The 72,089-nt window shown below is 32.9% G+C and overlaps 1 pseudogene across 2 annotated transcripts; it reads left to right on the top strand.

Moving 5' to 3' along the window:
- The first annotated feature begins 34,984 nt into the window (after positions 1-34,984).
- On the top strand, positions 34,985-38,789 carry LOC149575718 (L-type lectin-domain containing receptor kinase SIT2 pseudogene; annotated as a pseudogene). 2 transcript variants are annotated; one of them, XR_016360220.1, is made up of 2 exons: positions 34,985-38,013; positions 38,343-38,645. The product of XR_016360220.1 is annotated as an L-type lectin-domain containing receptor kinase SIT2 pseudogene, transcript variant X2 (transcript). The 2 variants fall into 2 exon arrangements; XR_016360219.1 differs by having other exon boundaries at positions 35,149-38,013; positions 38,340-38,789.
- Positions 38,790-72,089: the final 33,300 nt, after the last annotated feature.

The raw sequence follows: 72,089 nt of genomic DNA, 5'->3' as shown, positions 1-72,089 counted from the left end.
TGTGTGGTACCTTGGATTGCTTCATTGAAGAAAAATCCTCTCTTGAAGAACCCATATGATATGAGGCACTTGAGTCAAATATCCATTCCTTTGAAGAGTTTGCATTTGCCATGAATGCTTGCCCTTTGTCCTTGGAATCTGAAGAAGACCCCTTCTCCTTGTAAGCATTAGGAAATGGAACATTATGTTTCTTCATGATGTTGGTCAATTCATCAATATTTTTGAGATAACACTCATGCTCTTCATGACTCAATTTCTTGCAATATGCACACTTCTTCTTCTCCTTATTTTTGTCCCCTTTCTTGGTGGTATTTGAGGACTTGCCTTGTTGATGGGATTGTGGTGTTGTCTTTTTTGCATCCTCAGATTTGTCCTTCTTCCATTTCTTCTTACCCTTTCCTTTACTTGAAGATTGTCTAGCTGAATGTTGAGAACCCTCATTGGCCACCAATGCTTTGGACCGAGGTGATTTGAGAATCCTCATTGATTTCAACTTCTTTTCTTCATCATCCAACAGTTTAGCTTATTCTTCAAAAGTGACTTTCTTATAGGAAAACCCTAAGGTAGTCTTTGAGGTGTTAAAAGAAGATACAAATGTGGAATACTCTGATGGTAGCTTGTTATGAATGAGATAGATCAATTTGTCATCTTTGATAGAACTCCCACAATCAGTAAGCTTTGTCCTTAATTCATTCAACTTAATGAAGTCCTGTATTGAGTCATATGACTTAGGATCTAAGGATACAAGCTCATCTTCAATCTTGAACACATCCTCTTCAGACACTTTACCATAAAGGCTTTCGAGGGTATCCCAAGCTTCCTTGGATGTAGTACATTTCTTTATTTGATACATGATTTTATCATCTACCCCCAAACACATATCACCTAGGGCTTTCCTATCCATTGCTACCCAATTAGAAATTTCACTTGTTGATACATTATTACCTATTGGTTTAGGAAGAGTACCATCTACATATTGTGAAACTCCATTATGCATTAAGTGATACAACATTTTGATTGATCACGTAGCATAGTTATGAAGAGTTAATTTAGGAAACTTAAAGTTGCCCATAATACAAAAAATAAAAGAAAAGTGCAAAAAAGAGAGAACACAACACCAAGAACACCCCCCCTTTTCACTAAATCAACAAACCCCCCCAAAATAGATGCTTTGGGCACTTTATCAGTATTGCAATTACAATGGGCCACTTGCCAATTTTGGCCTTTGTGGACTTCTGATTTTTCTTGTTACAACCTCTTAATAGAGTACAAATATGAAACTTTACAATGTGCTACAATTCTGAAGCATTACAAAGCAAAGAAAGGCCATATTGCTAAAAGTGATAATTTTGTCCACATAACACTATAGTCTGATGTCAGATCTAGAAAGTAGACAAAAAAATACACACTTTCAAAAAAAATGGAACCTATTTTCGACTCCAGATGTGCCCATATATAGTGTTTGAAGTTACAAAATGTAGGATTATCCAGATATAGTCACAAAAAAATGCAAATTTTGAACAATCCATGCACAAAACCAAAAAATAGCTGTACCGCTAAAAAATTTAGAAAATTTTACCCAATTTCAAAAAAAATTACACCTGATTTGGAGTCCGAATGTGCGAGTTATGGCCTCTTGAAGTCGGACTGCAAAATTGAAAATCAATCTGAAGAGGGGTTGCATCAGTGAAATGCGAGGTTAAATTTGATGGTCACACAGTCGTGAAAGAAGTTCTAATTTAGCCTATTTTGACATCCATATGGGCGTCAATTTTAAGCACATGAAAAGGATGACATCAGCGAAATTAGGCCCATTGGATGACATGGCAGATGAGCTGTCGATCTGTATTGTATGAAATTGTATGGTTAGTACAGAATTGTAGGGTTGGTACAAAATAAGACAACATGTTAGCTGAGATGGTGGCTGACTGGGTTCCACATCTGCATGGCACTGAGTGTGGAATGACTTAGCAATCTACTGATTGGGACTATGTAGGGAGTGGTACTGCTTAGTCAAATGATGTGGTAGGCATTGATCGATCTGCGTGGAGGGTGGAGTTATCACTACGTGTCCTCTGATGCGACCATGTGTTGCATGCACTGGAGGGTAGTTTTTAGGCTACCAAAATTTCTACAGTGGTTGGCAAAATATGCTATGATCCTGCTGGATGTTCTGACGCCAATTCTCATTTTGCCAGAGACGTGGGTTTAATCCCACATCCGTGGGGTGATCGATCTGTGTGCTATTTTAAAATACAACAATGGAAGCATTGAACCAAAGCAACATCGCAGGATGTTGGGTCCCCTGTGAGGGAATGGCCGGTGCGGATGAAGTCAATGTTCCCGTCAGATATTTGTTGCCACTTGTGGTTGGTTGCTTGGCTTCACCTAAAATTATTTGCGGGCGCTAGATTTAATAAAGTCAAAAATTATGTAGGTATGGCTAGTTGATTTTTTTAGGCCGCGGATGAATGAATAAACCCTGCAAATAATAAAATATATTCGACCAAAAATATAGAGTCGAGCCGGGGTGTCATTGCTAGTTTTGACAAATTTTTTTCCTCTAATACTGATACTGAATTTCGAAAATATAGACAAATAATTCCAAAAATACAAAGAATTAATAGATCCAAAAATTAATAATCAGATCAATGAAAACGATCATACCCAATTGCAAATTGGTGCCTTTGGGTGCCGGTTTGCAAAATTTTTTTGCCTCCCGATCAACTTTCACCTAATATAGGCAAATTTATAGTCGATCTTAACTGAATCAATGCTCTGGATGCAATAGTGAGGTCAGATCTGGCTCTAAATGCTCCCAATTTTTGCAGATCCTCTTGATTCATGTCGAGGTGCTAAAGCATGAATAGTCTCAAATAGCTACGTGATGAGAATCTCCCTCAGCTCTGATACCATGTAAGAATTTGGCTTAGGCTAGAATTCACCCAAGAACTAAAGAACTCAACACAAGCACAAAGTAGACCAAAATAGATAGAGTATGATCAAAATGACGATATCTATTCAATAACTGGATTCAAGAGTACACTAGGAGTGCTTGAATATAAAGGCCTCAGGAGAGCTTTTGGAATGCATAGAAGTTAGCACCATGATATGTCATACAACTAGGCACATGTCCACCAGATATGGGTTATCCTTCATTGAGCATGGGATTAAGTGTGATGATGTGATGATAAGCCTACAATGGTGTAGCACGCAAATCAGTGGTGTAGACAACATGTGCTAAATGAGGAGTGCGGATAACTGCATTGTCATCATGACAACTCAATGAATGATGCATACTCCTGTGTTGTAGACACCATGTGCATAATTAGAGTTTCATAACTCAATGAGAGTACATAAACTCCTAAGTGTCTCACCTAAAATAATAATAAAATAATGCAAAATAATTAAATAATGCATTAACCTAAGTAAATATTTATTTACACCAACACCCTTTAAGCACAAGCGTACGACTAGGAGGACTTTTAGGATGTGTGGGAATATAATAGTCATTGTCATCATAATCATTGTCACTATAGGTATTATAGATAGGCATATCACAAGACTTTTCATGTTGTTCATTATGGTCTATCTCAATAAGAGGAATAAGACTCTTGGTAGAAGTAGAAGAAGAATGATATCATGAAGAAAAGGTAGGTGAAGACCTACATGAATGATATTTAGAGGAATCATCATAAGACTTGGAATATGAAGAATGAGAATGATATTTAGAAGAATCATGATAAGACCTAGAAGATGAAGAATGTGAATGATATTTAGAAGAATCATGATAAGACTTAGAAGATGAAAAATCTGAACGATATTTAGAAGAATCATGATAAGTCTTAGAAGATGAAGAATGTGAAGGATATTTAGAAGAATCATGATAAGACTTAGAAGATGAAAAATTTGAATGATATTTAGAATCATAGTGAGACTTGGAAGATAAGGAATATTTGGAAGAAGGATATTGTGATTTAATCTTGCACATGATCCTAGAAAATGTGTCTAATTTATCCCTTTTTTTTAACATTCTTGTCACAAGGTTAGCATCCATGTACCTATTGGAGCAACACTAATTTTCAAATTCAGCAAGAAGGTCATTATATGCAAGATTTCTCAAAAGTGAGGTCTTGAATGGCGACTCATAGCTCTCTATTCATGGAGTGCAAGGGTTTGTAATGGAGGCCCTCAGTTTGACCTAGTTCATGCCCATGCAAGTACACCATGAAATGAGAGATTCAAAGAGGAAAAGCAAGAATGCTAGTCTCCATGATCATCAAATATTTATAAAAATGAAGATGCAAGCTAATCTAAATGATAACAACGCAAAACAAAGCAAGATCTAATCTATGAAAGCAAATATGACTCTAAACTAATATGCAAATGTAATGATAAAAGCACATGATGAAAGCAATGGGTGCAAGAGAGAATGAGACAAGAAGATAGAAGTTCTCCACAAAAGCTTTAGCATTCAAAACTCCTTCAAAATTTTCTCTCCAATTCTGTAGCATAACAATAGCATAATCATGGGTGTATTGTGGATATATTGTGGATGAATTGTGGATGTCTAAAATGAGGAGAGGGCTCTCCCTTATAAAAGAAAATATGGAGGTGAGATGCTTCTCACAACCAATATGAGATAATAGAGTTTGGTCCACGTGAGACAAAATTCCACCAATGAGAAAAGAGGAGTGTTTGAGAAGAAAGTGGAAAGAGGAAAAAGATGACTCCCACTTAGAGATATGTGCATTTAAGTGTAGAGAAAAAAAAAGATTTATTTAATTTTCTTTTTCTTTTTCAAGTGGGTTTAATTTTTATTTATTCAATTTCCTTTTTTGCTCACAAAAAGATATTTAAGTGGGAATTTTATTTAATTAAAAGGGAGAAAGTTCTTTTAATTAAATAGGAAATATTTAATTAAATTAAAACAGGGGTTTTTCTCTTAATTAATTAAATATGGATGAATTTAATTAAAAGAAAGGTTTTCTTTTAATTAAATCAGGAATTAATTAATTTAATTAAAAGGGAGATTTTCTTTTAATTAAATAAGACTTAGGATAAAATGATCAACCTTAGAAAAATAAATAATTGAACTTGATCAAGGAAATTGATTTAAATCGATTTAATAAAATATTGCAAACCATTGATTCAAGAAATTTGATAAATTGATAAATTGAATAATGGGGGCCCATAGTCTAGGCGACCATTTTAGGGTGCATACAATATTGACCAGGTTATCAAAATTGACATGACATAACCTTTTGTGCCACAACCATACATCATATGATTTTACACTTAGACAAATACCATCATCTATATCAAGACATAATAGATTAATTCTAGTCTGTTCACCTTTTCCAATCAGTCTTCCATTTGTCTCATATATCTTAGCAACCTTGTTTTCAAATTCAACCTTACATCCTAAATTATTGAATTGTGACACATTCAAGAGATTATAGTTAAGTCCTTCAACATAGTAAGCATTGTCACATAAAATCTTATCTGTGAGCATGATAGAACCTTTTTCTTTTATCAAACATGGTGCATCATTACTGTATCTTACACTATTTCCATCATAACAGTTCAAGGAAATGAACTTGCTTTTGTCTCCAGTGATGTGATGTAAACACCCATTGTCAATGATCCACTTGTCATTCTTGTTTACACATGTCACAAATGTAGTTGCCTCATCTTCATTAGATTCATCCTTCATTGCAACATATAACACTTCACCATCATGTTCATCAGATGTTTCCTTTTTAGCAATGTAGCATGACTTTTTGCCTTTGTCTTTGTATTTTTTGCTATCTTCATCTCTTCTATTCTTGTACTTGTCACCATCTCTATAGTCTTTCTTCTTTGGACATCTAGTAGCAATATGACCAACCTCATTGCAATTGAAACAAATGATAGGTAATTTTCCTTTGAACTTACCTTTAACTTTATGGAATCTTCTTGCTAGTAGTGCTTCAAGTTGTTCAACATCCTACTCATCTGTATCATTGTCATTGGATACATACTTTATCTTTTTTGTCTTCTTCTTCTCATTAGGTTCCTTCAATGACACTTTAGCTTTGAAAGTAGTTTCAATATTCTCAAGTTTGTAATTATCAAAGTTAGATAGCTCAAAAGTAGTAAGTCTACCTACCAGTCCTTCAAGTGAAAGATCATTCCCTAGTATGCATCTTAGTTCTTGAATTGCAGAGACTCTAATAGCATATATAGACAATAGTATTCTTAAAACTTTACTTAACACAATATCATCATCTAACGTTCCATTAACTCCTCTTATTGCATTAACTACTTCTTTTATCCTCGCAACACATTGAGCAATATTTTTGCCTTCTTTCATTCTCATATCATCAAACTTACCTCTAAGACTTTCAACTTGGCTCTAAGAACATTGGTGTCTCCTCCATAGATGGCAGCTAGGGCATCCCACATTTTTTTTACACTTTCAACACTTTTGATATCATCAAATTCAGCATAACTTAGGGTAGAGGCAATCTCTAGCATTGCTTGATTATGTTCTTTCTTCTTTCTCATATCCTCAGCAGTTGGGGCTCTAACAGTTTCAACATGCTCAATGGTAATGGTAGATTGTGCATGATCTCCAAGTCCTCCAAGGTGTAGCTTCATCAAACTTTGCCATGCAGGAAAATTATCTCTATTGAGTTTTGATACTTCTCTTTTTGACATCTTGATCTTTGTGCTTCTAGAACCTTCAAACTAGTTCTTTTTAAAAGCAGATGGCTCTGATACCAATTGTTGGAATAATTTATAATAACTAAGGGGGAGGGGGTGTGAATTAGTTATCCAAGATCAAGATGTATAAACAAAATTTTTCATAGCTTAGTGAATCCATAAACATTTATCCTCATCATGCATGCATCCATAAGATTATGCAATCACTTAAAATTTGTAGGTTACTGTCAAATCTACTTGCAAAAATATAAACATGAAACATAATAGATTCATCAACACACTTGACACAATGATTTACATGGAAGCCCAATTTGGGAAATACCACCAGTAACATGCTACTCTTTTTCACTCTTTTGAAGTGATGCCCTATGAAAGCCAACCCTATTAAAGGCTACAACACACACTGTTAAATGTGACCTTGGTAAAGAATTTCAATTACCCTGTTAGGAGTGAGCCTTGTTAGAGGGCTTTAGACCATTCACTTGGAATATCACCTGGTTGAAGGATTTGCAAATGATTGTTAGGTCAACCTTAATCCAAAGGATTTTACCCTAGACTGATACAATTGTTAAAGGGTAATAGTAAGGCTTGATTTGATAACAACTTACAACTTCATTGTAGATTACAAATCACTATTTCAGTCCTCAATTCTTCTTGGCCTTCATAATTTTCAGCTTTGATAGCTTGTTCACCCTTCAAGTATTCATATTCTTAAGCCTTCTTGCTGAACATGCCAATGCAATCTCTTCTCTCAGGTCACTTGATGAAGTAAAAACCCTTGACTCCTTGTCTTCTGATGTGGGAGCACCTCAACCCTAGAACATTATGAAAAATTTCATAACATTGTAATGTCTTAGTTTTTTGTAGCATTTTGTGGGATCATGTATAAGAGATGGTTAAATAGATGAAAAGTACATTCTAATGTGTTAAAAGAGTGGGAAAGCTTGAAATAGCATTCTAATTATGAAAAAGTGAGAATATCAGGTAGATATGTGGTTTTCTTAATTACCTTAGAAATCTCCAGAAAGAGAGATGTGCAACTAGTTAGCAAAGGGAGGAGAATCGATAAAGGAGTTGAAGAGATATAGCTAAAAAGAGAGTGTGAATTAAGAGGGAATTCACATGGCTCTCTGGCAGCAACCAACGAGCCATACTTTTGTAGTCTACAAATTAGCATGTAATGGAAATATGTGTTTTTTTAATAATAATTCAGTTTTGCTGATTTTTCTCCTTATCAATTCTTGATTAGTTACTTATGCATTTGGTTACTATTCCTAGATAATTGGTTCCTAAATGGAAGAGCATGATAGTAATATGTTATGGGTTCTTAAGTTGGATTGAATGAAATTAACTAGTTGCAAATATATCAGTCCCCTCTAATTGTGTAAAGACTATCAATTTTTACTAATGGATTTTGATATGGGTGTTTAGTTTGTATTCTGTATGTGTCTTATAAAAAAGACACTTAGTACTAAGGTCATAACTTTCCAACCAACTGTTGGATTTTGATGAGATTTGGATATGTTGTTTCAAAGCTAATTGTGCTGATCTTCACTAGAGAGATTGAGGATTTTTTAAATTTTATTCATGTTTGAGTGTGGGTCTATCTAGAGATAGAAAAATAATAATGTTTTGATAGAACCTAAACCCGATTGTAATATGAAGGAAGCTTGGTTTGGAATCCAACATGCAACAAGCTGAGCATAGCATGGAGTAAGCCAAAGGAATTATCATCTTAATTTCATGTTCTTGTATATGTTGAGATAGTTTATCAAGTGTATTTAAGATGAGTCGATGAGTACTCATTAGAAAAGTGAGTTGATGAGGCACAAAAAATGGAAAATCTCAGATGGGATTGGTTGATAAATTAAAGAAAGTGGAAAGCTTAAATTTTCTCCCTATTATCTTCCTTAAGTTCTCACACTTGACCATCTTTGCTTTTGATTAGCCATTCCTATAAATAGGAAATTAAGATATTTTCCTGCTCATTCTCCATCATCCAAAATAGGGTTAGGATAGATTAGGTAGGATACAATGAATCTATCCCACATTCCATATCTCTTTTATAAACTTTTTCTTGAATCCTCTTTGAATTCGTTTAAAAATAGTTTGAATTCTGTGCCACTAGCTCATCAATTTTATCTTCCACCTGGTTCACAAATTCCAAGAAAACAAACTAGTCGGCTTAGATCCATCGAATTTACAATCTTTTAAATAATGCAACCACTCGACATTATCTGGCTTTTGATGCTCGACACACACTACATTGCTTGACATCCTTTGTGAATTTACTTGGCACAAACTAAAGTTTACTAGTGCTCGGTATCAACTAAACTTTACTCAGCATCCACTGTTCTGCTTGGCATATACTAGAATGAACTTTTACTCAGCTCCAACTGATTTTCTGCTTGGCTTGCACCAACTTTTCTCGGCACCTACTCTTCACTTGGTCGAGATTGGAAAACAACCTTTGTGTAAATTAATCCTTTTAAACTTTCTTAGTGTAACCAACCTTTATAACCTTAAGAAAATTGTCAACACATCATGTTATCACTGTCTTAATTGATTCTTGTACTTCTTTACATAATCATAATTCAACCTTTCCTCTAGGTGCTATTGTTACATCTTTTGATCAAATCATCTTCATCAATAAACTAAGAGATACTACTTAAATCGTATAAGCAGTTGTCTTACCGAAAAATAGCAGGTTTGACATCAGTGACTAAATAATGATTGAAACATGCAATCTTCTTCAATAATCTCCTTCTTGTCATCTAATTACAAAAATCTCTCTCGACAATGCTCTTTTTCAATTTGATCTCAATAGGGATTTGCATGTATTTACAAAATGTCTTAGATTTTAGCTGCAGTTTGAGGTTTTGGAAGCAAAAATTTAGAATTGGATCAAAGGATTTGCATGCATTCATAGATTATCTCAGATTCTAGTTGTGGTCTTGAGGTAGGATTCGAAAACCCATTATAGAATTGTATTGAAAGATCTATCTACTTTGTGTCTTCCTTCATGTTGGCATATTGCTTATTAATTTACTGTATTGATTGTTGAATAAGGAATTATGTTGTAGATTTTGAAAAGGAAAAATTATTAAGCAAGAAAACTTGACTGAGGAAAATTATGCAAAACTGTAGAAAAATGTTATGATTGTATTCTTTTAAACTACTTTAGATAATATAAGGAATATTTGACTATGAAAATTTGGAAGAAAATAATAAATCAGATAGTTAGGCTTTTGACTTTAAATTGTCATTAGAACTGTGTGATTATAATAAATTTTCTAAATATAGATGCATATTCTTCTTACATCTAAAAAGATTTAATTGTAATATTTATTTAGAAAGCTAAGCATAGTATGATTACATGCATGTGAAAATAAATTTGTTAAATATAGAAAGCTAAGTATAATATGGTTACATGCATGTGAAAACAATTATGCTAAAAATAGAAGCTAAGTATAGCAGGGTTACATGCATGTGAAAACAATTGTGCTAAAAATAGAAAGCTAATTATAGTAGGGTTATATGCATGTGAAACCAAATATGTTAAAAATAGAAAACTAAGTATAGTATGGTTGCATGACTTGAGAGATCAAAGACATGTCAAAATACTAATTGCATATTTATTAATTTTTAATAAAAATATAATATAATTTTTGATTCATTTATTTAAAAAAATAATTTTTTAAAAATAAAAATAAAAAATAAACATATTTATTAATTTCAAAAATTAAATAAATATTATTCATTTAGTTAAAGTGGATATTAATATTAGTGATTATTTAAGTCTAATTAAATTCTTAGTTACATATAAATAACTTTTAAGTTATTAACGCAAGAGGGAAATTATTAAATACATATTTATAATTTTATTATATTTTAAGAGAGGTTGTGGTAGAGTTCACCTTGTAATCATTTAGTTAATAATTATTTGACTTTATGGGAGAAATTATAAATAATTAAATTAAATTTATAATTTTATCTCTAGTTGCATTCTGAATTAAATGAAAAGTAAATGTTAACATTGGACTTAAATAGAAGTCAAATTAATATTTGAGAAATGAAATTGATATTAGTATTTAATCTAATTATATACATTTATGTTATTAAATGATTTAAGATTATTTAAATTAATAATATGATAATATTGCATGATATTTTATACGCAATAAGATTGGATATTTAAATACTTATTGATTTAAATAAGTATATTTGCATAACAATTTATATTAATATCTATATTCTTACCTTATTTCTAAAAACATTCTTATGACCCAAATTAAACAAGATAAATTGATGGAATTAAATCATGTGGCTAAAAACTATGTGTTTTTTATATTCTATTTATAGTCTTCTGATGTTTATTTTCATGATGGTTTTTCTTTGAGGGTTGTTTAGTTGGCCAAGTTAGGATGTGAATTAGAGGCACTTTTGAGATTTATGTTATGATTGTTTGATGGGATGTCATGAACTTTATGATTTGAATTGAGATTTATTTTTTATGAATTTTATGCTATTGAGCATTTATGAGAACTTGGGTTTTGAGAACCAATGTTATTTTTGGGTTGCTTATTAAGGAACCAAATTCAATCAATATTACTCTTATGGTATGGGACACTATTGTGGGTTGTGATTTTTGGTAAGGTAGTCTAGGTGCATGTTTATGGGAGTGGTTTATAATAGGGATCTGGGACCCGAAGTGGTCAGTGCCAGGGTAACCTATTGTAAGTTATGTAATAAGTGATAATCTAGTAATTATAATTTTGGGGAAACACACTAAAAAGATAAGTTAGAGTTATTTTCCCCACCCATGCCTTGAGTGCTTGTATCTAGAATAAGGATGGGAATAAGATGATAGTATGATTGGTTTGCCTCATCTTCTTGAGAGGGTTTTTTGGTTGCACATGTGTCACGTTGAGGGTCCAAGTTTCAAAATAACTAGTCTAGGGGAACTCAACGCTTGAGGGTTCAGGATCTATTGAGAGATTAGTCTAGGGTAGCTCAAGTAGTTTGACCATGTGATGACACTCCCTAGAATGTAACTTGAGTCTCCTCCATAGTTTTTTTTGTATTTTCCTTTGGTGGTGTTGTTATTGGTGGTGTACTTGTTGTTGGATGTACTTAATATGGTTATTTACTTTCATTGATGGTGATTGGTGATTTATGGTTGATGTACTTTTGGCATGTGACTTTTTTCTTGAGGTGGATATCTTTCATTGAATTTATCTTATGATTTTAATGATTTGATCTATTCTTGGTTTATGAATGATGTTTTGTTATGCGGTGTTGGTATTGGTTTGAGTGTTCTTTCTTTTGGAGTATCTTATCTTCTTGAGTAGTATGTGTCACCTTTGAGGTGGTTTTGGCTATCAGGATTCCTTGCCTAGTATTATTTTATGATTTGATTATCTGTGTGTGGGTCGTAAATTATCTCTCCTACATGGTGGGAGTGGGAACCTGATTAGGTGACCATGCGATCAAGAGGTAGTGTATTTTTACCATTTGGGTCCCCCTCAGATTGACAGATGTTGGATGCTCCTTGATATAGTGGTACCATTATCATTCATCCTCTTATCTTGAAGACTAATATTCATTTAATGTATCTATGTATCATGTGTTTTGAGATCCTATGGGATATTGTATTGTATATTGATGTACTTTTATCTATTTTCATATACACTATGACATGTGTAGTGGATGTTATTCATTATATGTGCTTTCATATTATTAGTTGTACTTATGCATTTGCTTATATGACTATTTATTTGTTTCTTCATTTTATGATTATGGATAATGTAATTGAGACTTAAACTTATTAATAAAACTTTCTTAAATGTGATTCAATGTGAAGGAACCTTAAGGAATTGAAACTGTATTTGTAATTGATTATGTGTTCCTAATGTGTATGTATATATTGCTTTTGCATTATTGTTACTTTGATGTTGTTTAAACTTAAAAAAAAAATTGTTTAGTAAAATTTGTAACATATTAGATTTATTTCTTTTGGGTTCTCAAGCGAGGCATTACAAATTTCATCTAAGAAACAATCGAGATAAAGATGATACACTAATTATATATAGAAACTAGGTATAAATCACTAAAGAAATGATTGGGATGAACTCAAAATATAAGAACCTAGACAATGTAGAAATACTACACTATTGTATGATCATTTTTTAAAGGGTACTAGCTCAATGGAAGAGCACCTGCAAGATGGATGGTGGTTCAATTCTATCATGCCCTATTATGACCAAACACACTACTAAATATGCTACTAAATATTTGATCAAATATACTACTAAATATATTGCTAAACATGTGAATTAAAAAAAAATATGTGACCAAATATATGATTAAATATGCTACTAAATATGTGACTAAATCAACTATCAAATACACAACTAAATATGTGATTAAATATACTACTTATATGTGACTAGCCACATGATTAAATATACTACTAAATTAATTACTGAATATGCTACTAAATATACCACTATATATACTACCAAATATACCACTAGATCAATGATCAAAATCAATGATCAAATACATGACTTAAATTGCTTAGTAGTAAATTTAGTAGTGTTATAAATGATTGGATATTAACTTCTATTAGTCACATGACTAAGTTTAGTCACATATATACAAATTTTCATATTTTTTTTAGTCACATATTGTTGTTTTTGTACTACTATTTTATTGAAGGAAATTTTGTTTGTCTTGTGTAACCGTCAGGCTTCAAATACAGAATGTGAATCACAGAGATACAAAACTTATTTATTTTTTCTTTCATAAAATAGAAAATCAGGGTTACATCCACTGATTAATTAAAAATTACCAAGCCTAAGCCACTTTGCCTTTTTAGGCTAAACAAAATAATAGTTAGTACATACGTGTCACTAGGCATATCCCAAATTTTTGTTTGAGCAATTCAACTTAAACAATAAATGCTTTATCACATGCAAAAAAAAAGGATGGATGTAGGAAGCCATCATTAATTCGCTACCAATTTCATTGATATATGTGCTAAAGTAAGTTTGCAACTTGTGCTTAAAAATTCTATATTTTATTTCAAAGAAACTTAATTAACTTTACTCCTTACATTAATTTGTACAGGCCAAAACAAGAATAGATAGATAATTTTTTAAATCATATACAAGTATAAACAATTTGAAATTGTAATAAATGTATGCAAGTTTCAATAATTATTTAATATGATTGGGTATTAAAATAATTCTATTACATCTAATGGATGCAATAGTATCCTAACATTGACAGGAACTAACAATAAGGAAAATTATTATCAAATCATATCAAATAAACTTATATAAAATAAGATATATGTAAACCCACCTCCTTACAATATGTGCCTTAATCTATTCATTAGTAGAATCTTGACAAATAAATGACTACGTGACTAAAAATTTTAGTCATGAGGCTAAAAAATTTAATCACATGACTAAAAGTGATCAAACTCTAGTAATGATTTGCAATTTATAAGTGACTAAATAAATGATTAATTTGGTCATCGGGTAAAATTACAAGGTTAGACAAAAATAGATGACTAAATAAATCATCAAATAAATGGCTAAATAATTAGTTACTAAAAATTAATCACCCAAAAAATGACTAAATGAATGATTGGTGATTTTTTTATCATGTAAATACATTCTTTAACTTTTTTTTAATAATGTTTATTACTCATTGACTGAGTTTTTTTTCTTAATAATCATTATTGGTTAACTTCCTTGAATATCCTCGAGCAAGTGATATCGAACTAGAAACAAACTCAAAATCACCTCAACTTGCACTCAAACTCCACAAAATCTATCAATGAATTCCTGAAGAAAATAAAATCCTCTATGCACTCAAAATAAAACTCCAACTCTATCACTACAATAATAGATTTATTATCAATTATCTATTTTATAATCTCAAGATATAATTGCTATTAAACTCATTGAACCATATAACATGTTTCATGAGTTGTGGTTCACATATTAAACCCATATGATCTCATCATGAGGATGAATGAAGGATTATCATCTAATTAGCACTAGTCATTAGATCTAGGCATCTATGCTCACAATGCCTAGGGAGGTTAATACTAATCATAGAACTACTCCACTCCAACTCAAAAAAATAAAATTGAAAGTGTTTAAGATAAAATTAATATATTGTTATAAAAATTTAAATTATTATTTATTTATTTTAAATATAAAATAAAAACTATTATTATTTAAAAAAAATTAAAATGAAAAATAAGATAAATTAATATTTTTAATTATTAATTGATCACAAATTAAAATTAATTAATTTAAAATTAAATTAAAAAATATAATATTTTTAAATAATAATAATAGTCATATGGTGTGTTTGGTGGTGCCTATTATGATAATAATTAATAAATTGATAAAGTTTTTTAAATTTAATTTTACCTATTTCTTTATTTATTTTTATCATAATAGGAACTAAATACCCTATATGATTCTATTATCATTAATTAAACATCTTATTTTTTACTTTAATTTTTTTCAATTATAAATAAATAAAATTAGTGGCCTGTTTAGAAGCTCATATATAGTAAAGGACAAATATTTTCATGCAGGAAAGATGATTCGTGCGTAGTTTATAAGGAAGTGAAATTAGTGTTTGTTAGTTCTACTTTCTCCACTGTTTAAACATCTCCCGCTTGTCGAGCTATTTAAAGGCTTGGGACTATTTATTATTAGGCATAGATTTATAATATGGTAGTGAAATTTGTGTGTGTTTTCTCTTAGCTCACCTACTTAGCTCCGCTTAGCGATCACATGTTTTTAAAACTGTATGATACACCTCAGAAATGAAGAGACAATGTTATGCTAAAGTTCAGAGTAATGTGTTATCAATGTTCTGCCATAAAGCAAAGCAAGGCTTGTAGCTATAAATGTTGCATTCCATTTGTATATCTTTATTGCTCTATACGATAGTATATAATACATTAATAATGTATTTGACTTGAGATATTGTTACATAAATGTCCACAGTAGTTTCTTTAAGTTGATTCAACAGATTGGAATCTCACACACACATGTTTTTTAAATAAATCATGAAATTGGACCTCTTTCATTTGCATTACTTTATTTTTAGTTTTAGTTTTTAATTTAACAAATAAAATAAATAATTATATACTTATATATTACTTTTGAATTTATATGTAATATTTGACAGCTTTCTAAGTTTATTTTTTCTAGTATAACACCTTATATAAATTGAATATCAAATACAACATGCTGACGTATCTCGGTGCACGATCCTGGTGGGCTCTTTGTGAGCATTTCAACTTCACCAATAGACCAAGAGCCCTTTGACGCTCTCTTAAATAGTAAGAATGATATACCTTACAGTTTAATTTTAAAAAAAATGGTAAACTCTAATGATTTTAATGGTTGTAGAAGTATAATATCCATTAGTGATGACGGTTTGGGCACAATATTCAATATCCATTATGAACAATATTTGGAGAAGAGCTATTGTATCCACACCAACTTATTTCTATTTTCATTTCAAATTACTTAGACTTGGTGCAATCATTATCTTCTATAGATAATTTGGTTGAGAAATGTATGCCAAGTTTTTAACAACTTGCTTCACATTGCCAAGTCACTTAGTGTAATCCAAGCCAACTTACAAGATCCAGACCCAAATAGTTCTATTTCTACTATTGAATTTATATGCTTTATACAACAGAATATGGGCTCTTTTGAAGATTTGGTAAAATAACCAAAACTATGTGAGCAACATCATATGCTTAAATTCACTAAAATCCACTTTCCCATTGGAGTTAATGTCAACTTTACTTATCATGCTCTCACAAACTGAAATATTTCTTCATTCCTTCACTCCTAAAGAATGCATAATATGTTGCAGTTGAGAAGCACAAATATGGCGTTCTCCATCTTTGTCAAATACATAAAAAGCCTCCATTATCTCATCACCATCCTCATCCTCCACACCACCTCCATGATATTCATTCCACAACCTATTTTAGAGGCCCAAAAACTCATCAAACCCTAATAATTTTGGTGTAATGTCCACGTATTTTGAGATGACAATTAATCCAAAATTCTCCAATATGCATCTAATATCCTCATTGCTGATCAACTCACCAACATCCCTATCAAACATACTAAACACTCTCTACAAGTATTCCTTGGGAAGCACCAATGCATGCATCACTTCTTATTCAAAACCAATCAATTTTCCTTCAACAAAATGGTCATCTTCCTTGTGGGTATTGCAATTTGAGCTCTTTAAGACAATATTGTGGTGGAATTTCAGTAGAGAATGGAGCTTAGGGTGATGCATAAATCACACTAAGAACCCAATCCATGACCTCAGCCTATGGATTGCTCCATGCCTAAGACTATAACTGGTGCTCTCATCTCCTTAAACTTTGGACAAGAGAAAATCAAATGTGAACCAAGTCTCCTAACCCTAATATAACATTACATTGAGCCATCTCTAGCTACACATATAGAATGTAAATATATGGGTTCTATTATTTGGTTGATTATAAATAATATTTATAAGACTACATAAATTATTTCACGAATATATCAAATACAATTATTACTTAGAAATAACATCAAGTAAGTGCAACTTCAATTTTCTATTTAATTTTTTAATTTTAGTGAGGACCAAGCATAGTTTTGCAATATCATATGCCCAACAAAATATATATTAAAAATATTAAAAGATAAAAAAATATAATAGCAAATATATATATATATATAAAAGATATAAAAAAATATAATAACAAATATATGTTTTTATATATTTTGTATATATATATATGTATGTATGTATGTATGTATGTATGTATATATATATATATATATATGTATATATATATGTATGTATGTATATATATATATGTATATATGTATATATGTATATACATATATTATATATATTTATATATGTATATGTGTATATATATATATATGCATATATATATGTATACATATACATACACACACATATATATAATATGTATGTATGTATGTATGTATGTATGTATGTATGTATGTATGTATGTATGTATGTATGTATATATATATATATATATATATATATATATATATATATATATATATATATATATATATATATATATATATATATATATATATATATATATATATATATATATATATAGATATGTATGTATGTATGTATGTATGTATAGCATTAGAATGCCAATTACAATTTATTGTGAGCTCATTATAAGTAGTTAGTTTTTTGTGAAATTGTTTTTTTTCAACCTCTGGATTTTGCTAAGAGATTATAAAAAACTATTTGGTATGCAACATTCTCTAATGTAAAAAGTAAGTTAGATTATTTCATATGCAATATCCTATAAAATATGAGTTATAAATTGCAATAGGAGAAGTATAAATTTTAATTTAATTTTTTTTGTGTTCCTCATTTTCTTAATTGTTGTGATAGCCTCTAAATTTTGCTAAGAGATTAGAAAAGACTATTTGATATGCAATATTCTCTAATATAAAAAGTAAGTTAGATTATTTCATATGCAATATCCTATAAAATATGAGTTATAGATTGCAATAGGAGAAGTATAAATTTTAAACCTAATTTTTTTAAAATTAAGATTGACAATATGAAATGAATATTATTTAACATGTCCAACTTCATTTTCATTTTCAAAATCTACATTATTTTTGTTAGAATTTGGACTCACTTGTATGTGTTGTTGAGAAACATCAATAATGATGAATACGTAGAAAAATAAGTACTTATTTGAAAAATGCAATACTTTAGGTACAATAATATCATCATTCTATATATATTTCATCCTTCCACCCATTAAAGGTGCAAGTGCTAGTTTGTAGTTTTTCTTAAAATTGCCTCTCTCAAAAAGAAATAATAAGAAGGCAATTTTGGAACAATGGTTCTTGTGTTTTGAGGGCCATATCCTTGTCTACAAAATCCAATAAAGAAGAAGTGCTCTATCTTTTCCTGGATGGTTCACGACAAAAAAATATTCCTCCTTATTTATGGAATCTATTGCCAAGAACTAAATAGTCCATTGGTAAGGTTATTAGAATGGGAGAATCATCTCGCCTACCTCACATGGATGTGAGGCTTCTTGTGGCTATCAATCTTAGGGTAGACATCCCAAAAGCTCTCAAACTTGAAATGGGTGTTGAAATTATTATTTTCCATATAGAATTTTTGGGTGGACCAAATGCATGCTTCTTCTGTCAAAATGAAGGGCATCATAGGAGGGATTTCCCTATATTGTGATACAACGTTAACTCTAATGAAACCATTCAAAGAGATAGACTAGATGAGATCCCTTATTGCAAAACAAATAATGTTCCAAAAAAAAAAAGAGATTGGAATTGTTCATAACCATGTTTTTGAAATACATAAGACCCCTAATGATTTAAAAAAAGATGTAAAAGTGCATCCCCATGGGGGAGTGGAATATGCAATCCTTGACTAAGAAACTTAGTGAACTTAAGGAAAATTTAAGGCATTCTTCTTTTACTAATCAGAATTTCATCATTGTTGACAACACCCTAGATACTTACATTCACCCCCTCTTCTATTGTAAGAATACATGCATATCCCAGATGCTGTGTAACGAACTCTCTTAGTTCTTCATCTATGTCCAGCTAAATCTTGACATAAGTGTATAATTTATGTGTCATAACAAGCTATCAATTTAATATTAACCCAAGCATAATCTCTCCAATGAGAAGCATCATTTCCTTAAGTATGAAATGGTATTTCTTTGTTTCCTTGATATGCTCTTAAAACAAATGTTACCATTTTACTATAATATGTTCATATTACCCTTTTTCTGTGATGTGATCTTTAAATGAGTATTACCTCCAAAAGTCACAACTTGAAAATTGAGCTATTTTAGGACATCTACCTCTGATTTCAAATCTTTTATTTGTGTTTCTTCTTGATTCTATTATACATCCATTATATTTGAGCTTTTGAGAGCACATAATGAATTATTCTTGTAGCTATACAATTTGGCAGGGATGTGAATTAATTTGGAGTGCTATTTTAGGTTTTTTTAATTTTAGTTAGGTTCTAAAGAATTAGTATTTATTCCTTTTCATGATACAAAGCTAAAAAAGCACCATTCATTATATTGATTATTCTATTAAATTGAAAGTTAAAATTAAAACATGAAAAGGTTACATGTTAATTTCCCTACAATGAATTGTGAATGTTTTATATTTTCCTTCTTAGTGATCTTAAAGAATATTGTTCTCGTTTAAATTTCAAGATTTGGATTCAATAGTTTTTTGTTGATAACAAAACAAATTTATATTTCAGCAAATGTAACCCTTCCACCAAAGCTCAAAATTGGGTATATAGTCTTAGAATGGATTAATAAGCCAATTAAAAATATGAAAATAATGTATAATAGCCATTCTGAAGGTGACCTCCCTAATATAGTTATAGTTATCCCTTTATGCTCAAAGAAGTTGGAAGGAGTCAAGGACCATCTTGCTAACATTCATCTAGAAGTCATTTTGTTCATGTCCAAAATTAAATGACTCTTCATTCATAAAGATTAAAAAAATCAAAGTTTTTGAGTGAATACAACCTCTATGTCCTGGGGAAAATCATTTGAGTATGTAAAGAATAAGGGAAGTGATTCATTTATTCTCTATCTATCAACAAAAGAAAATGGAAAATCCAATGGAGATTGTATTTATTACATGTGGAGGCAACAATTTCTAGTGAAATCGAAGAACAGGGTAGAGGAGAGAAGAGACATTAGCAATTGGGTAATAACACTTTCTTTTCTATATGATAATCGAGTTACCACATGCAGTAGAGTAGGTTCTGGTATTTATGCTTTTCTTTTGACATAAATAGTCACTAGATTTGCCTTCATAATTCCAGCAAAATTTTGTATTGGCATTCTCATGGGAAAGTATTCTTTGGGAAAACAAGTGGAATCAATGAATTATTGACTACATTCCTTCAGCATTTTGTGAATCCTTTCTATCTCTTGGGAAAATTCCTTTGCTAGATCATACTACTTTAGGTACCTCCCCTTTAATATTCCCTCTTATCTGCAACTAAAACCAATTTGGGAAGAAATCCAAGCCAAGCTCAAGAGAGAAGTCATCTTATGTGAACCTTAAAATTTTTATTTCATGCCCATTTAATCTTGCATAATACTTCTAGGGTTTAGAAAAATATTAGAAGAGGCAATCAAAAAGGTTTAGAAAATCCCAATGCCCTATGGTCTACTGGAGTATTCATAGTACACTCGATCCTTGAAGACTCAAGTTTAGATTTCTTGGGAGTTGGTTATGTATCAAGAGATTGGTACTCCACATGTATTGGAAGTACCCCTGGTTGACTTGTAAATCTCTTAGAGGATTTATATGTGAAACTCCTCCTCTTTATTTCTCAATATTGGAACAAAAGAATTCCAAAGTTAGATCTTTCTTAGGTTTGATAATGGCTTCTATGGTGTGGGGTGGGAAAGTTTGTTAGATATATCTTCTAAGGGAAGTAAAATATACATTTCATCAATAGAAAAAGATATTACATGGCTGACAATTTGGAATTAAAGGTTGGGTAGTGCTCTATGTCACAATTTCATTCCAAATGTAACACAAATGGCTACGAAGAGTTTGAGCCATTTTGAATAGTCAAGGCTATAGGGATGACTAAGCACCTACAAATAAAAAATATCATACAGAGCTTTACAAATGTTTTCACCATTATAATTGGAATCCTAGTTGTTTAAACCCTCTCAAAATTTGGATTCCACATGGTGGTGGGCTTGTAGGTGAGTAGATGGATCCAAAAATGTGTGTAGTCCATGATGACAATGGCCTCTTCTATAGAGGGAAAATAATCCTAGAAAGATTTTATGAAGACATTCTACTTCCCCTTTTGCTCTAGCTATCTTGGTGTGTCTCTCCAATAGTTAGATCTTTCTTAGGTTTGATAATGGCTTCTATGGTGTGGGGTGGGAATGTTTGTTAGAAATATCTTCTAAGGGAAGTAAAATATATATTTCATCAATAGAAAAAGATATTACATGGTTGACAATTTGGAATTAAAGGTTGGGCAATGCTCTATGTCACAATTTCATTCCAAATGCAACACAAATGGCTATGAAGAGTTTGAGCCATTTTGAATAGTCAAGGTTGCAGGGATGACTAAGTACCTGGAAATAAAAAATATCATAAAAATCTTTACAACTGTTTTCACCATTGTAATTGGCAGCCTAATTCTTTAAACCCTCTCAAAATTTGGATTCCACATGGTGGTGGGCTTGCAGGTGAGTAGATGGATCCAAAAATGTGTGTAGTCCATGATGACAATGACCTCTTCTATGGTAGCCTCTTCTATAGAAGGAAAATAATCCTAGAAAGGTTTTATGAAGACACTCTACTTCATTTTTTCTCTGGCTATCTTGGTGTGTCTCTACATCCTTGGATTGAGGACTACTGTAATTTGTGGTTGGATTGGATAATGAATAATCATGTAGTAACTGAGTTGAATTGCAATCATTGGTATGTTCTCATAATTTTTGAACATCAACCAAAGCTGCCAGTTTGTTCTACTTAATATTACCAAACTAGAGCTCTAGTTGGGTCCTCATGTTGTCTAGTAGGTCTACCATCTCATAGAATGATGACTACATAGGAGGCATATAGGTGTCACTCAAATTTGCTAAGAACTTGGAGAGTTTATGTCAACCTGGTAGAGGAGTCAGAGTACATAATCAAAGCTCTCTAGATTTGTTGTATATTACACCAGCTCTAGTTTTCTAAATAGTTAACTATTCCCTAGATATCTCTAAAAGAAGGTCTATTCTTCCTAAACTTTTCATTCATATGGGTAACATTTCCCTTTTTTGTAATAAATTGAACAGGTGTTATCTTCTTTCTACAAATAGTAACACTTTTTTAATATCAAGTCAATATATAAGGGTGAGGAGACCCTCAACCCTTGTTTGCCTAGTTTAAAAAGAGAATTATTATATCCTTGGCTATTCCATCAATATGTGTTTCTTGTCACTCCCCATAAAATGTGAAACATGGACTCCTTAGGCAATCTAACAAAGCAAGTATACGTTATTTTATCATAAAAAATGGAAAGAGTACTGCACTCATACTTCTACATTTCCTTCTAGCAAAACTCTTAGTCTTAGGTGTATTTTTTAAAAATTTGGCAAGTCTACTATTGGTTTTTGAACTAGCAAATGGGATAAAGGTTGCCTAGATTCTAAACCAGCCATTGTTGTATAGGTATCCAATGCTTTTAGGTTATTTGGATACAACATCACAAATTGTGATGGTTAAGTATACAAACATAGTTGGGGCACAGTCCAAATCTATACATTATTAGCATTCATTGTATTAGAGGTGAACAATGGTTGGAGACAAAAGAACCATTATCCTCTACTAATGAGTTTCAAGGCATGTAAACAACCTTAATTCATTTTTGAAACAATAAATTAGACAAATGTCAATGTTCCTTTAGTGAGACCTCAACTATATCCAGAACATCTTCTTGGGGTGCTTATGTTTTTGCTTGTTGGATATGATAAAAAAAAGAAACATAATTCTGACAAACATTATTAATCCTATATAAAAATCTCAAATATATCAAAAATATTTCTTGTGATGAAGTCAAATATTGTTAAAAGTCAAATTCTCGAAAGCCACTAAACTTGGAGATTTGAATTGTACAATTTTTAGTCTTGAGAAGTTTTCTATAACTTATCACTCTCAAAATCAACAACTTTAAGAGGGAATTAAATTGTTCTCAACATAATGCATAAACATTTACTTTTTCTTTCGAATATGAGAACTAGTGGGTATGAAATTGCTCTTTTTTTTAAAGAGCTTTTGAATATCACTTCAGGACATTGGAGAATTGTTTTCTTGAGTGATAAGATGGTAAATTGTTTAAGTATAGTTGTCTTATATTGAACAATTTTTTGAGATTATTTAAGAAAATATCTTCAATAATTTAGGCCTCCATGTTAAACTATTTTTCCATGATGTGGCTCTTCTCCCACACTCTAAGACTAAATGTCAACAATGGATACTTTATTGTGAAGAAAAAACACCATCATGTGAGAGGTCATGCCATGACCTTGAATAGTAAATCATGTGGAACTTATATAAATTGATTTTTTTCATTACCTGCACAAAGCCTAAATGTCTTGATGGCAAAAAAAATCTTAACTATTAAACTAAAACAATTTTGGACATCATTTATGGATTTGTGCTTGCATTTGCAACTACTCTGATGAACAAAATCAAGGGAAACCAAATGAAGGTAGGGAGCTGGAATATAGTAGCAAAAAAATCACCATTTCATCATTATTGGCCATCATTATGCTTCATTTATATTGATAGGGTGAGTGAGTATTGAAAGGGAGTGTTAGCCTACAATCTCAATCGGTAGACAGTTCTATTGGTATTCATCTATACATCCTTTTTTGTAATCCCTCAATATTTCTTCTATTCAATCCTTCAAAATAAGAAGCAAAATGTGATATTTGTTGCATTTGAAACATTTAAACCCTCTTCTTCAATATCAGATTCTTATCTTAATTGAGGTCTTAGGTGCACACTTAGCAAGGTACAAGTGGAAAGGGTGCATATGATCATTGGGAGAAAATTTATGATAAATACTATTTGCAAACAAAGTGACATAATCATATTGATATTATATATGAATTTTTTTTTAGTACATGTTTATAACATTAAATAATGTAATGTAGATGAATCAAATTCATATATATTACCTTCACTTGTTGTAAAATCTATTTTTATTTGTTGCAATCCAAAATTTCAATGAAGAAAACATCTTTTAAGTTCTTGGGAAAATCCTGAATTGTATTTCTTGAACCCGACTAATAGAAATTTCAGCTTCTAGATATGTTAAACTAATTGGGAATATGCTTTCTTTAACTACTAAAAATATCTCTACCCATTGGTAGTCTTTGGGAGGGGCAGTTGGTATGACTTTTTGAAGTGTCTATTCTTTTTTGGATTTATGTTTCATCTCCATGCTTGATGCTCTATTTTAAGATTCATGACTTAATAGAAACTTGTTTGATCAAGATTTAGGAGAAATGCCTTATTTGATATACTGGCCTTTTTATTGACTTATATGACTCCCTATTTTACCTTTTTTAAGGCTATTATCCCAACTCTATTTTGGGTAAGCTATTCTAGAATAGCCTTGTTATCAAATCCAACTCCAGTAATAATACCAACATCATTATCAAATGATTGCCTACTAAATATTGATACTTTTTCTTCAAAATTGAATGAAAGGTCAAGATTATTGATTTTATGCAGCCCTTCCAAACCTATTGGTTTTACTTATCATCAAAAAATGCTTAAAGAAATAGCAAAAATAATTCCAAAGCATCCCAAGATATTGGTAAGTAAAAATTGTTCCAAAGCATCCCAACCAAAGAAAGAAGTATTTATTACACTACCACAACTTCCTATCAATTTTATTTTTGGTGTAGTCCCACATACTCTTTAGATCAGGGAACATAACAAATGGTATTCCCAAGTATCTAACTCAGTGTTTTTGAAATGACTAGTAGGTAACTGGGGTACTTGGTTTGATCAAAATATTTTATTACAGCTTGTGGCAAAATCCAAAGTCAGGTTTGTACTTATAAAAATGACACTTTCAGCTAAAATATGTAGGAAGTAGATACAATCCAATAATTGGACTGGTTTGATGACAATTAAATATCTTTCTGTGTGGGTTTCCTAGATGGCATCACATTTATAATTTTTTTGATATTGTATCATAAATTTGTTGGGGCACCACATAACTAAATGCAAGTTTCTATTTGGATGACTACTTGTTGTTAGTCCATATCAAAGGCTAGTAGTATCTCATAGAATGTTGGAGTTTCTTCTTTAGGTTTTGGATATTTTGGCAGTGAAGATTTTCTACCATGGTCAAAGCATTCAAGGAGTGAAGAGGCTTTGAAGCTAAAATTTTACAAGCTCTAAAGGGTGTAAAGTTATCAGCCCCTCAGGTATGTCTTCATTGTTATAGAAAGTATTATTGTAAATAATTTTGTATATAACTAATTTTTGGTCATTATCTTCTAGTGGTATCAAAATAATGTTTCCATGCATGCATGTTGTTATTCATACTACCTAGTAGTATATATATTACAATTTTAATACATAGTTGTCAAATATGGGGTTCTTAGGCATGTAGGAGTGTGTTGTCTTTTCTTGTCTGCCTTTAAAAGCTCTTTGTTGTACAACATTCCTCTGACTACATTGTTTAAGATGCTTATTGTTACATAGTCATAAATAAATTTTTTTCTCTCCTAGAGGTATATATATTCATGTTATATATTGGATGAAGCTACACATAAACCAATTCCTCTTAGCAAAATAAATTTAAAAATTTGGAATAATCATAATTTTTCATCCAAAGTATTTAGAATTAGTTTTCTCCCTTGTTTGTACAAATAAAGGTATTTATTTTTTTGTTCCACAAATTTATTAAAATAAGGGAAAAATGCCACATGTGATAAATTTGACAATGAAAACATTCTTTTGATCTTTATATTATGCATTTAATAACATCACTATTCTTTAAAGGGTACTAGCTCAATGGAAGAGCACCTACTTTACAAGTAGGAGGATGGTGGTTCGATTCCATCATGCTCTGATATCAATAAATTAATGATTAAATAAGTTACCAAATATACTACCAAATAAAATACCAAATACACTACCAAATAAACTACCAAATGTTCTACCAAATAAACTATCAAATCAAATACCAAATAAACTACCAAATAATAATGACCAACAACAAAATAAATAATTAAAGAAATTACTAACTATAGACAATCAACAACCAAATAAACCACTAGATAACAACAATACACAGCCAAATAAACTACCATTTATCAACAATAAATGACCAAATCAACGACTGAATCAATGATTAAAATAACTTAGTCATAAATTTGGTTGAGAGATAAATGTCTACCACTGGTCATGTGATCAAAATTACTTATATATCTACAATATTTAGTATTTTATTTAATCATATATTGTTGTCTTCGTACTAGTGATTTACAATAGGTGAATTCTTTAGACAAAACAAAATCATTAGTTAAAAACATTGATATTTTCCTATAATGGGTGATAGGGACAAGTAATAGAGAGAGAAGGAGATAAGAAGGGAAATATACAAAGATGGAGAGAGAGAGAGAGAGAGAGAGAGAGAGAGAGAGAGAGAGAGCTTATGTAAACATAAGAAATTTTGTTCCAAGCTATATACAAATGAGGTTAATTAGAATATTATTAAAGTTTTGTTTCTTAGTCTCTCTATTCCTCTCTAGAGTTTGTCTTTGTGACCTTCTTTCATCTCATGACCATCTATATTTATCTCCTTATCTCTCACTCTTCCCCCCTCTTTCTTTCCCCTTGTGTCTCCCTATATTTCTCTCTCTTTCTCTCTCCCTCTCCCTTTTCCTATCCTATTGAGCTACATATACCCCTCCAACTCTCTTAATAAAGTTGTTGAAGTTGATGAAAGATCAACCCCACAAATCTCAAGAATCATTTGCATGCAAACACCTGTCATAGAAAGAGAGAATCAAAACCTATGGAGACAGGAATTCACAGATCCATAGAGGAGACATTCATGATGAGAAAAAAGAGAAATTTCTATTAATAAAAAAATGAATGTTGTGTAAAAAATGAATGAATTAAATATTACAAAGAGATCAATCCTTATAAAGGAGATCAAAACCCTAAAAGGCAAAACCTAGGTTGCATGATAATAATTAAATAAAAGAATTAATTATTATATGCCTAAAGCTTAGCTTAAGAAAATAGAGATAATAATAAAATACCTTATTACTCTAACACACCCTTAAGATAAACTTAGGGAGTAGCTAAAAACCTAAAAACTACTATTGAAAGTAGATTTGGGTCAAGACAACAAGGCCTAATGAGGTATCCAAGCACAACCAAATCTTTGAAAAGAGGAAAAATAGAGAAAACCACATGGGAAAAACCCTACTCCAAGAAGAGATGGAAAGAATGCTAAAAGAACTAGTGAAGGACTAGAGAATCTTCAGAACTAGTGAATCTCCCAGAAGATAGGAGAAAAATGATGATTATGAAGAACACCACTAAAGCATGTAGAAGTTGCAATGCTTTATCGAAAACTAATTGCATATTTGAAGAACCTCCACTGAAATAGAGCCTAACCGGGTAGGGAAGAGTATAATTTGCGTGAGTTCTATCAGAAGACACTACTTGAATCAAGAGGCACACAAAGGAAAATAACTAAACTTGAAGATACGAATGACATGAAACACCAATGCCTGAAGAGATGATCAATCAACATGGAAGGTTGCAACCAAAGTAGGAATGAAAAGAAGAGTCTATATGGTAAATAATCCATCTCACCAAAATGCATAGGTACCCAGCCATTACATCTATTTAGTACATAGTAACAAATACTAAATACATAGCTCACTCCGTCGAACCAAGAAAGCATAAGGACCAAAAAAAACCCCTCCTAATGCAGACAAGGGTGAAGTGAAAGGCAACTGAAAAAGTGATCCAAAATAACTAAATGTCAAGGAACCACAAACGAGATGCACAAAAGAATATATATGTTTGTGTTGAGGTGATTAATCTTAGACATATCATGAGGCTAATGTCACGAAAGAGACACTTACTGGACAAAGGAATATAGAAAACAAAGGCAAAATATCAACCCCCCTTGACACTTTAATCAAAGTAGTGCATGTACAATAAGACACAAGAAATGGGGAATCCCCAAAATACAATAATATGCATGAATATCCTAAGATGGCACTGCTCAAATTAGAAGGGAAAAAATATTGAAACAAAAAAAATATAGAAGGAATATGAGTCTTTATCTTAGTGTGTTTGCAAAAATGCACATAATATATGTCTACAAAGACCATAAGAGACATAAGCTAATACAACATATAATACACCTAATGATAAATCATCTGAAGCAACAAAATTGATCCTCAAACTTGAAACAACCAAGATATCCACCAAAATGCAAAAATGCAAAAAATTAAATAGAATGAGCTTGGTGCATAACCTTAAAAACAACCAATATCACTGAAAAGAGCTCTAAAAGGCCTTTCCAACAATACAAAGAATTCCCAAGATATATCTTCTAGAGTACAAAATAGAAGTCCTAACTTTGACAGAAAAACCCATAAAAAATACCAAAACTAAAAATAACTTGCACCAATACGACAGGCTCAAAACTAGCTTTCTAGCGATATCTTGTTTGTAAAAAATGGAGTTTGGATGAGAAATATATGATAAAAAAACCATAGATAGGTCCAAATCGAGCTAGAGGAGTTTCATGCATGCTAATTCAATGCTGATGTCAGCAAATGACGAGCCAAAATTTGATGGTCGAATGGACGTTGAGGCAACAAAATGCCTAAAAAAGGACCAGTTCATCGAAAAAAACATGCCAGGAAAATCAGGTTGCCAAAAAATCATGGCTGGTGTCAAAAATGAATCCATTGGTCCAAAATAAAGCATGTATTTTTTGTAAAAAAAAATTGCAAAATAAGGTAAAATAATATGCCCATGTGAAAGTCCAAATTGAAGTTTTGACCCAAGGCCAAAAGGGGCAGGTTAATCTCCATCTAAAATGCACTAAAGACAAAACAAAGTCAATTTTTTTTCTAGATTCATGAAAACGTAGTGATCTTTTTCCATTTTTTTTGTTATTGTTGACTATAGACTATGCAAATCATGAAGATCAAATGCTGAAATTTTCAGAAAAATCCATGATGTTTTTGATTTTTTTGAAAATTGGTCAATTGTATAGTTTGGATGGAGGATAGCTACATCCAGGCCAAAACACATGGGGCCCAACGAAGACTTGGGATCCTATGTATTGATCACATGCATTGAGTACATGTTCATCCACTAAAAAACATGGAGCGCTGCAAACCAAATAAGGAGTTGCTAACTTGGCCATATGTGTATGCTTCCAATAAAAGGATGCTCGACAAGAAAATGCATGCCAAATTTTGCACCAAATTCAGACGAGTGAATGGAGCTTCTTCCAATGGTGGAGTGTTAACAAAGGAAGTGTCAACCATCAAAAAAGCATGCACACTAGAAACCATAGGATGCGGCTATCCTCCCATAAAAATGTACAGTTCCAAACCAATTTTCAAAAGATCGAAAACATCATGGATTTTTTTGAAAATTTTAGCTTTTGATCTTAATGATTTGCATAGTTTGTAATTGAAAATAACATAAAATTTGAATAAAATTCACTATGTTTTCATGAATTTGGAAAAAAAGAAGTTTGACTTTGTTTTGTCTTTGGTACTTTTTTGTGGGAGATTAGCCTATATTGAAACAGACGCAGCCATCCTCCCACAAAAATGTGTAGTTGACCAATTTTATAAAGATCGAAAACATCATGAACTTAAAAAAAAAAAAATTAGCGTTTGACTGAAACCAAATTCAAGTAGCACCAAACATATGGATGCAGTCTCCAAACTAGGGCACAGGGCCCAAAAATACAACCCACCAATAAATGTCATCCAAAATTTGTGTAATGCACCCTCAAAAATTGGAAAGAGGGTATTGGGATCAGGCTCATCTCACATCACATCAAAAAAATTGCTAGAAAACCAACGCTAATATGCAAAATATCCACCAGTGAAAAATCCACAACCACCTAGAGGAAGCCTACATGGAGGCCTAGTTGCAAGCACCAAAAAATGCATGCATTTTGAAATAAAATTGCTTACGCTAATCAAATGCTAACTGTAAGAGCTTGGTGTAACAAAAAGGAGTAGGTGGAGTGCAGACAAAAAAAGGAGCTAGTGGGGGCCACATCGGGCGATGAAAAAACTAAAAAATGTTATCTTGTTTGAAATACTTGGTGCCTGATAAGTCAAAGGGCCTCCAATGAACAGAAGATCCCCTTGTGCTGACAATGTGATTCATGCGCTTCACAAAGACTGAGGCATGTAAGTGGGCCAAGCCATCTATGATGCAACATATATGCAACACTGGCTAGGGGTATTGCTTGAGCATAGGCTGCTGAGAGTTAGGGTGTGGCCAAATTAGAGAAGTCCTCAGTTGACACATGGGCAAGCATAAGGACAATATGGCTTGAGCATGCTAGTGTAGGTGGGGCCCAAAAATTTTTTCTCCTCTTTTCAAAAATCTATGCCCCTTTTTTAAAAACAAAAATAATGACTCCTAAAGAACATTCATGGCATAAAGAAAGTCCCCTGTAATGTGCACGCACTTGATTTTTATTAAATAATATATAAAAAATGCCATTGTTTGCAATAATTTTTTTATTAAAGAAAATCATTGCCTTGATTTGCATGCTCAAGTCAATACAACTTGGGTGTAAATTATTTTTTTTCCCCAGAAGAAAAAGTCATCCAAACTTGACAAATTTTATATGGAAATTTGAGTTTTTGGATGCTCTGAGCTCAATGGTGATGTCTGTTTGGACTCAAAGTGTCCCTTGAGATCTAATATAAAAGACCTCTAAAACTAAAATCCTCTTAAAGAAAATATACAGATATGAAAACCAAGTCCAACCTCTCATTAAAAGAACAGGGACATGAAGATCTAGAGATCTAATACCATGTTGAAGTTGATGAAAGCTCAACCCCACAACTCCAAGAATCACTGCATGCAAACACCTACCATAGAAAGAGAGGAGAAAAGCTACGGAGGCTGGAATTCACAAATCCACAGAAGATGAGACATTCTTGATGAGCAAAAAAATAAATTGTTATTAATCAAAAAATGAATGTTGTGTCAAAAATGAATGAATTAAATAGTACACAGAGATCAATCCTTATAAAGGAGATCAAAACCCTAAAAGGTAAAACCTAGATTGCATAATAATAATTAATTATTATATATTATATATAAGAACACACCATATTACTCTAACAAAAGTTAATGTAGTGGAACAAATCCTACACTAACCATGAAGGAGGGTTATGCAAAACTTTTCATAACTTTACAATACTTACAAAAATTATCACAAATAAACATAAATTACATACCCATTATAACATAGTGATTTACATAGGGAAAGCCCTTTCAGGAGAAAAAAACCACACTTTAAAAGTCACCTAATATATTATTCAAAAATTAACAAGAGCTCTTGAGAGCTTGAGTCCCTGCCTTTTGGTACTAGTGAAAGATATTATAATTTTTGTAATAATAAAAGTTGAATAAAGAAAAAAAAATGTTAATAACCACATTAATTATTTTGATTTTTGAATAATTTAATTCATAAGAAATTGATGGAATGAAAATATTATCATTATAATAAACTTTGTCTTTTATTTTTTTAATTTACATTTTACTATTAAACTTAAAATTACATTGACTAAAGATAACTCATAACATATACTATATTTACAAATTATTTATATTTTATGAATTATATATTAAATAGTCTAAATATATCTAAAAATATCTTTATAATATTGAACCAAATTATTAACTGAACATAAATGTATTTTAATAATAATATGAAATCAAATAGCCAAGAGTTCTTTTAGTATTTATAAATAATTCTTTATACTTTTTCTAACTTAATTGTTTGTAGATTCTTCACAATCAAATAAAAAGTAGATATAAAAAGCCTATTTCTAACAAAATATCCTTCATCTAAAATGAAAGCATGCATTAAATATATGTCAGAAGGAAGTTTTTTTAATTGTGGAGGAAACATAAGAGGGACGATAATGCTGATATGTACTAATTAATTGCTGGCCCATTAATTTTTACTAACATCATGACCTTCTTCTCATGGATTTTTGCCAAACCTAGCCATCTATCTACTTAAGTTTTTGTCCAATTTTAATTTTGTGAAAATCAATTTATCCCGAGCAAATTTAGCTTAGCCCAATCGAAAAATTAGAAATGACATTCAATAATTCAATTTTTAAATCCGACTTTAGAAGTTCTAAAATGTAATGCTTGATTTGACAAGAAAAATTAATTGAAAGGGGGTCAACTGAAAACAATAAAAGGCAGGGACTAATAATAGAAAAAAAATACTTGAAGAGGAAGTTTCTTACATGAGCATCAACATCAAAAAATAACTCATTTATAAGTTTCTCTTACACATAACCTCCATCTTAGGCACCCAACATATAATAGATACAATATACATAAATGGTCAAAAGGTATTACAAAATCATGAGCAAAAAAAAAAAAAAGTGGCACCCAACTTATCTCCAATCCAAGATGTAAGTTATGATGTGTCAAATACACACTGAACACGTGACTCCTCTTGAAATCTCTTTTATGTGTCCAACATGTTTTTAAAATTATCATTTAAGGAGAACCAACTTTTGGAGACGATATATTTTGATTTAGGAATACACTTGTTATGAATACTTTTGGGCCCAGAAAATGCCTCTTATGGCTTTCAAAAATTGACTGAATCTTTCAAATGAAACTTCAAAAAATGAAAACCTTAATATTCTAAAAATCTAATTATGATCTTGCAACAAAAAAATATCAACATGCTTACTAAAACAATCTATAGCTTTCAATTTTTTTGGGATCAATTTGTGCTCAAATGTAAACTTACCATAAATAGTACTGATATGTAAATGCAAGCTTGAGACATCACTATTCCAATCTCTCTCTCTCTCTCACACACACACACACACACACACACACACAATTTCCCCCAATCTCTCTCTCTCTCCCTCCCTCCCTCCCTCCCTCCCTCCCTCCTATTTTCTCCCCACCCCCTCCTCTATCTATTTCTCCATTTCTCTCTCCTTTTTGCTTCCCTCTATCTTCATCTCTACCTCTATTAAAAGTTCTCTATTAGTCATGTCTGGATTTCTATAAATAGATGCATAGTTGATTTTAAAATCTCTACTGAAACCTTTGTTACAGACAAAAACATCATTGAATTATATATATATGAACAAAAAATTTCAAGTTGTATTTACACATTTCTTATGTGTACCTATTACACACTAAATGTTGATTCCTAATTGACAACAAAACTAAATAAAAAGAAAAATAATAATTCTACAACCTTATTTAACTAGAAAAGTTCTTGTTGAAATAATATAAATGCAATACCAAGCTATTTGACAACTACAAACCTCAAACTCTATCAAGCAATCATAGTCTTGACTAGGCGTAGAATTTGACGGTCACCCTTGCCTGTCATGTGCATTTTTTAATGATGGTTTGGTCATGGTAATGCCTTTCGTGTTACATGTGATCGTCATTCTTTTTGAAACAATTTAGTAATTCTTTTCAAATTTAAAACAATCTTATTAAAACAATATGTAGCTTTTAATTTTTTTATGATCAATCTGTGGTCAAATATAGACTTATTTGAAATATAACATTATGTAACTGCAAGCTTGAGACAACAATGTCCCAACATCTCTCTCTCTCTCTCTCTCTCTCTCTCTCTCTCTCTCTCTCTCTCTCTCTCTCAATCTGTGGTCAAATATAGACTTATTTGAAATATAACATTATGTAACTGCAAGCTTGAGACAACAATGTCCCAACATCTCTCTCTCTCTCTCCCCCTCGCCCCTAAAACTTATAATATTTTGTAAATACAAGCTTAAGGCACCAATGTCCCAACATCTCTCTCTCTCTCTCCCCCCCCTCCCCCATGCCCCCACTCTATTTCTCTCTATTTGTGTATCTCACTATTTATCTCTTTCTATCTCTCCCTTTCTCCCTCTTTCTCTCTTCCTCTTGAATTCTTCCCCCCTCTCTCTCTATCTTCATCTCTCTCTCTACCTCTTTCTACCTCATTACCTACTTATCTTCTTCTTCTTGCCTCCCTTTATCTTCATATGCGCCTCTATCAAAGACTTTATTTTAATCATATTAAGATTTCTATAAGTAAATGCATAATTGATTTGAAAATCTCTATTAAGACTTTTGTTATACAAAAAAAAATCCCCTACAACATATATTAAACAAATATATGCTAAAAAAAGTCAAACATAACTCATAATTTTTCAAAACTATAGTTAGGCATTCCTTAACTATGCCCATAACACACTAAAAGTTGATTCCCAATTGACAACAAATTTAAAGAGGGCAAAAAAAAAAAAAAAACATTTCTACGACCATGTTTAACTCGAGATATACATGCAATGCTAAGCTATTTGACAACCACTTCCATAAGTAACTGCATAGACCTCGAGCTCTAACAAGCGATCGGACTTGTTGAAAACTAACACAACGATTGAAAAAAGTCACATAGTTGTTCAACAAGGGACTGATCGCAAGTTTCTACCCGAGAATTCTACAGCAGGCGGGACAAATTTTATTCATCTCAGCACATCTGCCGTAAGATTTCATTATTGAATGCCATAACAATTTCAATACAATCTTATCTGTAGCTCATGGATATGAATAAAATAGCAAACATGGTGAAGAAGATAAGATTTCTGCATTCTTACGTGGGGGAAAAATTACTTCTTGTGACAAAATTACTTGTTTTGTTCCAACAATTTCTGTATTTTTCGAACCATCAAAAAGTCCATTATATCGGCGAAGACTTTTAAATACCCTAACCTAAAGCCCATTACCTCACAAATACGTGTATACAGATTTTATTCTACTGGAATGTCCCCAATTCTTCTATTACCTATGCTGTACTTGTTTGATCTTTATGCGATTCAAGGATGAATCAATGGCGGACATATCTGTTATCCCTGTAATTTACCTCCTCCTTTACCCCTGTCTCTGCCTATCTGCTCAAGCCCCAAAAACCTTTGTCTTTCCCAGACTGAGCGGCTTAACTACTACAAATCTGTCAAGCTTGTATTTTCATGGGAGCGCTGTGATTGAGCCCGATCTTATAGGCATCCGTCTCACCAATCAATCAGAATACCTCACGGGTACTGTTTTATACTCAGAACCCTTGCGTATGAAAGAGGAATTAGGGATCAAGAATGCAACTTTATCATTCAGCACAACTTTCGTATTCGCCATGGCTCCTCCTCCAGATGGTTCACAGAGCGCAGAAGGGCTCTGGTTCATCATAACGCCAAACAAAACACACGAGGGAGGCCTAAAAGGTTCGTACCTTGGTTTGTTCAATTTCACAAGCATGGGGCAGCCTTACAACCATCTCTTTGCCGTCGAATTCGACACTTTTAAGAACGACGAATTCGACGACTTCGATGATAATCATGTAGGAGTGGATCTCAACTCTCTCGTTTCTGTAGAATCTAAGTCTGCAGGTTTCTGGGATGGAAATCGGTCCGTGGAATTAGATCTCAACGGGAGACGGAACATTCAAGCCTGGATTGATTATGATCATCTCCAAGATCAGCTCAATGTGAGCATAGCAGTAGCTGGTTCAATTCGCCCTGAAAGGCCTCTAATTTCTCATACAAATCTGAGTCTGGTAAGTCTTTTAGAGGAAGAAATGTATGTTGGTTTTGTGGCAGGTACTGGAAAATTCGTTCAAGAACATTACATCCTCGCATGGAGCTTCACTACAAATGGAACAGCACCTGCTTTGAACGCATCTGTTCTTCCAATCTTAAAACCCATAAAATCTGATTCCAGTAACAGAAAATTGCGACTAAAAATCGGCATATCAACAGCTTTAGCTGTGTTCCTAGTGCTTGTGATTGCACTTGTGTGGTTTAGGAGGAGGAAAAACATAGAATTGGTTGAAGATTGGGAATTAGAGTATTGGCCTCACAGAATCAGCTACAATGACTTAAGCATTGCAACTGATGGATTCTCAGAAAAGCGAGTCTTGGGATTTGGAGGATTCGGCAAGGTTTACAAAGGAATTCTCCCCACTAATGGCCTCCATGTTGCCGTGAAATCAATCTTCCGAGAGACCAGTGAAGGAGTGAAGGAATTCATAGCAGAGATTTCAAGTCTAGGTCGTCTTCAGCACAGGAATTTAGTGCAAATCAGGGGTTACTGCAGGAGGGGACAAAAGTTCTTCATAGTGTACGATTTCATGGAGAATGGAAGCCTTGATAAGATGATAGGTAGGAATCCCGGTCGAGTTCTTGGATGGGCTCAAAGGTATGCAATTTTAAGAGATGTGGGTGCGGGATTGTTGTATCTTCATGAAGGGTGGGAGCAAAGAGTAGTGCACCGAGACATCAAATCTTCCAATGTTTTGTTGGATTCAGAGCTTCATGGGAAATTGGGGGATTTTGGGCTTGCTCGTTTATATGGGCATGAGGAGAATAGCCAAAGCACTCGTGTGGCTGGAACCCCTGGTTACATTGCTCCTGAGTTGGTAGCTACAGGAAAGGCGAGTAGTAGCACTGATGTTTTCAGCTTTGGGGTTTTGATGTTAGAGGTTGCTTGTGGAAGGCGGCCTGTAGATTTCTACTTTGAAGATTCTCAGGTGATTTTGTTGGATTGGGTGAGGGAGTTGCATGGCAATGGAAGGCTCATGGATGCTGCTGATCAAAAGCTTGGTGGTTGTTTTGTTGAGGAGGAGATGGAGAGAGTGCTTCAATTGGGGCTCCTGTGTTGTAATCCTGAAGTGAAAGGAAGACCTGGTATGAGACAAGTGGTTCAGATACTAGAGGGTGAAGCTTCCCTTGTGGCCCCTGCCCTTGATCTTTCATCTGAGATGAGTATTTCAGGCCCTGTAAGTATAAGGGAGTCTTCATTGTCTGAGTCACTGTAGAAAGGAAAAGCTTGTTTTACAGAATTTTGTTTAGGGGAAGAGATTCAGTAATAGACGGGGTCTCATAATTGTGATAATACACCAAAATTTTAGCTTTAAGTTTTTCAGTGAGTTAGAATCTTATTTCAGAAGGCATATATTGAGGCAAACATTTCTTGGAGAGTTAAAACTCTTATTGCTCAGCTTAGAACCAACTTTCGCCAGCTCAGCTATGAGACCGGACGACGGAAGAGACCGGATGAATCTTGGGCGGAGCCATCGTCCAAAAGAGTCTTGGAAAGAAAGTTTGCACGTATTGCAATTCTGAGATGGTGGAAACTGAACAACACTTTATTTTAAAATGTGATGCATTCAAGGACAGCTCTTGGTAGGACATATTCAGCAAGGAGAACATTGAGGAGTTAGGTGGGCTCACCATCAGCTTGCACAAAAAAGAACCCGAGTTACTAAAATGAGTTTAGTGGGAAGGCTGTCTCATAGGCTATGTTTTGCATCGTGGTCATCATCTATCTTCACTCATCTAAGGAGGTACATTGAAAAAATCCGCAAAACCCAATTTAAAATTTTAAAAGTTTTAGTAGCTGTGCAAATTAGCCTTAACAGCAAATTGGATGCTTTCCCCGAGTAGCCCAATGCGAATACATGATTTTAAGGTTATTCTCCTGTTTTCTGTCAGTAATATGTTTACTTTCTTTTTATGATATTGCTATAAGAATTTAACTGTGTTTTGAGTCAAACTCGTAGCAATATCATAATTTGACTCAAAACACACAGTTAAATCCTAATAACAATATCATAATTTGACTTGCTGTGAAAATTATCTCCTACTTACTTTCTTTTTGTTTGTTTGGAAGAAGACCCAGTTCCGTATCTGAAAAAGAGTTATTGATAACTGAAGAAGTTTGATCCAGTCGCGTATTTGTGTAGAAACTTGATGCGCCAAGTGTAAATCTTAAGATAAATGGGGCCACCCAATGTTGAATGTGGGAGGGAGTAAGCGAAAATGGTGCTAATTAGGTTGAATAGGCCGATTGTTTGAGCAAAAGCTTGGCTGTAAGTAGCAGTCGGAATTGAATTGTTATTACCTCAGCAACAAAACTTTTTGGTTTTTGTTTTTGGGGCAGATGGAGATATTTATGGACCTTATTTTGGACTACTCATTCAATGTGGCACACCTCATTTGATAGAGATATTCATGGACCTATGACAACCATAAAATGACAGACATAGATAGTGCTAGATGGCATGGAGTAGGAAACGTGCAACAAGTTTATAAGCAATTATATGTTCAACTTTTATATTAAGTATTTGTTTAATTTTGACATTTTTTCAAGTAATAAATGAATTTTTTTAGTGAGGCTAAATAGACCAACAAATAGTTATATAGATAAGAAAGTAAGTTATATAGAGAAGCACAAAAAGCTCAACAAATTTCATTTTCAAACTGTTGCATGATGAAAGTAAGTTATATATGATGTTAAAAAAATTGTGACACAATCAACCTCCAGAAAATCTTCTCATGATAATATCTGATCTGTTATATGTACTTGTTCATATTGTGAATTCTAGATTAAAAAACTAAGCAAAATAATTAATCATGAAGAAATAGTAAATCATTTTGAAGTTGAGGGCTCACCCTAATGTCTATTCATTTGATAGGGACTACATAAAAAATGGTTGTCTAAATAGTGAAGGAAGTGGTAGACTTCTAGTGTACATCTTTTGCACAGTCTTATATGAATAAAGGGAATCTTAGGGCTTCTAGAAGGACAAGTTATGCTCAAATTTAACTCCATGCCTACTTGCTTGCTCGCTTCCTTGTCCCAACTACATGTCCACCCTAGTGTTATTGTTGTGCCCATGAAACTAGTTAGCTTACATTTTTTTATTGATTTTAGATCTTTTGGTTTGGTTAGTCTTTCACCATGGAATTTGATATCGTATGGTACTTTTTTATAGGATGGGATTTATCTACTTGTTTAGTATGGAAATCATGTAAATTAAGGGCAATGACAATTATATTCAAAATAAAATTCTTCTTGTGAGGAAGATACTAAATTATCCATAAGAAATTAGTTAACATGTTCTAATGATGACTCTTAACCCCCTACTGTACTGCAATAATGAATGAGTAATAAGTTGTAGAAATATTATTTATAGAGCCTACAAAGGAAAAGACTAGTCAAATATATGTGACATCTACTAAATGAATGCACATTTCAAAGTTGAATTAAAAATGAAATATAAATATCCATATTTTTTTGTGATGCAACACATAGGTGAATTGTTATTTGACTTCCTAGAGCTATGAAATTTACAAATACTAAAGATTTTGATCAAAAGTATTGATTTTTTTTCGAAGGGATATTGAATAGTTTCTTTGAGAAGGAATCATGAAGAACAAAATTACATGGATTTGATATGAATGGGTGAAAGAAATGCAACAAATTCAAATTGGAAAGAGAGATTCAAAAAATATAGAAGTTTTATATGTTATCAATATAATTTAATCATACTTCTAAAGAAATCTTGTAGCCATATGCTATTGTAGAGACAAAGATTGTGTAAGAGAAAATGGAAAATATGTAATGAGTTGTAAGAAATGAGTTAAACTTAAAACTTTGAAATGATCATATTAATTACACATCTTACTTTAGTAAGATTTCAAACATAAATGCTTGTGACATTATGATTATGTATAGTGTAATTATGATGAAGGCACAACTCATGACAAAAATGACACAATAGTAAATGAAATCTCTATTATTTGAAATGAGAAGCTATTACATTCATTACAATCTAAAAAGGCCCAATTGTGTGCTTTATGGGCTACAATATTATTGGATTCTTGAGAAAAACCCTTCTCACAATACCTTCTCCGCAAACAACACTTTCACTACCAAGATGGGCCTCAACTAGCCTAAATGAAATTTGGTGGTTGGGTGCCAAAACAAAGGATTTAAAGTTCAAATTAGTAGGTGGGAAAATAAGAGATTCCAAAAAAGGTGGCCTAACATTTGGGAAGCATAACTTTTGATCTTGGACTTCGATTGATAGACTATTGACACTATCAAAAAGATCTCTGAGTGCTTTACAACACTTTGAACAACTATCCCCCATTATTTGGGGTTGTACGAGACCATTTAATGTCTCAAGTTCGACTCCGAAGATTTTTCAAGACGTCATCAAAAACTTAAAACTGCAATAACTTTCAAATTGTTATATATATTGAGTAGATTTCTTTTTCAGATTGCTAAAAGTCCCATTTACCACTTTCCCTTGAACTCACTCCCTCCAATTCTCTATCAACATGACCATCCTACAAAATAGCTCATTTTTTTTCTTCTATATTTTAATGCCAACCTAAAATTTGGAAAACTGGCCTAGAAAAGTAGCAATGTAAATCTAAAAGTTGGAATCTCTGATTCACCCAAAAAGGCGCCTAGAAATGCAAAAGCATGAAACGAAAACTATCATGACATATTTTTGAGTGACGTAGGATTGCCCTTACACCACTAGATGCTCTTGCATCAATTTAGAATCCATCTTTCCTACTTATTCTTTTTGCATAGTTAAATTTGATAATCGTCCATGTTTGTTTATGATATACTGGTGGACTATTAACCCAAAGATAGAGTCTTTCCATTGAAGAATGCTTATTCATTTACACTCAAAAGAATTTTTAAGATGACACATAATAAGAAAGGAATTAAAAAAAAATAAAAAAATCTTACTAGAAGAGATGATTTGTGTATGTAGTATAACTTCTCATGGTAGATAATACATTTTTTTGACTTGCATTTGTGATGACTTGATTATTGAAGACATTGTGTTTGTTTTGAAATTGCTTTCACTATATTGTGAAAGAAGGGTGAACTTTCTTGAAAACTTATGCTATTTCCTTTATCAGTTTAGGTATGTCGTAATATGTAATGGATAAGTATATTTATGAATATGTTTAATAGTAAATGATCTATACTAGATCACAACCTTTTTGTAATTCATATAATAAACCTTTGCCTTTCTCTTATCACTCATATAATTGTCAAGAAAAGTAGGCTTATATACTTGTCATGTGCCTTGTTCTTGTTAGTCCACCTTGTTTTCATGCTTCAAATAATACTAGTTGATTATTAATTGAAGGTATTGAAGTCTCACTTCTACTTCGGACATGATTGTAGGTATGTAAAGTCCTAAGTTTGCAAGATAAGATGGCTCTTACAACTCTATATCAAACAATTAACTATTTAAGATTCAATAGTTTTTCTTTTACATTTATATTTCAATACCATATTTTAATTGTCAATATCTACCAAAATTTCTCATTAGTAAATTCAAAATACTTAAAATCAAAATCTTCTTATTTCAATATTAGTACATAAATATTTATAATTATCACTTTACAAAAGGAAATTTAATTATAAATATAATAATACTTAATTTATCACACACCATTTTATGAACTAATGATAATTATTAACTAGTATATTCAACCAATATTAATAGTATGATCTTGTAATTTAACAATGATTTTTTACTTAATACAAATATTACTTGGTTTATTCAATATTAATAAAAAACATAAAATTGATAAGTAGTTCTTCATAGCAAGTCAAATTGTGATATTACTATCAAGATTCAAATATGTATTTTCTAAGTTAAACTCATTGACCCATATTTCATGAATAGTGATTCACAAGATCCTCATGAATTGTGTAGTTTGTTTCATGAGTAGTGGTTCACAAGAACCCAACTATATATTTTCATTATGATGAGAGATGAGTTCTCATGAACCCCTGCTCATGAAACTATAAGGAAACTTAGGTGTGGAAACAACTTCCTACACTAATCCCTTAAGGAAAATATTGTGCAAATTTCGATTAAATCCTTACAATTTCATATTCGATATTATGTAAACAATTATATTGCAGTCAAACATGAACACATAAAAAAAATAGAGAAAGAAAACACATAAACACAAAGAATATATGTTGGTGGGGAAAAACCTTTCAGTAAAACAACCCACCCCTCCAAAACTTGCACGATGTATTATCTTCAACACAAAAGTTACAACACACTTGCAATGCAAGTTCTTCCAGGACATGGAAGACTAATCTAGTAGCAACCAAAAATACACTTTTCACTCTCTTCTATCTGCAACCCTAAAAATGCTTATATCATGCGCTTTCCATTTTTAGGGAAACTTCCAAAGAACAACTGTATTAGGGTTTTACCATTCTCTAGAAAAGTAGGAACCCAAATTTTTTTCGAGGTGATGCCTCGAACCCTGCATGCTAGATGGAGACTCGAGTGTATAGTACTCAATGATCAATTGTCACATGTTTTCATATCTTCAGCCATCATCAAATCTTCCAAAGATAGCTCTTACACGTCATAGGAATCCGTCATAACCATTTCAGCCATGATCTCCTTACACACAATTCAAGATGTTGACACATATAAGTGGAGTGACACATCGACATGCCAACTAGACATGTACACTCACACTTAATTACATTATTTGCAAAAAATACATTTAAAAAAGAAGTAGGAATTATCCAAGGTTGAGACACCTTATTCCTAGCATTCTCCCACTTGTCGAACACCTTGTAAGAGCAACAAGAACATAACAGGAACTAATCGCTATAGGCCAAAAGGCCCATAGACTTCAAACACCATCTGAACTTCTTTGTGCCCACTAGTTTCGTCAATGCATTTGCAACATTCTTTATATTATCTATCTTCTCCAAACTTAACTTTCCATCTTCCACCATATCTCTCACAAAGTGAAACTACACATCAATGTGCTTTGTTCTGGCATGGAAAGTTGGATTCTTTGCAAGGCAAATAACACTTTGACTATCACACCAAATAGTAATCTATCCTGCATTAACACCAATACCAGAACACAATCTCCTAAGCCAAATGGCTTCCTTACAAGCATGAGTACCAACCATGTACTCAACTTTTGTAGTGGAAAAAGAAACCACAGGTTGTTACTTACTCATCCAACTGATGGCTCCACCAAACATAGTGAACACACAAGCACTGGTGGATCTCCTACTATCAATATCATCTATCCAATCTAAATCCACAAACCCACAAATACAAACTGAATGTGGAGCTCCAAAAGAGTTACCATGATGAAAAATGGAGTAATATGATGTAACCCTCAAATATCTGAATACTTTCTTAACTTCATCCTAATGTACTTGTCCAGGATTAGCCATAAACTGGCTCAGAACTCCCACTGCTCGGGCAATGTTTGGTCTAGTACAGACCATAGCATACATAAGACTGCCAACTGCACTAGCATAAGGTACTCTACTCATGCCCTCCACCTCATTAGAAGATTTTGGACAATCATCTATAGATAACTTTGTTCCCATAGAAATAAGAACAGACAATGGTCTACAATTTGCCATGTTGAACCTATCCAACACAGACTTCACATACTTACTCTAACTCAACCAAAGTTTTCCGTTGGACCTATCTCTATTGATTTCCATACCCAAGATGTACCTTGCTACCCCAAGATCTTTCATCTCAAACTATGTTGAAAACTGAGATTTAAAATTAGAAATCATACCCATACGCTTCTCAAACAACAACATATCATCAACATATAATGAAACGATAGGAAGGAAATCATTTTCAACTTTGAAATAAACACAATGATCTGATTTTGATCTTACAAATCCAATTGACAACACAAAGGCATCAAACTTAAGGTACCACATCCTATGAGATTGTTCCAAACCATATAGAGACTTCTTTAATTTGAAAGCCAAAGATTCTTTACCTTTAACAATGTAGTGCTCAGGTTGTGACATATAAATCTCTTCCTCCAAATCACCATGAAGGAAAGTTGTCTTCACATCCATCTGTTCTATCTCTAAATCATATGATGTAGCAAGAGATAACATAAATCTAATGGATGTCAACTTTGCAATAGGAGAGAATATTTTTCCATAATCTTTTCCCTCTACCTGTGAGTACCCCTTCACAAGCAATCTAGCTTTCTACCTTTCAACACTACCATCTGCACAAAATTTCTGCTTGAACACCCATTTCCTACCAACAGGTTTTCGTCCTTTAGGCAAAGGTACAAGGTCCCAATTTTTTTTAATCCAATGAAGCCATCTCATCATCCATGGCCTTAATCTAGGAACCTGCATCTTCCATATCCAAAGCCTCTTTCATAGATCTAGGCTAATTAGTCTTAGTAATCAAAGCAAAGGCACAACTGGAATCTAACATAGAATAACCAAACCATTCTGGCTACTTTCTACTACTCGGGGATCTCCTCAAGGGTTAAGGTTGAGGTTGTTCTTCCTCTTCTTCTGAACTATTAGAGCTACTAGAGCTCTCCTCATCATTAGACCCAACATGATCTTTCTGTTTAGTCTTCTTAGGGGAAGGAGGCAACCGAACAATATCTTCCTTCTTTTCTTTTTCATTTGTTTGTAGCACAATAGGAGAAGATGTTAGCTCTCTAAAAATAACATTTCTGTTATACAACACCTTACTAGTCATAGGGTCCCAATGCTTGTATCCTTTCACACCAACACTGTATCCGATGAAAATACATTTGATAGCTTTGTTTTCCAACTTAGATCTTTTCTCCTTTGGAACATGTGCATAAGCTTCACAACCAAAAACACAAAGATGTCTAATTGAAGGCTTCTTACCAAACCACACCTCCATGGGTGTCTTACCAATAAGAGCTTATGTATGAGATCTATTAACCAAATAGCAAGCAACGGCCATAGCTTCAACCCAAAACCTTTGTTCAAGACTGGCTCCACTAAGCATACTCCTAGCCTTCTCCATTAATGTCCTATTCATTCTTTTTGCAACTCCATTTTGTTGTGGGGTATAAGGAGTTGTCTTATGCCTCTCGATACCTTGTTCTTTACATAACTGTTTAAACTCTATTGAGCAAAACTCACCACCATTGTCAGTGCTCAAACACTTAATCTTCTTACTAGTCTAATTCTCTACAAGAGCTTTAAATTCCTTGAATTGACTAAAGACTTGTATCTTAACTTTTAGGAAATAAATCCATGTCCTACTGTAATCATCTATAAAAGATACAAAAAATATAGACTTGGAGATTGAAGGAACTTTTATAGGACCAAATACATTAGAATGAATAAGATCCAAAACATCAAAAGATTTGTGAGAACTAGAGTAAAATTGCACATGATTTTTTTTACCATAGACACAAAGTTGAACTTGAGATTACAATCATTTAACCCCTCAACAAGGTTCTTGCTTTTCAGGGTTCTGAGACCCTTCTCACCAATGTGGCCAAATCTCGTATGCCATAGCATTGTCTTTTCTATAGTTAGCTTGCCTTCCAATGTGTTTGCACCCTTAGGTACACATGTTGCATTGCCATCGAAACCAATAACCATAGTCTTCTTTACTGCTCATTCAGATGGTGGGGATGAAGTGATAGTCGCTTTCTTCTTTGAAACAAAAGAACTATTGTGCTGAGAAATGCATGCATCAAGCAGAAAAAGAGTACCTCTCCTAGTACTCTCAGCAAGTACCATAGCTCCTCTCATCATCTTGCATCCATCTTTAGAAATAACAACTTGCACACCTACATCATTTAGCATACTTACAAATAATAGGTTTCATGCCAAACTAGGGATGTGCATTACCCCATTGATCCCCTTTGCTCGTCCACTAGGGAATCTAATAGTGACCCGTCCTAGTCCAACTATCTTTAGGTGAGAATCATCACCCAAGTACACCTTTCCACCATCAAAAAATTCATACTTTAAGAATCAGCTTTGATGAGAGGTCATGTGAAAAGAAGCACCCGAGTCTATCAACCACACATCTTTAGATGCATGCATTGCCAAGGCTACAATGAAAGCATTGCCATCTTCTTGAGATTTTTTTGAACCTAAATATGAGGCCTTCTTCTTCTTCTTTGGCTCTTTACAATCTTTACGAAAGTTCCTAGTCTTATCATAGTTCCAACATTTTGCCTTGGACTTTCTAGGAGTCTTTGATTTTCCACGAGATTTGGATCTACCCTTTCCAGGCTTGTTTTCATTTTGCTTCCCTCTGTCGTTGGATCTACCACGAATAGTAATAGCTTCCTTAGCCAAATACAAAGACTTTCTCTATGTCTCCTTAGATACTAGTGAAGAAACCACATCATGCATTCTAAAAGTGACTAAAGTACTTCTACGAGCCATCACAAGATGGTCCCATGAATCTGACAAGGAACATAATAGGGTCATACATCAATCCTCCTCCTCTATCTTGACACCAGATGATGTGAACTATACAATCAATAAATTAAAAGCATTTAGATGATCTATAATAGATCCTCCTTCCTCCATTCTTAGTGAATACAACTTCTTCCTTAGGAACAACTTGTTCACCAGAGATTTGGCCTGATACATAGACCCAAGCTGTGTCCACAAATTGTTTGCGATCTTCTCATTAAGAACATTTAGGAGAACTGAATCAACTAGATAGAGTCTAATGAGACCCTTAGCTTTCCGATCCTTGAGATCTCAATCTGCTTGAGATATTGTTGCAGGTCTCACATCGAGTGAAGCCACCTCCCATAGATCACGATCTTCAAGCAAGTCTTCCATCTTGAGTTTCCACAACTCAAAATTACTACCATTGAATTTCTCCACCTCCATTTTTCCATATGATGAACTACCCATCTCAATTTGCAACTAAGGTTCAAAATTATCTGCAAAAAACTCCCACTCAACTTGAGATTAGCTCAAAAAACCCTACCCAACAACTAGAATCAAAAGTTGATCAAGCTTTGATACCACTTATAAGGAAACTCAAGTACGGAAACAACTTCCTACACTAATCCCTTAAGGAAAGTATTGTGAAAATTCTTATTAAATCCTTACAATTTTGGATTCGATATTATGTAAATAATAATATTGCAGTCAACCATGAATAAAAAAAATAGATAGAGAAAGAAAACACATAAAAACAAAGATATGTTGGTGGGAAAAAACCTTTCAGTAAAACATCCCCACCCCTTGAAAACCTACACAATGTATTATCTTCAACACAAAGGTTACAACACACTTGCAATGCAAGTTCTTTCTAGACATGGAAGACTAATCTGGTAGCAACCAATAATACACTTTTCACTCTCTACTATCTACAACCCTAAAAATGCTTATATCATGCGAACTAGATGGAGACTCAAGTGTACAATACTCAATGATCAATTTCCACATGTCTTCATGTCTTCACCCATCATCAAATCTTCCAAAGATAGCTCTTACGTGTCATAGGAATTTGTCATAACCATTTCAACTATGATCTCCTTACAAACAATTTAAGATGTTGACACATACAAGTGGAGTGACACATCAACATGCCAACTAGACATGTACACTCACACTTAATTACATTATTTGCAAAAAATACATTTACAAAACAAATAATAAGAATATGAATTATCCAAGGTTGTGACACCTTATTCCTAATAGAAACATGAAAAATAAGTTCAACTCAAAACTCCAAAGAAAAATCTTAATAATACTAGTGCTTGCATCAGATGGACTAGAACGATAATGCTGGTAGCAATGTATGATTAGTTTGTATTTTGAAGTGCAATGAGAGTGGACAGACACATCCATTGAACTATTTTACCCTTTTTCATTTTCTATATTACATGCACACTACCATTTAAATATGCTTCTCATGTAATTAATAAATACACAATCACATTAAAATGATCAAATTTATAAATATGGTAAATCAACTTACCATTAATTGAAAACAAAGATGTTTCCTGCATTAGCATGGGTAAAAGTGTGATTGTTTTTCCATTGACAATCTTACTAACGTCTCCCAAACCACCAAAATGCCCAATGAACTCGAAGCATTGTAGTGAGGCCTCCACATTCCAAGTTGGATGACAATTCCCAACACATTCACGATTGGAGTAGGCCAATTTGACAAATATTGGCCAAAATGGAGGGCTCAAAATAAGTATCCTTTAATTGATGAAAATTAAGTGTTTTGTTTCATAACATCATTTGCAAAGTAAAATTCTCATATATATCTTCAACATGGAATGAGACTTTTGGAGGATATTTGATCTCCATTGTTGGATTGATCACATCAGTTGGGTTGAATTTTTGTAGCTTCTAATATATTTAATAAAATAAAGTCATTGTTTAGTTATAAAAAATATAACATGTAAACATGCAATTTAATTTTTTGTTTGAAGACAATAAAGGTGAACTTAGGATTAGTAATATACCAACAATTGCACCTTGGTATGTAATGGGTATGTCAAAGATATGTTGTTGGGGACATTAGAATATGCATTTTATTTTGTAGTGAAGTATTGTTTAGATAATGTATTTCATGCCTTATTGTGTTAGTTGTTGTAAATTAAAAAGATCTCGATGATAGTATTTGTTGTTAGCTTAAATTTGCTTACTATTTTGTAAGGGCAAATAATATTGCACTAAGATTACAAAAAAGTGAAGATTTTAAAAAATATTTATAAACATTTATTACACTTGTTAATAGTTAAATTAGTTTTTATATGAAATGATTATTTGTAATTTGTGATGCACTAAACATAATATTAAAAAAATAAAAAAATTAATTAGATTTTTTCATAAAGCTTTTATTATTTTTTTGGGGATAGTTATGTCAATAGTCTTAAATAATGAATAAACTAAGAGGATGTTCAAGATAGAGAATTTTATAATACTTAGATGTATTTTGTGTGATTTTTGTTTGAATAAAGAATATTATACGTAATGCATATGTAATATTAAGATTTATTTTCATATTTGTTTATGTTATAGATTTGACTAATAGGTTAATTAGTTTTGTGAAATCTAGTCATACTATTTTTATAATAATTATAAATGAGTAGAAGAAATTTCAAGTACATAATTGTTTTAAAAAATAGATTTGTAATTATTAAGAATTTAATGACAAAAGTTTTGGAGAGAATATAATGTAGGGTATTGCATAAAGCAATGGGTTTGAAGTCCCTTGGTTCTTCATGATTAATTTTTTAGGGAACAAGTGTTAGAAATATATTATTTATCTAAATCAAGATGGTGCCTAATCATTACAAGTGAATTATATAGCCTCATGTAACTCTATGCCTTAAAAATGCCAACATTTGTGACAACAAATTGCATGAAGCCATTAGGGCCCAAAGCTTTGTCTGAGTGTAACTGTAAAATAACTTCTTTCATTTCTGATAAAGAGAATTTTTTGTTTGACCATCAATTATCATTCTCAATTATTTATTTGCAAATTGATTTTAGCAACCTTTTTTGTTCTTTAAGATTGGATGCTTCTAGGTTATTTAAGGTGTTGATGTAATAATATACAAATTATTTTGCCAATTTTGTTGGTTCTTCCATAATGTTGCCTTATTGATCTTTAATTTGGTTATTCTATTTATAGTTCTTCTATTTTTAGTTCTATTATGAAAGAATTTCATATTTTTGTCACCCTCTAAAAGCCAAGTTTCTATTTCCAAAAAGTTTCTTCTTTTCCTAGAAGGTCACCATGTTTAGCCAATAGTTCTTTTTCCATGTGATATCTTTCTTTACTCATACCTATTTTAATTACTTCTTCATTAGTGTTCTAATACCATGTCCTACCTTTGTTTTTTCATCAAATATATTGTTAAATGTTTCTTGTTCTATTTTAAGATTTTGTTTTTGAGGGACTTAAGTTTTGAAACGAGACAAAATATTTTGGATCCTTCAAAGGATTCCTAGTTACACCAATTTTCTAATAAATTCATAAAATTCTTGTGTCGAAATCACATTTTCAAATTTAAAATAGTTTGAAAAAGGCTTACAAGGTTCAATGATCTCCAATCTTACATGAAAATGATGGCACCTGACATTTGTTAATAATTCTGATGCTAATGTAAAGCCAAATTTCCTGATATTTCCTTTAGAAAAAAACATATCTAATTGTTCTTCAATTTGGCTAAAGCATTCTCTCCTATTATTCCATATATAAGTTTAGTTACTAATTTTTGAATCCATTGAGTTATTATTATTTACCCATGTGTTGAAATCCTACTGTGATTGTGATATGTATTTGGATCCTCCATATTTTTCATTGCAATATAAGATTCCATTGAAATCTTCTCCTAAGATACAAATCTCTTCATTATTTTTATTAATGTTCTTTTCTAATTCTAACCATAGCTCTTTCTTGTCATTGTTACTAATGGGACCGTAAATGTTGCTTATACTAAAAGTTGATTGACTATTTATACTTCTTACTTTTCTTGTTATCCAATTAAGTTTTGATGTTTTAGTCTCATAAATTACGTTCCTATGATCCCATAGTATGACAAGGCCACTTGACACCCCATTAGATTCTACCCAATTTAACTTCCATACAACTAATTTTTGCATGAATTGTTTGGATTCTTCTTTGTTTAATTTAGTTTCTTATAGCCTAAGTTGGATATTTTTGTGCAATATAATATCTCAATTAAATATTTTTTAGTTGTGCTTTAATAATCTTTGTTTGTTAGGGGCTTTAATTCCCCTAACATTCCGTGTAGTGATCTTCGTTGGTCCTTGGGAAGGTCCTTCCCTTTCCTCGCATAAAATATGTCAATGAGTTTTGTTTGATTTTTATTGATCTGTCAATATTTCTTAACTCTACCAAATATTTTCTACCCTTTTTCTTTAGATTATCAGATTCTAAACCTTCTAGAGTTGTAGCAATACCAAGTTTCTTATCTTAGGTCTTTATATTGTGTTAGGATTAACCTCAGATAGAAATAACAATTACATGCAAATATAACCAATACTAGAAAATAGTAGATTGCATAAAAGAGAACACAAAACACCAAAATTTAATATGGTTCACCCAATCCCTAGGCTACGCCCACCAATAGTAAGTCCATTATTATTATTATCGAGTGATTACAATCTACAATCCCTTACAACTCAATACCACTGCAAGAAGCTACAATATCACCATTACATTCTAAAATCCCTAACCCTAAGCCTTTTTTATACAAGCTTTTGCCACTTACAAAATTAGGGCTAGAATAAGTCATCCAATAGAAAAAAATAGTAGCTGACACCTTTTCCATATAAGGGAATTTTTGGCCCCCAAAAACCCCTGCGGGGGCATTACCCCTCGACCCCACCTTGTACTGTGATAGGGAATGCACCTGGGGTGCTACCCATAGAAAAAGTATGGGGAGAAAACCATGTCGAATAAACCTTCAAGTTTGATTAGGCTCCATATCACATCAATCTCCCACTTGGAGACTGATCAGACTCCACAAAAATAACCTCCTAGTTGGAGATTGATCATAGCACTCCTAAACTTATAGCTCCCACTGGAACATACCAAACCACCCTAGACTCTGTTGTTCTTTTATTCTATTCAGTTGAGTTGAAGCTGAAGAGGATTTTAGCTTCTCCCTTGTCACTTTCTTTGTAAACATATCCATTTGATTTTCATATGTATGTACCTTCTCTAGCTTTAATTGTCCATCATCCAAAACTGACTGAATGAAATGGTACCGCAACTGTATGTGTTTTGTCTTTAAATGTAAAGCTAAATTGTTTGCAAGATGAATGACACTCTAGCTATCTGTGAATAAATAATTATCCCTTTGTGGGTGTACCAATTCTTATCATCCCCTTTACTTCCTCTATAGTAGCAACATACTCTACCTCTATAGTGGATAAATAATTAACCTTCTATAATTGAGAAACCCAACTCACTGCTGCCCCACCAATAGTAAATACATAACCTGTAGTACTCTGTTTGGTATCAATATCCCCTACCAAATTTGAGTCAACATAGCCCTATAAATTAGTAGTAGAGCCCCCAAAATGTAAACACTTACTAGATGTTCCTCTCAAATATCTAAGAATCTATTTAACTGCATTCCAATGCTCAATTCTTGGATGACTCATATACCTACTAACAACTCCATCTGCATGTGCAATATTTGGCCTAGTACATACCATAGCATACATCAAGCTTCCTACAATTGAATCATAATGTACCTTAGACATCTTATCCTCCTCTTCTTGTGTCTTGGGACACATCTCCTTAGTCAACTTCAAATGACTAGGTAAAGGTGTGCTGTCAACTTTAGCATTCTCCATAGAGAAACGTTGCAACACCTTCACAATATAATCAAGCTACAAAAATGTCAATTTCTTATTCTTCCTATCTTTGTAAATATTCATACCGAGGATTTTTTTTGCTTCCCCCAAATACTTCATAGAAAATGAATGTGCTAACTATTATTTTAAGCCCTTAATATGATCCATGTTAGATCTAGATACAAGCATATCATCAACATATAAACATAAAATAATGTAGCTATCATCATCCAACCTCTTAAAATAAATACAATGATATGAATGACACCTACTATATCCATGCTTATGTATAAAACTGTCAAATTTTAGATACCATTGCCGAGGTGCTTGCTTCAAGCCATATAAACTTTTCTTCAATCTGCACATTAAGTTCTCCTTACCTTTGACCTCAAATCCATGTGGTTGTTCCATATAGAACTCTTCATCCAAATCACCATGAAGAAAGGTTGTTTTAACTTCAAGATGCTCCAAATGCAAATCTTCAATAGCCACAATACTTAAAACAATGTGAATAGAAGTTATTTTAACAAAAGAGAAAATATCTCATCAAAATCAATGCCCTTTTTTGTGCAAATCCTTTTACCACTAACCTGGCTTTAAATATTTTCTTACCTCCATCCTCTTCTTTCAACCTATAAACCCACTTATTCTATAAAGCCCTTTTACCTATAGGAAACTTGCATAAATCCCAAGTCTTATTTTTTAGCAAAGAGTTCATCTCATCTTTGATTGCAAGCTCCCACTGAATCTTAGTATCCACTTGCACAACTTCATTATAACATTTAGGTTCACCATCATCAATAAGTAAAATAGAATACAAAGAAGGAGAAAATCTTTTTGGAGGTCTACTTAGCCTTGTTGACCATCTAACATTTATTGGGGTGTGTGGTATTTGTTGTTGTAGTTGTTACAGATCATGAGGAACTACTGGAACATCATCTTTTGGAGTATCATCCAACACTATGTAATCATTTACTTTCTTCTCATGTTGCTGCAATAGATCTTCATACAACACTTTCTCATTGAATGTGACATCCCCTACTTCTTACAATTTTATGATTTGCAAAATCCCAAAGCCTATAACCAAATTCATTAATGCCATGTCCAACAAATACACATTTCTTTGACTTAGCTTCTAGCTTGGTTTTATTATCATAATTTATATGAGCAAATGCTTCAAACTGAAGGTTTTGAGAAAAGAAAAACTCACCTTCTTACTAGTCCATGCTTCCTCTAGAATACCATAGTCCAAAGGAGTAGAGGGATTTCTATTAGTCAAATATACAATAGTATTGATAGCCTCTGACCACATGTTTAAGGGCAACCCTGCATGCAACCTCATGCTTCTTGCACACTCCATTATAGTCTTGTTCATGCGTTCAACCACTCCATTTTCTTGTGGAGTCCTTGGAAAATTTTTTTGTCTACAAATACCATTAGTGGAGCAATAATCTTCAAATTCATGACTGCAATACTCACCACCATTATTAGATCTGAGATATTTTAATTTCTTATCAATCTCATTTTCAACCAAGCATTTTGATTTCTTAAAAGTTTGAAATACATTAGATTTCTATCTAAGGAAATAAACCCATACTTTTCTAGTTGCATCATCAATAAATGTAACATAATAATGAGATCCACCAAGGGAAGATGCCTGAGTTGGTCCCCATACATCTATATGCACAAGCTCTAATCTCTCACTTTTCTTTTCCTTCTAAATCTTCACAAAACTTACTCTTTTTTGTTTTCCATACCCACAATTTTTGTAGAAATCCATATTAACACATTTTAGACCTGGTAAAACTTGCTTTGAATGAATTAATTTCATACCTTTCTCACTCATATTCCCAAGTCTATTGTTCCATATCACTATATCAAAATCTACAACATTTTTTTGTTGTCCCTACTTAATTGTATCAACTATTCCTAAACATTAATTTTTCTCTGAAACAATCAAAGTAGAAGGAACAATATGACCTGTACAAAAATATAAGGTGCTAATTTTCACACCTTTTGCTACTACAAGGGAACCTTTTGAAACCTTCCATTTTTTATCATTAAAAGTAACTACACAATCCTCATCACCAAGTTGCCCTACTAAAATTAAATTCCTACTTAGCCTTAGAACATGTCTTACCTCATGTAGTAGACAATGATTCCCATTATGCAACTTAATCTTAACTTTTCCCTTTCCAACAATTTGATAGGGTTCATTATCCCCGGAATAAACAAACCCAAAATCCCCTTGGACATAATCAATAAAATAACCTCTATGAGGTGTAGCATGAAATGAAGCACCTGAATCTAAAACCCATGAATCATCAATACTTTCTAAAGAAAGAAGTAAAGAATCCTCTTTGGATTTGTTGCTTACCACATTTTCCTCCTTGTTTCCTTCTAGTTTATCTCCTGCATTGTTCTTTCAAGTCCAAAAAATCTTTCTTCTTATGCCTTAGTTTACCACTTTACCAACAGTATCTCAATCCTCTGGATTGAGACCTCTTCCCCTTTGACCTTCCTCTTGATTTCCCATGATTTTTAGAATTATTTCCTCTCTCAATCATTCTACCTCTACTTTGTGCATTTAAAGCATTTTCTAATGTAGATCCACCTGACATTTTCCTACAAGTTTCCTCACTCAAAATAACCTTGATCACATCATCAAATTTTAGGGTATTAGATCCAGAAACAAAATTACTCACAACCATTACCAAGCCATTCCATCTTTCAAGCAAAGAACACAAAATAAAAAAAGCCCTAATTTTTTCATCAAAATTAATACCCATAGAAGATAACTGACTAGTAATAGTATTAAACACATTTAAATGATCTGCAATAGATTCACCTTATGCCATCTTCATATTAAATAAACACTTCGTGAGAAATACCTTGTTTGATGTGGAGGGCTTTTTGTATAGTTTTGCTAGGGTTTGCATCAACTCTTCCATCATCTTTGCTTTTGTAATGTTAAATGTCACGATGGTGCTAGGCATAGTCGAATGCTTCCAAGTGCCTTTCTATCTAAAGTCTCCTAGTCCTCATTTGTCATAGTTCCCTGATTCTTGGTTTTTCCTTCCAACAACTTCCATAAATCCTTCTGATAAAGTAGTCCTCCATTTTCATCTTCCATAACTGAAAGTTCTACCCATTAAACTTGTCAACCCTTAGCTTACCCTCATCTGCCATCGCTTCCACTCAACTGTGAGACTCTCTCTCAATCGTGAGAGCTTCCTGTAGAGGATTGCTAAAAAAAATGATGACGGTCTAGCTAAAAAAAATGATGACAGTCTAGCTAAAAAAAATGATGACGTTTGGCTCTAATAGAACTTGTTAGGATTAACCTCAGATAGAAATAATAGTTACATACAAATATAACCAATACTAGAAAATAGTAGATCGGATAAAAGAGAACACAAGACACCAAGATTTAACGTGGTTCATTCAATCCCTGAGCTACACCCACCAACAACAAGTCCAATATTATTATTATCTAGTGATTAAAATCCACAATACCTTACAACTCAATATTGCTGCAAGAAGCTACAATATCACCATTACATTATGAAATCCCTAACTCCAATCCTTTTTTATACAAGCTTTTGCCGCTTACAAAATTAGGGCTAGAATAAGTCATCAAATATAAAAAATAATGACTGATACCTTTTACAATATAAAGGCCAGAAAACCCCTATGGGGGTGTTGCCCCTCGACCCCACCCTGTGCTACGATAGGGAACACACTTGGGGCCTTTACCCCATCTTGGGGGCGCTACTCCCAAACCCTTGTAGAAATAGTATGGGGAGAAAATAATGCTGAATAAACCTCCAAGTTTGATTAGGCTCCACATCACAACATATTGTTTATGGCATCTAGAGTATCTAGATTATCTTGATTCTAATTAGATTTATGTTCTACCTTTTTCTTGATATTCTTTTCAATGACTTGAGTAAATTTATTTATGTCCTTGTTTATGTCATTCATATTGTTGTCATTTTGTCTAATTCATGCTTGTCTTCATAATTATTTTCTAGATGATTGAAAAGGTTATTTCCATATTCTTCTAAAATCTGATCATTTTCTATATTTGGGGATAATCCATTTTGATTGCAATGTGACTCAACTTCCATAGGTAGTTGAATAGATTCTTGTTTTTTTATTTCATTATCGATGCAATTAATAAAGTATCGTGTGTTCCCCTTAATATTTCATCAACTACCATTAGAAGATTCCCCCATCTTGTACCATTGTATTAGCTATTGCCTAACTTCATTATAAACTAAGGTGAAATAATTCATCATTTCCTTTAGAATACTCATATTTTCTTCCCCTTTTTGAACAATATTTGTCTATGTAGGATTTGCGTTAGAAATTTCTATAAGTTTAGTGATTTTATTGATTTCTCGATCTTCTTGCATTTCTTTGCCAATAATCACTACTACATCCATTTCTAGAATGTCATTACATAGACTTTACACCTCCTTGTTGTAGTTAGATTTTGTTATTCCAACTATTTCATTAGTTCATATTTATCAAAATATCTTAAATAAACATTCTGATTGTATGTATTTACATAGATTTTACACCTCCTTGTTGTAGTTAGATTTTGTTATTCCAACTACTTTCAATAGTTCATCTTTATCAAAACTGCTTAAATCAACATTCTCATTATATGTATTAATTTCAATGGAATAATTCCAATCAATTGATTCCAATTGGATTCCAAACACACATAAGTTACTCTAGAAACCTCCTCCTTGTTTTAGGCTAGGAGAAAAGCCCACACATAAAACAATGACAAAATATCCAAATTATTCCTTGGGAGGAATTCATTTTTCTTGATCTCTTTACCCAACAACCTCCAATGATACCGATGAACTCATCTTCATCGATATGAAACACATCTCTAAGATGACTTGGTGTAATCTCACTACAAAGTATAGGTGTTTGTTTCTTCTTTGGTATTTATAGAAAGAAATTTGCCTCCATTTCACCTTTTTACTTTATCCTCTTCTCACTATGGAAAGAAAATGACATCTAGACATTGGCACTATTTAACTCTTTCCTTTTTCTAGAAAGTTCATCATATGCCAACATATGCCAAAACCTCTTGGTGCCCACATATACCAACACCTATGTTAGCCATTTTGTGTCTAAAGTCTTCAATCATCTCTTGGTGCCCACATATACCAACACCTACATTAGCAATTTTGTTAGCCATAACATTCCTTTCCCTTCTAGTGTGGAGACCCAAAAGCAAACAAAACCATCTAATAGCTTTCAAATTCTTCTAATATACTTATCTAGGAACCAAGCATCCATTTTACTTTTTATAATTCTATTAATAACTATTTGCGATTCTCTATATAGATGGATTTTCATACTCCCATATTTGTTTGCAACTTTGAGAGCAAAGATTGCTCATTGACTTTTAGACGCATGATTCATTCCCTCTAATAATTTATTCACTCCTAATAGTAAAGCATTGTTGGCTTTAACTAATATTGCACACCTCACTTGACTATGTCCTGTGTTTCCTTTTGAGGTCCCATCAAAATGTACTCTATACTATCCTTCCTCCACTCTCAACTTGTGCTCACTAGATATTTGATTTGAAGACAAATGATTAGCCCTTGAAATCTCATTAACATGCCCTAATTAACCTCGTTGTTGCTGTCTACTATTTTTTGTTTATTATGAGGCTGATAATTTTTTGTAAGATAAACATTCACCTTATCTTCTTCAACAATCTCACCTTCTTCAATGTCCTAATTGGATGAGAGTTGAATATGAAATGTATAAGTAAGATTATTGTAATGTGAATTATACATATTGCTTTTGTCACTATTGTCAATGAACCTTTGGGGTAAGATTCCTTACTCATATTTAAAATATATGTACTTGTATCCTTTGGAAAATTGATGTTTAAATTTGAAGTGTGTGTTGCAAAGTTGTCAAAAAAACCCTCCTTGGTTTCCCATAATTCCTCTCTAAATAAGGCCAATTTATTTTTATACCCTTTATAAATAACATAATTAAGGCTTTAAATGGAGTGATTTATTATGATCCTCAAAGGTTTAATATTTTTAGTATTAATGCTAAGATTAATTAAGAGTTTTACATATGCAAAATCTAAGAATTTAGTATCTTCACCTAAGGATGAGGTCCCATGGAGAGGTTTAACCCTCTATGTGCAAGGAAAAAGGGGTCCCATGAATTTTTTTTTTGCTACAAGATCATTTGGAATATTCTCCTAGGAAATAGGATCCCCTACAATATATGACTTGTTATTTGAGCAAAAAAATAATGGCAACTTAGGAAAGTATTTCTGAAATTTAAATTCCCACTCCAATAAAATTTTAGAAGGAAAATTCATAAACCCCAAAATTCCTTCAATTTAGAAGCTAAATTTTTTAAGTTGGGGTGCATTAGAAAATCATAGGCCCACCATGTTAAAAATATTCCTAAAAACATTCCGCAACACACACATAATTTTTTTAGGAAGTCCCCCTCTATACAACCCTGCCGTAAGACCTCTCCAACCATATTGCCAATTCATTTCAAAATTTTACCATGTGATAGTTCTACAGGCATATTTTTAATTATTAGCCATGTAGGTATAATTTCAGAGGCAAAGTGATGCAGAGACTTTTGGGAGTTATAACTTTAGATTTGGATTTAGGTTTTCGCTAAATTTTTTAGGGTGGCTTCAATAGGAGGAGTTAATTAGTTTCCAGGACGACTCTCCTTTGTTGGTGGCTACTTGAATTTATTTTTGAGATCCAATTTTTTTTTTTTAAACCCCTAAAATTAGCTCTCTATATTATTTTTATCTTTTTCAAGTTTTGTTTCTTGTTATAACTTCAAATGATGTGTCCAAATTTGAAGATTAGTTGACAATTTTACTTGTCATAGTTTAAGGAAAGTTTATTTTAATATTCAACATTCTAAAAGTTATTTATGAAGGTTACCAAAAATGAAAAATTTCAAGATTTGTAAAAAAATGTCAAAAATGATATTTTTTTGTTTTTCTACTATACAGGGTCTTAGTTATTTAAGAATTCATTGAACATAGTAAAAGGATGGTTGATGAATGGAAAATCAATGAGTTTTCAAAATTTGTATATTTCATATGTGTCTTTCATTTGTTTTCACCCTTAATAATGTATTAGTGTGTCTTGATACTTGTTGTTGCATCACAAAGTTTCTTGAATTGAAGTTGGGTTTCCATTTTGAAAACTTAATGCAATGCCCACCATAAAAAACTAGAGGACCGTTTAGTAATGTATTTATTATATTTTAATTTCTACAATTTAGATATATGAAAATATCAGAAAGATTAGTAATACTTATGTGGATGCCAAAATATTTGGACATCTAACCAATAATACTTGTCATAGAAGAAGGATGTGTTAGAAAGTAAAGTCCACCAATATGATGCAGGAGCATCCTAGTTGTAAGAGGAACCTTGCATCACCCAAGAATATTTCCTTTATGTTTCTTGAATAAGGGTTGTCTTAGTGAAAATTTATTGTTTCTGGAGGCTTGCTACTTTGTAAGTCGATCATACAAGCTCACAATGTCCTAATTTAAGAGGTGGATGCTCATCTTGGATATATAAACCTGCCAGTTGAGGCTCAATGACATATCATGTGTATACATAAATTTTTTATATATTTTTGGTGTGTGATTTTTATAGAAAAACTTTAGGCTCAATTTTGATGGCTTTAGATGTCCCAGATGGGCTTCGAAATGGGGTCGGCTAGAGCTTGCATGCATTAGGCCCTGTAGATCAAAAATTTGGAATTCTAGAATGGGCTTATAATAGCCAATCATAGCTACAATTTGCAAGTGATGGTCTTCCAAATTTGGTCCAACTAAAATTTCAAAAATAAATGTCATAATTGTATTAGGCTAACTCTATATGTATTTTTAGGGTTCTTCAGCCTCAAGCGTTAGGGTTTGATGTCTAGAATCTTCTCGAGTGGCATAAAATTTCCCATATAAGCAAGGATCATAAATTTTTGAAGACAACTCTGGATAATATTTTTTAGCTATGTTGTAAATTATTGTAAGGAAGGCATCCTTTGGGTTTGCACATTGTATTTCAAAATTCTATAATTCTGCATTTGCGACAGTAATAAGAATCTCATATTTTATTCTAAAAAAATTCTATAATTTCTTTGTTTATGTTATGTGTTTATGGTATTAAAGGGAACACCCTTAATTAATTGGTATTAGAGTGGGGTTTCCTGAGTGTGTAAATAGATCACTGATTGTGAGGCAGTTTTCACTAAGACCATGGTTTGGGTTGAGTGTGTAGATAGATTGTCGATTGTGAGGTAGTTTGCACTAGGGTTTTAGCAAAAGCACAACAATTCCTCCACAAAGAGAGCATGGTGGAAGAGACATAGGTATTATACTTGAGTGTTTGAGAGCCTTCTAGAGATATATGTATACATTGGAAGAACAAATGCATAGAGGAATATATCTTTCCATAAGAGATGAAAGCAAGGATGAAGAAGAAGAAGAAAATGTTGAAGAGGAGGTAGTTCTGAACCCAGAAGAATTGACACTTTTTAGGGCCATCTCTAAGATTGGAAAAAAACCTAAGTTTGAGGTTTCATATTTTTAAGAAATATTAACTAAGAGGAGTTGATCGATTGCATCAATGAATTGGAGGAATACTTTGAGTATGCAAATATTGAGGATCCTTATAGTGTCAAGTTTGCAAAGACCAAATTGTAGGGTGATGCAAAGATCTGGTAGCAAGAGATTTACTTGGAGAAAAATAGAAGAGGGAAGGAAAAATTAAAAGATGTGACTGAATGATAGCTAAATTGAAGTGACAATTCATTCTCGTGGATTATGAGCTTGATCTATTGAAGAAAATGCAAGGGTTGAAGTAAATGAGAAGATTTGTTCAGGAGTATATCAAGGAGTTCTATCATGTTTTCATCAGGATAGGCCATACAGATGCTGACAAGGAGAAATTTTCTTGTTACTGTAATGGGTTAACGCCAAGTATTCAAGAGGATTTGGGTATGGTCCAACTAAACAATATTGAAGAGGCATATCAATTATCCCTAAATGTTGAGTAAAATATGAACAAGAAGTTTGATAACAAGAATAACAAAAGAGGCCAAGTCAGAATATTTGGAGAACAATCTAATGGAGGACAAAATGATGATCAGAAGAAGAAGGATGATGCTGGTAGTAGCATTCAGAACTAGAGGGGAAATAATTCCAATCATTTCCACGATCAAAATAATAGAGGTCAAAGAAGAAGAGGAAGAGGGAAAGGATCTAGTAGAGGAGGTTCCCATGGAACATGTTTTCACTATAGAAGAGGGGCATAGGGTATTTGAGTGTCCCCAATGCAAAGGAAGGGAATATAGAAAAAATGAAGGCTAGATCAAAGTTGTGCATGTTGATGAAGATGCCAAATCATCACATTCTAAAGATGCTAAAAGAGGAAAAGTTCTAGTTAACAAGAAAATCTTGTTGAGCAGTGAGAATGAACCTGATCAAAGGAGGAACCTATTTCATAAAAGGTGTAAATGCGAAGATAAGTATTGTAATGTGATAATTGATGGTGGCATAGTAACAATATAGTGTTAGAAAAGATGGTGATGAAGTTAAAGCTCAAGAGGTAGAAACACCTGCATCCATACCTATAGGTCATGATTAATGAAAAATTCCTAGTGAAATTCAAGATTGGAAGCTACTAGAATGAGATATTATGTGATATCATACATATGGACATATATTATATGTTGCTAAGGCCATGAAAATTTGATAGACATGTTGTACATGATGGGCATACAAATACTTACACTCTGACAACAAAAGATGATGTGAAAAATAAGTTGAAGCCATTAAAGGATACATATGATAAGGTATGTAGTGCTGCTAGAGATGTTTTGTTGATGGAAAGTAGTTCTTAGAGGGTATGAGGTATGCACATATGTGTTTTACTATAATTACAAAAGATGGAAAAGAAGTAGAAGAGGTACCTATAGAAGTTGCAAAATTATTAGAGGAGTTTCTATATATTGTATCAGATAATGTACCTAATGGATTACCACCAATGAGGAAGATCAATCATTAGATGGACTTGATTCTAGGAGCCAGTTTTCCAAACAAGGCAATGTGTAGAATGACACAAAGAGAAATTGAAGAGTTTAATACAAAAGTGCATGAATTGTTGTAGAAGAGGTTGACTCAAGAGAGTCTGAGTCCATGTGTTGTAACAATAATATTATCGCCAAAGAAGAATGGAGAATGGAGGATGTGCGAAAATTCTCGAGCTATCAATTTGGATGATGCTTTAACAAAAGGAATCCTTTCAAATTCCACTCTTAAAAAACTAATCTAGGATCAACTCAAAGGTTCTAGGAGATCTTGCAACCTACTAAAATCTACTTAGTTGAAGATAAATGTGTTAGTTTATAGGAAGGCTTTTTCTGGTTCAGACCAATTTTAGATGAGATGACCAATATGCTTTCTATTTCAAAAGTAACCACAAAAGAGATATATTTTTGGTATTTTCTATTTTATAATGAATGCAATCCAACAATGCAACTATATGAATTCCTAATTTAACCAAGTGTTAGCAAAGTAAATAACGAAGATAAGGTAACAAGAAACAAAAGAAAATAACATGAAAGGGAAATTCCTAATGGACATAAACCATGGTAACAACACATCTGTGAGTTAAATCATCAAAAAGACTAGGTAGAAAAACAATGAAAATTGAGTTAAGTTGTCGAAAAGATTAGGTAAGAAACCAATGAAAATAGGAGCAATGCTTCCTCAAATCCACTAATGCAATCGTCAATGGAAACTTAGTAAAAACTGAAAGATGTTTCACTTCTCATCGAATCACAAGGCCACAAAAAGTGTGTTCATGAAAGACAAGAAGTTATGTAGGAAAAATAGGGGTGATTTTTTCTCCAACTCGGTATGTCAGAAAAATTTGTAAACATGCGACAAACACCAGAACTAAAATATCACGAAATAAAACCAATAAAATAAAACCATTAGCTACATTATTATTCATGAACAAGAATCAACAAGAATAACACACTCTAAAAAGAATAACTACACTCAAAATGAGAGCACCAACAACATTTATTATTGCATCAAAATAATGACCTAGAATACATGTTACATTTCTAAATTTATAAGAAATAATCTCCTCAATTTGTGTTGAGATTTTCAGATCTCTTAATGCAAACATATGCTTCTAAACTAATAATATAAATATTATATAAAAACTGACTCTCTAAATGATGCTAAATAGGTCTATACCCTTGTTTATATCAATTAATGGGTGCATGAGCCTTTACATGACTTAAAAACAAAGAAAGAAGAAGTAGATAAGAAGAAGGAAGATATAAGAGGATTTGAGAGTCACTGGAAGATTGACCTTTTCTAAGCATTTATGAGAGTTGAACTATCATCATAATGCATTTTTGGTGCATGGAAAGCTCTAAATTAGCAACTGGCAGTTAACTATCGGTGCACTGTCACTTCTTCAAAAAATTTGGTGCACCTCTAGAATAGCACACCTTGCACACCTTAGTGGTAGGTTCAAAAAAGTCAAAGTTTTCCCAAGTGTCAAAACTAAAATTCTATCTTCTAGGTTTTCTTCCCCTTTACGCCAAAGCTATGTCTAGATGTTCGCTCTTGAAGTTCTCTATATTCTTAACTACTTGGGAAGCTTCTAGAAAATCTAAAGCCTCATATTTATGCTTGAATGTTGTTGATAACTAATGAAATCCATTCAAGTCTCCACAAAATTGTCAAGTCTAGTGTCTAGTTCCAACAATACCTCTTTAGTCTTAAATGCTTGGCTAATATCTTCATTAGACAAAGCATCCTAAAAAGTTCTTAGGAATTGTTTGACCACTAATTGCAATGACTAGAGATTTATTTTTGACTCATCTTCAAAAATACCAAGGACAATAGCACCATAATACCTCTCTACTTCCAAATATTGCTCTTAGTTTGGTCTTTTAACTTCTGAGTATCTTTATGAAGTCCTTTAATGACCTTATTCCTCACAAGTATCTTCTCAATCCAATCTTCCAATTTATCAAGCTCTTCCGCCGTATATACATCCATGAGAGTGTGATATCTTTGACCCTTTATTGTTGTCAAAACTTTAAGGTCCTTAGCCCAAGTTTGCACTTCATTCATCAAACCAAAATCCTAGTTCACTATAGATACTAACTTCTCTGCACTAGATTGAATGTAATATAACATGTTCATGTTACCCTATATTATTTGTATACCTTTTTGGTCAAAATTGTCATGCCATTGCTGACATGCTCCCAAAAATGAATCAACTTGTACATTCCCTTTATCTTTCTTCTCTAATGCCATAGCAAGAGTAAGTTCTAGGTGATCTTGGTCAAAAGGGCCTATAATTTCATGCAAATAGCATCTTAGAAGCTCATTCTGTTTGTGCAAAATCACCAATTAAGACTCATTTCCATCTAACTACTTGAACACCTCCTCGATGTCCGTAGTGATAATTACTTTAGTCGTATCTACCATTGGCTTTCCTAACAAGACTTCTTTAATCTGATATCCTTAGGAATCAAATCTTTGGTATTTACATGTGGAGGCATGACTATATGGGAAAGTAAATCTTGGTCTTTATTCTTCATTACGAAGGCCAATTGTTGCACATCACCCATAAGTGGTTTAGGCTTCTTGATCGCTTTTACTAGCTCATCCATACTCTCCTCGACAATCATAACCTTCCTCTTTAGCCATGATGGTGTAGTACCCATGGGAGACATGTATTTGGCTGAAGAGGAGGTTTTCACTGCTAGCCCTTTACCCTTATCACTCCTTTTTGGAGTTTTCTCCTTTTAAGAGATATCTACATTCAGAGTCCCTATATTTGTTGCAGCCAAAGTCCTTGCATCTATATCCTGAGAAGTTTTCTAAGGTTATTTGGGTATTAGTCTCTCCTCTAATACTTCATTGGCTAACATATGTTAAGACTCTTCTTCATGCACTTCTTGCTCTTGTTCTTTAGTTATAGGAGGGAGAGATGTGATTGAGCCTTTGTCCAAGAAAGACAAGTCCAAAAGTGGTGGTGGTGGTGTACCCATAGACCCTTGTGGTAGTGGTGGCATTTGGTTCCAATCCTCTCCCAAAGGCTGGTTTGTGGGTGTATCTCATATCTTATCACCCACCATTTCAGGTCCCATGGGCATAATATCGAAATCAAAAATGTTGAAGACATCTCTTTCTTGCCCTTCCTAGTCACCAATCCACTTCTACTGCTCATCTTTAGAAATGGTAAACTGAATAGGTTCCTTAGGAATAAATGGCAATGTCACTAGGGAGATTCTTCTTATTTTTTCTTGAGTAGCCCTAGCCAAGTGAGTCCTTTGACTTAAGGGAAGATTATATTCTTCTCTGTCATCATCTTCATTGTTAGCCTTGGGGATTGTATCTGGAACTAAAGAAATGGGAATAACTTTCTTCTATAATATCCCCCTTTATGTCCTTTTCATAGTAGGCCCAACCTTTGCCTTCTTAGTAGCTTAAGGAGTGGCCTCTTCCTCTTGACCAGGTGGTGACACCTCTTGTGCTTCCTAATTTCTTTCTCCTATTCCCATTCCTGTGTCAGCACTTGTTAAGTCTCTTGATCTTGAGCCGCTTTCTCATCTTGAGGCTCTTCTTCTATTGAATCTTACTGAGGTTGTTGAGATGGCTGGACCTGATCAATTTTCTCACTCCCCTTTTTTTCCTTCTATCTTTTATTCTTTCCCTTATCCACCCTAAACTATTCAACTTCCATCTCATGTCGATGCACCATTTATGGTCTAACTAGGAATTGAGTAGGGAAAGTTGGTTCTGTAACTTTTGCATCTTTACCCTTAATTAGGTGTGTTGTGGCTTGAAAGATAATTGCTTGAGGAACTAGGCCAAGTTTAAAGGTCTTCCTAATCCATTCTCTTGTTAACTAAATTATATTCCTAGCTCTGTGTTTAATATCTGCATTCACAATTGGCATGTCTTATATTTTATCACAATTATACAAGGAATCCAAGACATCTTGAGTTTCTTGTTGAAAAACCTTGAGTGGGACCTTTGTCTTTAAGGCACTTCCTTCCATATATAGAGTCATCCTACAATAATCCTTATTTGGATATCATAGTCATCAATTGCATTCATCCAACAGTCTTCTTAGAATCTTCATGGACAAAATGCTTACCTGCCAAATGCTAAACTCTACCTATATTGTCAAAATAAGGATGAGGGAGGTTGTAATCTTCTAAGCAATATTAATACCATTCTGAATCAAGGTTCATGATATCCTATTTTTGTTTGACCTCAAATGCACCTATGGTGATTGGTTATACCCATGTTTCCTTATGTTCTTTCCTCACTCTATCATAAACAGATGTGAGTTGTCTAGAAATCTCCAATAGAATGAATTTGTTTGACAGATATCTTGGGAGCTTCTTTAGGTTGACTTGTGTGTCAGCTACCCTTAGATAAGTGAATGTTTTAAATTGGATGTAATAGGCGCCAATCTCTATGATCCTTCCTGCTCCCTCTATCAACATCCTCTTAGCATAATCACCCTCCATGAATCAGATGATTGCAAATATGAAAACATCATTCACTATCCAATTTTCCTTGCTCTGATATGAGATCCTCTTCTTCACCAATTGGGAGTATAACACATAAGGCCATGCATTAGCATCTTGCATTCTCCTCTTCTTAAAAAGACCTTGGTAATCCATTGTTTTAGCTGCCAATAAATACACCATGTATGATGTCATATAGAATCTTGGATGAGCTTTTACTCCTACAAGTTGCTCATGTAGATTATCATGAAGGATAATAGCCTAGTCTTTTGGCATTTTGGTTGTTTTGATTGTATCTATTAAATGGACCATCCATATATTAAGATGCCTAGTTGCTAGTAAGCCGATGACTTGGAACAAAAGCAAAATAGTGTATTCGATGTCATCCTTTATATATCCCTGGGTCATGTCTACCTTTCTAGCTCTACATCCCACAAGTTTTCTATCAGTAAAAATTGAAGATTGTATCATTTCTGTAGCTTCCTTTTCATTTTGCCTATACCATATTTCTGCTTGGTCATAGGTTATCTTAACATACTAATCAGCTCTTAGGAGATGAAAAACTTTCTCAATGTTCCTAGGTCTAAGGTCTAGGACTATCTCCCCTATAATGCTCTTTACCACCTTCTCTTCAAGTATGTAGTTCTCTACTAAGGCCATGATAAGTTAAGAGGCTATACAGATGTGGGATTTGATGCCACATTCAATAGTCCTAATATGATCATTGCTGGCACCATGAAAGACTTCTCTTTAGAGTTGTTGCATATTGTGAGGAAAGCATTCTAATCGATGTGGCCAAGATCAATGTCTCGAAACTTAGAATGGTGCACCTTGGAATTTGAATATTGTGGGCTTTCAAGCCATCTTTTCTATAGGTGAAGATGGTTAGGATGCCATTTTATCAGTGCAAAATAGAAAACCATTATTTTACAAAGTTGCAAATGAAACCCTAAGAAAACCCTAATTACCAAAAACCAAACCTTGAACACCAAAATAGGTTAAAACTAGCTTAAATTCCTCGACAGAGCCCTCGAATACAAATCAGTGCACCTTCACAAGTGCACCAAAAGGTATTCCAAGGGTCTTTTGGGTATAATTGTGCACTTGTACACCCTTTTGAGGTGTGCACCTGTGCATGTGTGCAAATGCACACATGTGAAGCAAGTGCATTGTGGAGGGGTGGGGGGGGGTTAACTCAGCTTAGTTCCCCCGTTGCATTATTTACTTTGTCTTGGTGCTAAGAGTAGAGAAAATGGTGCACATTTGTGCACCTTGACAAGGTGTGCATCCATGCATCATTATCTAAGTTGAATTTTTTGCTTTAGTAAAAAGGTGCACACATGCATATCTTTCCTTGGTGTTTTTAGTTTGTGTTTATGCTTCTAGGTTCTTTTAGTTTTTAAGATTTTTAGCATGAAATAAAGATGACTTATGTTGTTTTGTGTTGTTTGCAGGTGCATGTTTGGAGCACACCTTAAAGGGTGTGTATGTGCTATCTTCTGGGGTGTGAAGAAAATAATGAGAAGAGGGGAGGGGGGTCCTAGGCTTTTATAGGCCCAAGATAGTGCACACCTTCACATGTTCACAGGCGTGCATCTCCAAAGGGAGATAGAGGTGCACTTGCATATCTAGCGCACTTGCACACCTATGGTAGGTGTACATGTGTGCTAGGTGAACTTGTGCATGTTGATAATCGGCTAATGAATATATGTAATTATTGTCATTTATGGAAACACATGATGTAATTGCTTGTAGAAAACCTTAGAAATAAAAATACTTAGCTTTTGGTACTTAGAAAATTGTCTAAGTATGAATTTGGTTTACAAAAGTGTATTATTTTGTATGTAACTTGTTATTGATGTCATATTATGATTATCAAAGTTAGATGGAGATATTAGACATGTGTGTGATGATGTGTATAACCTCAGAAGTCAGTAAAAATTTTACAAAAAAGAGATATTCATGTTTTACTAGTGAAATAGGACAACAAAATTAAAGGAAGGAATTATTTTGTTTACAAAATAATTACTTGACCAATAAGGGCTGATATCCTAGATGTTTACTCTAAGTCAGAAAGTATATTATGATCTTAGTTGAGCTAGCAAAAAAATTGTGAAAAGGCATGGCATTTATGAAAATGACATCTTGCGAATTCAATTGTATTAATTTTGATATGTTGTGTTGAGCAATTGTATGCAAACTTTTGTGAAATGATATATGCAAACTTTTGAGAAGCTATTTTTGTGATCTGAGATTGAGATGAAGATCAAAGATCAATCAAGAAAGAAGTTACAATATCTATATACCAAAGGACTAATTACTTATTTGGGTAGAGAGCTCTTCTTATAATTGGAAGTGCACGTTTGGGAAGTGGGCTCATCTTACATCTATTGTACTACAACTCCTAACAAGGATTCAAAGTCTCCTAACATGGACTCTCTATACTGAATTTTCTCATTGACTCCTAATAGGGTCCATCCTCTAACAAGGAACATATATATCAGTAGATTGTCTAGTGGGTATCATTCCCACTGGGGTTTTCCCTTAGCCAGGGTTTCCCTAGTTAAAAAAATATGGTGTTATGAGTTATCTTTGTGCATGGTTACTATTAATGTTCAACATTACTTGTTTACTTTCTTATGTATGGTTCAAAGTAATAAATAATATTTTGTTGGAAAATTTATTCAAAGTCTCCTAACATGGACTCTCTATACTGAATTTTCTCATTGACTCCTAATAGGGTCCATCCTCTACCAAGGAACATATATATCAGTATATTATCTAGTGGGTATCATCCCCACTAGGGTTTTCCCTTGGCCAGGGTTTCCCTAGTTAACAAAATATGGTGTTATGATTTATCTTTGTGCATGGTTACTATTAGTGTTCAAAATTACTTGTTTACTTTCTTATGTATGGTTCAAAGTAATAAATAATATTTAGTTGGCAAATTTACTATTTCTAACAGTGTGCACTTTGGCATAAAAATCACCCTTTTCAAAATTTCTAAGTTTTGGCATCCAATTTTCTTAGTTTGAGGACAAGGGCTAGACCCTAACTCCAAGTGGAGCTCCAAAATGACTCAGGCCTTAGACTAGGGGTCTGGGAAAACAAAATTTACTAGGGGGTACCTATTTCTAAGAGAAATTAGATGTGTAATGTGAAACCACAACAAATAGCCCCAACAAAAAGGTAAGAAATGATAAAGGCATTTCTTAATCAACAAGCATTCTTCTAATATGCATCAAATACTAACTGGATCCTGAACACTTCAAGCATATTTCAAGTTTCTTAATAGTCAAAACTTTAGAATCTTGAACCTTCAAGCTTAGTGGGTGCTCAGTGTATTCATTTCCCCTAACATCTCAAAATTTAGTCTATTATGAGCTTCTAGCAACTTGGTGAAAATCATTCACCCCATTGGTCCATTCATTAGGAATCCTCACAAAACCTTTTTATCAATCACTTATCAGACTAGATGAGAGAATCTATTCTAAGGAATCTTAATGGTTTATCATTTTTTACATTTGAGGTCATGGGTAATCTTATGAATTTTTCTTCACAGATTTCACATGTTTCCATTTGATTCTTCCATGAAGAGATTTGTATAGATATTGGATAGCCATTTTGGAGAGCATATCCATACTATCATATTACCTTTCTTAGACCATTTGGAATGTTTCATTCTTAACACCACCTTTCCTTTTTTTTGTTTTCTTTTTGTAGCCTAACTATGCTTAGACTATGTGGCCAAGGCTTTGGTATCATTTCTCAGGTTCTTTATTTAGTTGATAACCTCTACATTCATCTTTTAAGAACTTTTTAGAAACTCTCACACCAAATAGTGACCTTAGTAATTCCTTGAAAATACCTTTTGTTTGAATGCATAGGCTTCATACTATCCTTTCTTGTCGTCAACCTTGATTTGAAAACACCAAGATAGTTAATCTTTTAAATTTGTGTAGTGTTGAGAACTATTAATCTACAATTTTGATTTCAAGGTTGGAAATCCTCGACTACTGCAAGTAACATATGTTCTCCAGTTGGTACAAGAAACAAAACCATCTTAATGCTTTCACAAAGAAATACCTCTTCCCAAAAGTCAAAATCAAAAAGAGTGATTTTTGAAATGTTTCAAGATAAAACATTGATTACACCTAACCCCCAAACTGAAACAACTTTAAAAGAAAAGACACAATTGAAATCAAACACAAAACTGAAAGTAAACACACTTGCATAAATAATTTTTTTTTTTTTTTTAGTTTTTATTTTGAAATGCTTTATGCTTTTAGGCCTCAAAGTAATTTTTCAGGAACTACCCATTGAATGGCAATGGAATCAATTCCCCTTGTAAGGAACTCAGCCTAAAAGTATTTTCTCCCAGAATTTTTGTGATTTGAAAGGGCCAATCCACAAGTGTTGAAACTTATGTGGTTGCCCAAATTTTCTTTCACCTTGTCCCATAGAAGAACAAGGTTGGATATTCTAAAATATTTGATTGTGGCCCATTTGTTAAAACACCTTTTAATGACAACTTGACAGTTTTCCATATGCTCTAAAGCAGTTGTCAGTTTCTCATCCATTTCCAAGAGATTCATTAATCTGATCAGAACTCTGTCAACATCTTCAACATACCCACTCATATATTTCAAAACAAGAATCTTGAGGTTAAGTGGGAATACTAGCTCTTGTCTATAGAAGATCAGATATGGGGATGTCCCCAAATAATTTTTGAGCTTGACTCATTCTATCCATAATGTGTATTTGAGTTGAGTATGTCAATCCCTCGAATTTTCCTTCAGCAAACATCTTATCACCATGATCAAATTATTATTTG

The sequence above is a fragment of the Cupressus sempervirens genome, chromosome 2, assembly GCF_028749045.1.
Source record: "Cupressus sempervirens isolate cs-2001-9-10 chromosome 2, ASM2874904v1, whole genome shotgun sequence".
NCBI lineage: Eukaryota > Viridiplantae > Streptophyta > Pinopsida > Cupressales > Cupressaceae > Cupressus > Cupressus sempervirens.
Note: the sequence above shows the minus strand (reverse complement) of the source record. Positions and strands in the feature narration are given on the sequence as shown.